The sequence below is a fragment of the Amblyraja radiata genome, chromosome 24 (genome assembly GCF_010909765.2).
Source record: "Amblyraja radiata isolate CabotCenter1 chromosome 24, sAmbRad1.1.pri, whole genome shotgun sequence".
In the NCBI taxonomy this organism is placed as follows: Eukaryota; Metazoa; Chordata; class Chondrichthyes; order Rajiformes; family Rajidae; genus Amblyraja; species Amblyraja radiata.
Genome location: NC_045979.1, coordinates 27154789 through 27226877, shown reverse-complemented (window position 1 = coordinate 27226877; position 72089 = coordinate 27154789). Strand labels below are relative to the sequence as shown.

The 72089-nt window shown below is 44.0% G+C and overlaps 3 protein-coding genes across 7 annotated transcripts in view; all 3 read right to left on the bottom strand.

Moving 5' to 3' along the window:
• LOC116986930 (methyltransferase-like protein 27) overlaps positions 1–982 on the bottom strand; it is a 13949-nt gene extending 12967 nt beyond the window's left edge. The window contains exon 1 of the mRNA XM_033042744.1: positions 827–982. The gene's annotated coding sequence lies outside the window, so the exon portion shown is untranslated. The remainder of the gene's footprint in view (positions 1–826) is intronic.
• Positions 983–9002: 8020 nt separating this feature from the next.
• Positions 9003–26207, bottom strand: LOC116986929 (methyltransferase-like protein 27). 3 transcript variants are annotated; one of them, XM_033042740.1, is made up of 6 exons: positions 26162–26207; positions 16740–16860; positions 16087–16215; positions 13335–13473; positions 11462–11554; positions 9003–10108 (listed from the first exon to the last, which is right to left on the bottom strand). In XM_033042740.1, exons 1-6 carry the CDS (start codon positions 26170–26172, stop codon positions 9906–9908), a joined length of 696 nt encoding a protein of 231 aa, XP_032898631.1. In that variant the 5' UTR covers positions 26173–26207; the 3' UTR covers positions 9003–9905. The 3 variants fall into 3 exon arrangements, with proteins under 3 accessions (XP_032898631.1, XP_032898632.1, XP_032898633.1); XM_033042741.1 differs by lacking the exon at positions 26162–26207 and adding an exon at positions 24714–24959; XM_033042742.1 differs by lacking the exon at positions 26162–26207 and adding an exon at positions 17506–17549.
• A 16512-nt stretch (positions 26208–42719) lies between these two features.
• Positions 42720–66216, bottom strand: LOC116986925 (HIV Tat-specific factor 1 homolog). 3 transcript variants are annotated; one of them, XM_033042735.1, is made up of 9 exons: positions 65902–66216; positions 62913–63674; positions 57706–57780; positions 52030–52104; positions 50856–50990; positions 49627–49770; positions 46261–46322; positions 44059–44319; positions 42720–43239 (listed from the first exon to the last, which is right to left on the bottom strand). In XM_033042735.1, exons 2-9 carry the CDS (start codon positions 63649–63651, stop codon positions 43225–43227), a joined length of 1506 nt encoding a protein of 501 aa, XP_032898626.1. In that variant the 5' UTR covers positions 63652–63674; positions 65902–66216; the 3' UTR covers positions 42720–43224. The 3 variants fall into 3 exon arrangements, with proteins under 3 accessions (XP_032898626.1, XP_032898627.1, XP_032898628.1); XM_033042736.1 differs by lacking the exon at positions 52030–52104 and having other exon boundaries at positions 65902–66215; XM_033042737.1 differs by lacking the exons at positions 52030–52104; positions 57706–57780 and having other exon boundaries at positions 65902–66215.
• Between the last annotated feature and the right edge of the window lie 5873 nt (positions 66217–72089).

Below are 72089 nucleotides of genomic sequence, written 5' to 3'. Positions count from 1 at the left end.
CCTGTCCCGTTGAGTTACTCCAGCATTTTGTGTCTACCTTTGATTTAAACCAGCATCTGCAGTTCTTTCCTACACATGGTTTTCTAGCTTGATGGTAATGTTTGAGCAGGAGGCTGGCTTCTAAACTGTGCAGGAAGATATCCTGCCACTGATGATGGATGGCAGAGTCTCCTGCGTGCCTGGTTTGAATTGCTTAACCCGTTTTGAATCACTTTGTTGAGCACAGAGACAGTGCCCATCCGATGAATGACATTATCTTCCATGTGAAAACTGAGCAATCGACAGGATGCTGGCCATGGCCACAGTCATGGTCATTCTGTCCAACACTTCCTGAACATTGTGATATCTCAGTGAGGGTGAGGTCAAGTAGATGAAGTGACCATGCTGTACAAAGGTGGGAATGGCCCAAATATACCCATCCATAAATACTATGCTGAGAAGGGAATGGGCCAAGATACATCCACCCACAAGTACTGTAGAGATTGAAGCAGCTCAAATACATTACAGAGATTGAAACAGATCGACCGATCCACAAATATTGTGCAGAGATTGTAAAAGGACAGATTGATCTAATTCATAATTATTGTACAGAAATTGAAACAGGATGGATATACTCTTACCAATAAGATTGAAATTAGTTCTGGCTTGCTGCACATTTACTAAGGCTCCTCAACGACAAATGCCACTGCACACATAGCAAAAAAGGAAATCTGCAAAATGCAACTGTTGGAACCTTGATTGAACCAAGGTCACTTACAAAACTCTGGCCTCGATATAACTTTAGTAGCGACAATGCTTCTCTGGAGTATTAGACCAGTAAACCAACCTTAAACTCTATTCGTCGTTTCAAATCAACCACACGAAAGAAGATCCCAAGGCTTGAACTGACGCCCGTTAGGTTTGACTGTGCATTAAGGTTATCGGTGACTAGTGGCTGAATAAATTGTTACTGTTAACGCAAACAATCGCTTACTTTATTAACTGAGCAAAGTTTAACGGCACTGCAGTATCCAAACAATTTCACTGGGGAAGGGGAGTTCTAAAACGAGATGGCTTAAACCCCTGTCCCACAGTACGAGTTCATTCCAAGAGTTCTCCTGAGTTGGCCCTGATTCGAACTCGGAGATTTACGGTAATGGCCACTCGTCGGTACCCGGGGCTCTCGTGGACATTTTTCATCGTGTTGAAAAATCTTCACGAGTCTTCCCATGCTTACCTGCCGTTAGCGAGTCTTCCCGAGTACCTGCCGTTAGCGCTAAGAGACGGCCCGAGCTCCGACGTACTCGCTACGTTCATTCTCCGTGCTTACCATGAGTTTAATTTTTTTTTAACTCAGGAGAGCTCCTGGAATGAACTCGTACCGTGGGACAGGGCTATTAGGTTTAAGGTGAGAGGGGAAAGCTATAAAATAGACCCGAGGGATAACTATCCCACACAGAGGGTGGCACGTAAATGGTCCCAGGACGGATCAAGTGTAGTATCTGTTGCTACTTAAGTAAAAGAGACTGGCGGCGCTGTGATACAGCTGCGGCTCGCCTGCAGTCTGTCTGTTTTTACTTTTTGTGTTGTTTTTTTTGTCTAGTTTAGTAATTTTTTTGGTTATTAGGTGGTGATGTGTGTGGGGGGAGGGTGAAACAGAGCTTTCTGTCTCTCCCTTCGGGGGAATGCGACTTTTTGTCGTATCCCCCTTCTCTTCCCCCGTCTGCGCTGAGGCCTAATGGCGGAGCTGGCGGCCTCCAACCTGCGACCGACCTCGAGGGTCCAGAGCTGGAGCCAGCCAGGACTCACCAACGCGAGGCTGGCCGTCTTCGAGCTGTGGCGACGTCCGGGTAGCGGCACGACTCGGCGCTCTGGTGAGGGCGGACGGCGCGGAGCTGAGACACTCCTGTGTGAGCGGCGCGGCTGCTGGCTGGAAGGCGCTCCCGTGTGAGCAGCCCGGTGCGGGGCTGAGACGCTGCCGTGTGGGCGGACCGGCTCCCGGCTGGAAGGTGCTCTCGTGGGGGCAGCCCGGTGCGGGGCTGAGACGCTGCCTTGTGGGCGGCCCGGTGCGGGGCGGAGACGGTGCTACGGCGGCTGAGGCGGCGTTCTGGCGGCGGCGACCTGGATCCGGGGCCCGGCCGCGGGCCAGTGGAAGACAATGTCGGGAGCTCGCAGGTCACAGGCTGGTGCCTGTTTTCCGGAGCACCCGTTGCAACAGCTGCGGGCAGCTTCGACCACCCCCGGGCCGCGGAGCTTGAACCGCGGGACTGATGCCATCGCCCGGTGGGGTATCGCCTCGGCGCAGAGGGAGAAGAGGAGGGAAGAGACAGTAACTCTAAGACTTTTGCCTCCATCACAGTGAGGAGGTGTTTGGTGAACTCACTGGTGGATGTTAATTTGTGTTTATTGTGTTTTGTTATTATTACATGTATGGCTGCAGGCAACAGCATTTCGTTCAGACCGAAAGGTCTGAATGACAAATAAAGGATTCAATTCAATTCAATTATCAGAACAGTTCTGGCCAAAGATTATAGTGCAGAGCAAGATAGACCACTCCTCCGAAATCCAATGGACTGACGTGTAGTACGTAACGGAACGTCACGGCCGCCATTTGTTTATGCCAAACGCAACATCTTTGGTAGCGGAGACGGACTCCACTGTTCTACAATCTGCTCTTATATCAGGTCGCAGAGAAAAGCAAAGATACTAGAGGCTCCTCTAGTATCTTTGGGGGAAGAGGACGTTTTCTCCACTCCTTCCCGGTCTCCCCGATACCAGATGAAGGCGGCCGGCAGGAGAGCCTCAAGCGTCTGCCCGCGGTCGGCGCTCCTGAGGCAGCGGGCAATGCTCCTCTAGTATCTTTGGTGTAATCCGTTCCAAAGATTGATCCGCTCAATCATCTTTGGTGTAATCAGTGTTGTAGGGAACAGTGTTTTATATAGCACCGATCACTTCACATATGTAGTTAATATTATTGTAATGTTATTAATATTATTACAGCTCAATAAAATGGCGTCATGTCATACCCATGTCATACTATGCTTTTTTCGCAGAGTGGCGCATCTTGCTCTGCTCTATAATCTTTGGTTCTGGCGGTCCTCCCGGGACAAGGGTCATGGATCACAGATCAAAATTGGAGGTCACATCGGTGACGAGGAGTCTGCCAGTTGCTGGCTTAGAGGTGGATCCATGCTGGTTGGGTAACCAACCTAACACCTCATCCAGTCACAATGGCAGCAGCAACTGGAGCGGGAGTACAGGGTATCTGCAATACCCCGCGATTCAGTGTGAAGGACCTCAGCAAAGGGGACTCCCTTCTCACGGGACCTGTTCATGAGGAAGGTCTCGCTGGAGGCCTGCAAATTCAAGGCCAAGGACATCTACTGCCTCCAGGTCGGGGGGCAATGACTGTCGCGCTTCAGATCTGGGGATCTTGCTGCGGGGAGGGAACTTCGCCATCACTGAGGTCAGGGAGGTGGTTTGGGGGTGGGGGGTGGGGTGGGGGGGGTCTCCTGGTGGTGGATGTAATGTACCGGGGCTCTCCTGGCCGGTGACTTCAACTGCATCGTTGATGTGGCTGGACGATCCGGCAGTGCCGACCAAAGATTATAGAGCAGAGCAAGATGCGCCACTCTGCGAAAAAACCGTAGTATGACATGGGTCTGACATGACGCCATTTTATTGAGCTACAATTTACAATAATTTTAATAAAATTTACAATAATATTAACTAAATATGTGAAGTGATCGGTGCTATATAAAACACTGTGCCCTACAACACAGATTACACCAAAGATGATAGAGCGGATCAATCTTTGGAACGGATTACACCAAAGATACTAGAGGAGCATTGCCCGCTGCCTCGGGAGCGCCGACCGCGGGCAGACGCTTGAGGCTCTCCCGCCGGCCGCCTTCATCTGGTATCGGGGGGACCGAGAATCAGTCCTGGATCAACTCAGGAGTGGAGGAAACGTCCTCTTCCCCCAAAGATACTAGAGGAGCCTCTAGTATCTTTGCTTTTCCCTGCGACCTGATGTAAGAGCAGATTGTGTAACTGTGGAGTCTGTCTCCGCTACCAAAGATGTCCAGTTTGGCATAAACAAATGGCGGCCGTGACGTTCTGTTACGTACTACACACCAGTCCATTGGATTTAGGAGGAGTGGTCTATCTTGCTCAGCTCTATAATATTTGGTGCCGTCAACAGACTAGACAGCACCTCCAAGCTCCTGATGGAGACGGTAAAAGACGCAAAGCTGCACGACACCTTCAGCGACGCTGCAGGCGGGTCCCAGTCGCGGTTCACCTGGTCGAGATCGGACGGTTCAGTCCGGTCCCGGATAGACTTCCTCTTCACATCGAAGGCCGTCACAGTCAGACACACCGACCTCACGCTCTTCTCTGACCACTGCCTCCTTCAGGCTTCCTGTCACCTACAGGAGGACCGGAAGGCAGGCAGAGGGACGTGGACGTTAAATGTGAATCTGTTGGCCACAGAGAACATTGAGGAGCTAAAGAGGGACTACGCATGTTGGAGAACAGTGAAGCCCCTCTTTGACTCCCCGACACACTGGTGGGAAGCAACCAAGAATATCAAGAGGTTCTTCATATTTAAAGGGGTTCAGAGAGCAAGACAGAGTCAGAGGGATTTGTGACAACTCCAGACAGATTTGCAGCAACTGCTCCTTCTGCAGTCGAGAGGGGTGGATGTGAGTGAGGAACATAGAGAGTTGAAGGGCCGGCAAGCTCGGCTCTTTACCTTTGAATCCTCTAAGATCATCTTACGATCCAGGGTCCGCCACGTGGAGCAGGATGAGACATGCTCACGCTTCTTCTTCCATAAGGTTCACAGGGGGAGCTCTGTGATGAACAGCCTTAGGGAGGAGGACGGCTCGGTAACATCCTTGCAGACGGATATGCTGAGGATCTGCAAATCCCTTTATATAGATTTGTATGACAGAAAGGCCACAGACATCACCGCCTCCCAGAACTTCCTGTCCTCTTTCACAGAGGTCTTGGAGGAAAGTAAGCGGGAGAGTCTGGATCAACCACTGACCCTAGAGGAGCTGACTGGCTCCATCCGTTCCTTTGACTCGAGTAAAACTCCCAGAAGCGATGACTTATCGGCCAAGTTGTATAAAAGCCCTGTCCCACTATACAAGTTCATACAAGTTCATTAAAAAAAAAATCAAACTTGTGGAAGCACGTGGAATGTGTGTAGCGGGTACGTCGGAGCTCGAGACGTCTCTTAGCGGCTCGTAATGCTAATGGAAGGTACTCGGGAAACGCGGCAAGCTCGGAAAGACGCGTGAAGATTTTCAACATGTTAAAAAATGTCCATGAGAGCCCCGAGTACCTACGAGCGGCCATTACCGTAAATCTCCGAGTTCGAATCAGGGCAAACTCGGGAGAACTCTTGAATGAATTCGTACAGTGGGACAGGGCTTTTAGGCTCTGTGGGACTGGGTGGGCCCGGACTTGCTGGAAGTGTACAACGACATGCTTCTAGCCGGCAGCATGTCAGACTCCATGAGGAAGGGCAGCATTGCCCTAATCTACAAGCAGAAGGGAGAGATGAAGGATATAAGGAATTGGAGACCCATCACATTGTTGAATGTCGATTACAAGATCCTGTCTAAGGCCATCGCCAACCGGGTTAAGTTTGCTCTGTGATGGGTGTTCCACCCAGACCAAACCTGTGCTGTACCTGGAAGGAAAATCTCAGACAGCCTGGATGGGCTTGGCGCAGATGTCCAGCAATGTGCCAGTCAGCTGGACATCGCCGCACCATCTGTCGATCGTGAAAAGGTTCTTCCGGACCAACACCTTTGACCAGGGGCGGAAATCCCGGGGGGGGGGGGGGGGTGCAGGGGAGATGTGTGTGTCCTTGTTTTGAGAGGTGGGGGACGATCCACCCCATTTTTTGTAATCCGGATTTTAAAACCCGGTGAATTCTCCACTTTCAGCGAGACTGTGGGGGTGGGACTGATGATCGAGGGCGCCGATTGGACGAGAGAGACGTCGGTCAGTAGGCATTGGGGGGGGGCGGGACATGATAATTCAGCGCGATGATTGGTGGAGGGACGTGTTGGTCAGAGGCGGAAGTAGGGGGGTGGGACTGAGGATAGAGCGCGGTGATTGGCGGAGGGAGACATCCGTGGAGCAACATTCAGAGCAGAGCTTGAATTGCATGCCCAGGTCAAACGAAAAACATTCTCGGCAGCCCTGGGCACAGACCTGTGCCTCATCCGCAGCCAGGATCGATCCCAGCTCTCCGTCGCTGCAATCGCTGCCGAACCGCCACTGGACCATCCCCGTCCCCACCCGAGTGTCCTTACCCCCCCCTGCCCAGGGGTGGCCAGAGACGTCGGGAGACAAACGGGAGCGGTGCCCCCAGGCTTACGGCCAGCAGAGAAGCAGTGCTAAACCCAGTTCAACTCTGCCTGTCCTGCCAGGTTAACCTACAGTCCTGCCTGGACTGACGGGACACCTGTCCAAAGCTTTGGAGCTAGTGCTGCTTCTCTGCGCTGCCCTTAAGCATGGGCTATCGTTCCCGTAATTACCGTCCACTGTGTGTGTGTGTGTGTGTGTGTGTGTTTGTGTGTTTGTGCGTGTGTGTGTTTGTGCGTTTGTGTGTTTGTGCAGAAATTGTGTCTTCCCCCGGTCCCCCCATGTTTTGACCACTGCCTTTGACCACAAGTCCATTGGGCAGTGGTCAGCGCGGAACGTCCTGCAGGGAAATGACTCCATGGATCCTGCGGCGTGGTTCCCAGAGCAGACTGCCCAGCTTGTCTGGCAAAATGCCTCATCGCCAGAACTCACCAACAAACACCTAGACCTGGCTTAGCTGGCGGTGAGGGTAGCCCTCCCAGTCAGATCCTTCCTGCACCGTTGGAACCTCACTACCAGCGCACGCTGCCCTCGGAATGGCTGCTATGGAGAGGAGACGGTTGCCCACCTCTTTGCAAAATGTGGATTCTCAAAGAGAGTCTGGAGAGATCTGCAGGGGTCCCTGTCATGGTTTATTCCGAACAGCTCTGTCACAGAGGACTCTGTGATCAGGCACGGAAATCACTATCTAAACATGCGGGGGACACCATTTCTTCGCGGCCGTGCGAGCACATGCACACACACACACGCGCACATGTGCTTATGCGCACACAGGCGAGGCTTCGGCCGTGGGCCCTGTGGACGGTAACATCGGCAGCTGACCTGGTTTGTGACCAACTCCGAACTCCAGCAACAGCAGCTTCGTCCGCCCGGAATTGTGGGACTTGAATCAGCCTGTTCACGGGGTCTTTCATCGGCCGGCGGGGGCTTCACCATCGGAAGCCTCGATCGCCTCGATGCAGCAGTTTGATTTTAAGTCGCGCCAGGCGCTGAAAGGCCCCGCGAACGGGCCAATTCAGCCCTTAGAAAGCGGCTGATAAAGTCCGGATTACAAAACATGGGGGCCATCGTCCCCCACCGCTCAAAGCAAGGGGGGGGTGTGTTCCCCCCATGATTTCCGCCTCATCTGTGATTTCTCCAGCTGTTCCTGGGGCGACCTCTTTTCCTCTCTCCTTGGATCGTCCAGCGCTCCCCGCACATTAACGCTACCCTACACACACTAGAGACAATTTACAATTATATCAAGCCAATTAGCCAGCAAACCTGTACATCTTTGGCGTGTGATAGGAAACTAAATCTCTATGTCTTCAATAATTAAGTTATTAAATGCATTATAAACAATTGTTGAATAACTTTAGCTAATAATTAAAATAAGGCTGCGTTCAGATATTGGCAGCACAGTTTGCTGTCTCAGATATAATGCAGGGGAGTTTGTGGGAAGTGAGAAAGTAACAAGCAAATATGTCTGGTGCCTTTTTCCAGCCTTCAGCTCCCTCATTACTATCAGTCTGAAAAAGGGTCTCGACCCAAAACGTCACCTGTCCATGTTCTTCAGAAATGCTGCTTGACTCGCTGTGATACTCCCTGACCCGCTGTGATACTCCAGCACTATATGTCCTTTAACAAAAATTCATTGAATTGAATGGTACAACTTGCAAAAAGGCCCTTCAAACTAGTTCTATGTTATCCCACTTTCACATCTGCAATTAGGAAAAAGGTATAGGGGCCTGAAAACTGTAACATCCAGGTTCAGGCCCAGCATCTTCCCTACACGCATCAGGCTATTAAACACATCAACCTCAGAATATGCTCTGAAGTGTATTATTGTTAATATTATTATTTTGGTGGTTTGGGAGGAAACCGCAGCACCTGGTGAAAACTCACACGGTCACAGGAAGAACGTGAAATGACGTTTCAGATCGAGACCCTTCTTCAGACTGACAGTCAGGGAATGGAGTGAGGGATGGGGGAGGTATCTTCAAGAAATGTAACTCGCCTAAATATAAACAATATAAGAAGAGAAAGGTATAACAAAAACTAAAGTAAGAGAGGACATTGAACATTGTTGGTAAAGGAGCAAATAGACTTATAGAACCATAAAACACGAGGAAATTCTATTAGGTGTAGGTTTATTATTATTACGTTTACCGAGGTTTAATTAATTAATGATTAATTTTACCGTTTGTATGCCTCATTATCACCTTCCCCTCAGCCAATGAACCATTGTACATTTTGTTGACCATTGTCTGCTTTGATCTGTCCTTTTCACACCTTACATGATCTTTCTTCCCTTCCATATCTCTAATTTCCCCTCCCCCGACTCTCAGTCTGAAGAAGGGTGTCGACCCAAAATGTCACCCATTCCTTCTCTCCAGAGATGCTGCCTGGCCCGCTGAGTTACTCCAGTATTTTGTGCCCCATACTATGCATAAATACAACCAAGTCAAATCAGGACTGCACCAGCCATTGGGCACACATTTACACTAATCCCTTTTCTAAACTCCTTATATTCCCGTTAACTGTTGATCAAGGGGCCTGCTTTGACGCTATGCAACTCATTGACAGTGGTGGTGGTGGAAACATAACCTGAATTCCTTCAAATGGAGGTAATGAAAGAGTGACCAGAATAGTCAAAATGGATTTCAAAATGTTTTTATTTAATCATTTGAGGTCATAATTTTGAGTAAAGAACAAAACAGGAGACATTGGTTTTACAGTATTTGTAATTTTTCACATGTTTCAGAATCCCTTCAATAAGGAGTCCATAATATATTGATGACAAAGTTCGGGGAATGAGGGGATACGATGGATTGGTGACTGGCTTCAGAACAAGGAACTAAGAATGAAAATGTGCAAATGTTCAGAGTGAAAGGTGGAGAGGAGGCAGCAATGATCAGTGCTGAGGTTGCTGCTGTTCATAGTTTGCATGAATGATTTATGAACCAAAGCACACTTATTAAATCTGTAAATTGTGTGTGTGTGTGTCCATGTGTGTGTGTATCTGTTTGTGTATCTGTGTGTCTGTGTGTGCATATATGTGTGTGCGCGCATGTGTGTGTACGTGTGTGTGTGTCTGTCTGTCTGTGTGCATGTGGAGGGGTAATGGAGGTGTGTTAGGGGTTGCAAATGGAGGGACAGTCAAACTGAGAATGTCAACAAATTAAAAGAGGACATTGATCCATGAGGAGAATGGGCAAGTAGATAACAAATAATGCTCCAATGTCTTAAGGTCCACGTAAACCAAACAGAGGTGCTCAATGCAACATAGTTACAACAAAATTCAGTGGGGAATTGATTAAGAAGAAACTTGTCTCCTAAGAGTGACATAGAATGTGAAATTCTCTACCACAGACAAAGGCGAAGTTGAATACAGTCGTCAGGTTGAAGGATCTCACATGCGAGGGGGATGGGATAGAGAGGAATAGTGATAGATTAGATAATGAAAGTGGGGAGAAGGTTGATGTAGAAGATAAATGGTGGCATGAACAGCTGGGCTGTATAGGCATAAGCCTCTGTGCCAGATATGTAATCACTTCTGGTTATTTCTTCCTGAAGATATATACCATTCCATCAGCGTATTCTTCAGACACTCCTGTGAGTAGCATGTCCTTCTGCCACTTCTCTATACGTCGCTTCACAATCTCCTCCCACAGCCCTTTCTTCAGAAACTCTTGGATGGAAGCAAGCAGTTTATACCTGTGATCAGTCGCCTCAGTCTTCATTGTGAGACAGATAAGTCCTCCTGAAAGAAAGACCAGCAGTCGCAATTAAAATAAATAATGGCATCACACCTTGCCGAAGAAAAGATGTCCTGTGTTCAGGCATGCAGTCTACCTGACAAGAATCAGTCCAACAGCATGTAGTAACAGCAGGGATGGGCACAGGTCCTTATGGCCCTGTCTTGCGGTGCGAGTCCACCCACGAGTGATCCCAAGTGAAAGAAAAAATCAAACTTGTGGTTGTCTACGAGATTCCAAGTTTATGTTCACGAGTTTAAACGAGTTCCCACGTGTATGTCTAAGTTTGCCGTTTACTTCTCATTTCTGCAATGTACCAAGTTCCCCTCCCGAGTTACCAAGTTCCTCTCCCGAGTTACTCTTGAGCCAACAACGACTACCGACGTGTGGAAAAATCATCACATGGATAAAAATGTCATGCAGTTTTTTTACTATAAAAAGCCTTCCATGACCATGGACAGAACTGCCCCGATGATCAGCTTCTCCGTGTCTCTTATGTAGCTGCATGCTTCACTTGTCATGTAATTAACCACTGTGTGTTTGCAAAAAAAAAAAAACAGGTTTAACCTTTTTATCAAATCGTTGCCGATCATTGCTACAATGCAACAAATGGCATTTAAAGTACTTGGCTGTTAAAAAAAGCACAAAATGTAAAGGTGTTTAAGAAACGGACTGCAGGGAGAACTTCAAAGCTTTTATGAATCGATTAAATTCAGGTAGAGGTTGAACTCAAGATTTAAATCCCCTGAAAGTTAGGTTTCTTAACACAGGATAGATGTTCTACCAGAACGGAGTTGCTGAATAAATCATCTCCCGTTTTCCTCCGTTTCTTGCATGGCCTCGGCTTGCCAGCTTTATTTCACACTCCGTGATCTGTGTAATGAATATAAGAGTAAAATAATAAACTGACCGAGAAGGTCTAGTGTTCTCCCCTGTTAGTTTAATTTAGAGATACAGAGAGGAAACAGGCCCTTCGGACCACCGGGTCCACGCCGACCAGCGATCCCCGGACACTAACACCATTCTACACCCACTATGGACATTTTTACATTTACCAAGTCAATTAACCTACAAACCTGTACGTCTTTGGAGTGTGGGGGGGGATCTCGGAGAAAACCCACGCGGGTCACGGGAGAACTTACAAACTCAGTACAGAATGCACCCGTAGTCGGGATCGAACCCGGGTCTCGGACGCTGCCTTCGCTGTCAGGCAGCAACTCTACCGCTGCACCAACCATGAATGAAACATGGATAGGTGACGTTTTGGGTCGAGTCCTCAAACATCACATATCCATGTTCTCCAGAGATACTGCCTGATCTACTGAGTGACCTCTGCTCTTTCTGATCTTTGTACGGACCTGTTTTGGTGATTCTCAGCAATTCTGGAAGGATTTCCCACGGCAGATGGTGCTGGGCTATTCCACCAACAACCATCACAACGTCGTAGGTACCTGCAAGATATTTCAACAACAAGCAGATGTGCAACACAGGAAGTGCAAACAGGACAGAGATTTATTCACACAACATCTGAAAGAAATGCATATGCTCTTAGAAATTAACTTACAGTAAATGAAATGCCTGACCTGTTGAGGTACTGCCTGCAATAGATACAAAACGCTGGAGTAACTCAGAGATTCAGGCAGCATCTCTGGAGAAAATAAGTGACGTTTTGGGTCCAGATGTTTAGTTTTAGTTTTAGATTTAGAGATGCAGCGGGGAAACAGGCCCTTCGGCCCAATGAGCCCGCACCAGCCACCTATCCCCATACACTAGCACTATCCTACACCCACACGCAAGGGATAATTTACAATTTTGACTGAAACCAATTAACCTACAAACCTGTACATCTTTTGAGTGCGGGGGGAAACCAGAGCACCCGGGAAAAACCCACGTGGTCACGGGAAGAATGCACAAACTCCCTACAGACAGTACCCATAGTCAGGACCAAACCCAGAACTCTGGCACTGTAAGGCATCAACTCTACTGCTGCACCACCAGGTCACACTTCTTCAGGTTGAGAGTCAGGGGAGAGGAAAACTAGAGGTATGAAAAGGTATAGAACAAATCAGAGCCGGCACCATTGATCCAGGAAAGGTAGAGTTCACAATGGTCCATCGTGGGCTGTGGAAGAGGTGATAACGAAGGGATAGGAACAGTGAAACTAGCAAGACCACTAGGGGAGGGGGGGTAATGAAGAGAGGGGGAATGCAAGGGTTATTTGAAATTGGAGAAATCAATATTCATACCGCTGGCACTGCCTTTGCCTGGTGTTGTGAAGGATGGACCTGGCCCCTTGATGTGCAATGTTTCATTCAGATACAGCATGGAATTGGGCCTTTCACCCCATCAAGTGATAACACAGTGGCACAGAGGTATAGTTGTTGCCTCACAGCACCAGAGACCCGGGCTCAATCCTGAGTACGGGTAATGTGTGTCTGCTGTCTGAGTTTGTATGTTCACCATGTGAACACGTGGGTTTCTTTCAGGTGCTCCGGTTTCCTCCCACATTCCAAAGACGTGCAGGTTTGTAAGTTATTTGGCTTCTGTAAATTGCCTCTGGTGTGTAGGGTGCAAAATGGAGATAACACTAACCAGCCTCTCCCTCATCCTAATTTCACATTTCCTAATAGCCATCAACCAGTGCAACTATTCTGCTGCTTCAGGGCGATGATGGACTAACTATCTTTAAGCCAAAAAGCATTTATAGATAAGGTGGAAGATAGACACGAAAAGCTGGAGTAACTCAGCGGGACAGGCAGCATCTCTGGAGAGAAGGAATGGGTGATGTTTTGGGTCAAGACCTTTCTGTGATTCCTATAGATAAGGTGGTGTGGGCTCAGATACTTCATGAACACTTCTAAATGTTTTGTTTCCATTCACTGGGTTTGTAGGTTAATTGGCCTTTGCAAATTGGCCTTAGTGTATAGGGAATATATGCGAAAGTAGGATAACATAGAACCAGTGATTGGTGATCGCCATGGACACAGTAGGCTGTTGGGCCTGTTTCCAGGCCTAATCTTTCAATTGTATCTACTTGGGTTTTCACGAGACGCCCCAGTTTCTTCTCACATCCAAAAGTCATGTGAACTGATGGGCCACTGTAAATGGCCAGTGGTGTGTTGGTAGATCTCTTCCATATTGGGCACATACTCTATGCTCAAAGATTATTCTACAGAATAAATGTGCAGCTTTACTGGATTTCCATTAAAACACATTATATCACTCATTTACCTTCTTTTACGGGCAGCTGCTTATCTCCATTTATCAGACAGTGCATCAGCTTCTGGTACAATCCTTTGGATTTAGATATCTTCAGCATTTCTTCACTACCATCCATTCCATGGAAGTTCTTGAAGCCCAGATTCTGCATCTGAAAGAACCAGAATTTTCTGCATTTCACCTTGCCTAACTTGCCCACACCAGCCAACCAGTCTCAGCTACACTAGTCCGACCTGCCCGTGTATGGTCCAAATCCCTCCAAACCTGTCTTATGGAAAGTTGAGCAAAAACAAAAACAGACAACTGGAGGAACTCAACAGGTCAGGTGGCATCTGTGCAAGGAAATGGACAACTTGCCCCATTGAACTTACTGTATTTCCGCATACCTCAACTCTATCTTATCCCCTCTTGTCCAATCCCTTCCCACCTACATTGAGAATATCTCTCACGTTCACTAGCACTGGAACAACTTTCAATTCCTTCACCCGCATTACCAGTACAACTGTGATGTAGATGGGATAGAGGCAGACAATGCTTTGGGTCAGGATCCTCCTCCGGACTAATGAAATAAGGGGGAGATTGCTGGCGGAGAGAAGTGAGCGGAAGTGGTGGGGCTAGAGTTGGCAAGTGATAGGTGGATGCAGGTGTGGAAGGGTTGGTTGGTAGATGTGTCAGGTGGGGGAGAGAAGGGTGGAGATAGTAACCAATACTGGAGGTGATAATTGGAAGCCACTGGGTGGAATAAATGGAATGCTTATACAGAGGACATCGTTTAAGGTGAGGGGGGGGGGAAGATTTAAGAGGACCCTGAGGGGTAGCATTTTTGCACAAAGGGTGGTAGGTATATAGAACAAGCTGAGGGAGAAGGTAGTTGAGGCTGGTATGATCACAGCATTAAAAAAACAATTGGATAGTTACATGGATAGGACAGGTTTAGGGGGATACTAGACTAAGTGGGACCCGTTAGCTCCCATGTTCACACGGGAGGGCTGATCCCCCAACGCAATATTCCACCTCTCCACCAATTCCAATATTGGTGGCAAGTGGGGGGCTTTCTGGAGGGCTAGTATGGACATTGTGGGCCAAATGGATTCTTGGGGTGGCAGCTCAGTCCCTCAAGCCTAATGTGCTGGCAGCTCACTCGCGGCTGGTGTGCTGGCAGTTGACTCACGCTATTCCTTGAAATTCCATTTCAAACAGGGTGCAAAGCCACCAAATTCAAATCCATTTCCCTACCATTTCAAGCAGGGTGCAAGGCCACCAAAATTCAAGTGCAGTTTCTTACCACTTGAAGCATGGTGCAAGGCCACCAAGTTCAAGTGCAGTTTCATACCATTTCAAGCAGGGTGCAAGGCCACCAAGTTCAAGTGCAGTTTCATACCATTTCAAGCAGAGTGTAAGGCCACCCAATTCAGGTGCAGTTTCCTACCACTTCAAGCAGGGTGCAAGCCCACCAAATTCAGGTGCAGTTTCATACCACTTCAAGCAAGGTGCAAGGCCACCAAATTCAAATGCAGTTTCATACCACTTGAAGCATGGTGCAAGGCCACCCAATTCAGGTGCAGTTTCCTACCACTTCAAGCAGGGTGCAAGCTCACCGAATTCAGGTGCAGTTTCACACCACTTCAGGCAGGGCGCAAGGCCACCACATTCAAATGCAGTTTAATACTATTTCATACAGGGTACAAGGTCGCCACATTCAAATGCGGTTTCATACCATTTCAAGCAGGGTGAAACCACCATGAAATCACGTGGAAAAACACTCACAGTTCAGTAGACATTCAGTGTGTTCAGTTGATTCACAGCTCAGACAGAATCGTGACCTCTCCCTCCACCCTCATGCCGAGACTGAACCACACCCACACTTCTGGGTTTTATAATCCCTCCCTCCTCCCACCGGAAAACGTCTGGCCTTCATGGCGTGATTGACAGGAGAGAGATTCTCAACATTTTTCAAATACTAATAACATTTATATTTTTCATTACTGGGAAGAACCTCTGCACCTGATGAGCGAAGGGGGTCTGAGTAAGATGGCCAAAAATCACAGCCGTAAGTGGGCCCCCCAGCAACCATTTGCAGAGCTTTTATTTCAACCCAACCGCCCCGCCCCCCGTAGTTGGCATGGGCAAATTGGGCTGAAGGGCCTATTTCCATGCTGTATGTCTGACACTATGACTATCAGGAAAGCCTGAGGGATCAACTTTTCTTTTGATCTTTCTCAGCTTTTCAAATCAAAGCTCTGGTCATGGGCCCTCCCGCTATGCCTGTCTTTTTATTGGCTATGTTGAAGCTTAAATGGTTAGAGGCATTGAACTAATGAAGCACTAAAGAACTATTGCCATCCCAGTTTGACCTACTTAATGTTCTCTAGCATTAACTCTGCTTCTCTCTCTCTACAGACACTGCCTGCATTGCTGAATATTTGCAGAAAGCTCTGTTTATAGTTCAGAATTCTAACATCTGCAATGGTATCTCTGAATCAATACGGGGACATTTTCAGTAAACAACACAACCTCTAGACGTGACATGCTTGATGGAAGATACGATGCTGAAAATGAAGTTTTTTATAAAATGTTGTTCATTCAGATTTGTGAACGAAACCTTTGTGTGTGGTCGTGGTGTTGCGAATTTCATTATTTCATTCCACATCCACAGTAATAAACAGATTCACTCTGGGACCTCTTCTCTAGCACACCTGCATGGCCACAGATGGCACAGTTTCACATAATTATCTGTGATATTTGATTAGAGTTTCTCTCTTACCAGCTCTGCCACCTTCCCTGTTCCACAGGGCACATCGAAAACCAGCGCACTGCTTCGATCATCCGAATATACTGAATCGATGGTTTCCACACCATGACTGGGAGCTTGGTAATCCATCACACTCATGTGCTGTAGAGAGAAAGAGATTTTGCTCATGAGGTCCGATGGTTAAAGGATTTTACCCTGTGCAATCTACACCTTACAGTTAAGGATGGTAGGAGGAGGACTAATCTGGAGGACACAAAGTGCTGGAGTAACTCAGCTAGTCAGGCAGCATCCCGGGAAGACATGCATACATGACATTTTGGAGTCAAGACCATTCTTCAATCTGGAGTATGGAATGGGGTGTCTGAAAACCATGGCGATGTTGCAGATAAATAGGCTGCCATTCACTGACAATAGACAATAGGTGCAGGACTAAACTAAATATGACTGCACATAGAGGTAGAGAAATGAAGCGGATAACAAGACAATTCAATTGGAGAAAACTTGAGGAAAATGTTTCCAACAGCAGGGAAGTTTGTTCATCATTGACATTTGTACAAAAGAGTAAACGGCATTATAGAGGATACGTGGTGATGCCGTGGGAACAGTGGCAACGTTACCGCACAGTTGGATGGAAAGAATCTTAGCCCTTAAAGTATACACGTTACCTTTTCATAGTTCTCTGACCAAGAGTTGTAAAAATCAATTTTTTCCTCTGTGTCCATGTCACTGAACATCAAGAGGAGGTTCTTGTTAGCAGCAGCCACATTGATTCCAGCCTTATTCATCCTAAAACAATTTAAAAAAAACAACCCTTGTTGGTAATATCCAGTTATGAGTTATTAAAATGAGATTAGGTGATGCAGCTGTTCTAATGGAGATACCCTGTACAAAGAACTGCAGATGCTGGTTTGCAAAATAAGACACAAAATGCTGGAGTAGCTCAGTGGGTCAGGAAATTATATCTTGGGAACATGGATAGGTGACGTTAAGGGTCAAGACCCTTCTTTAGAATTCATGTTCTCCAGTGATGCTGCCTGACCTGCTGAGTTACTCCAGCACTTGGTGTCCAATTTACACTGCTGCAGTACAAAGATTGAAACAGCACAGATACACCCTGCACCAAAACAATGTGCAAAGATTGAAATGAGACAGATGGACTCAGCCCACAATTGCTGCAAAGAGACTGACACATGGATCCTACATACAAATATTTTGCAAAGTGTTGCCCCTCAGTAGAACAACACGTACAGTAAATGTTAAAGCACGCAAGAAGGGAAATGTGTCATTATAACTGTTCTGCTAGAAGGCAATTGATTTTAATCTGTATATTGATTGCACTAATCAAACCGGCAAAGATATCAGGTAGAAACATAGAATGCAAGGGTGACACAGTAACATAGCGGTAAAGTTCCTGCTTACAGTGCCAGAGACCCGGGTTCGATTCTGACCACAGGTGCAGTCTTTATGCAGTTTGTACATTCTCCCTGTGACCGCGTGGGTTTTCTCCGGGATCTCGGGTTTCTTCCAACATTCCAAAGACATACAGGTTTGTAAGTTGATTGGCTTCTGTAAATTTATCCAGTGCCCCTGCTCAGCACAGACTCTGTTGGCCGAAGGGCCTGTTTCCACACTGTATAACGACACTAAGCTACATTGCAGTTGCTGGTGAATACACAAAGGGACAAAAAGTGGTTGTGCGCATGTGCCGCCCTGCACATGCGCACTGCCACGGCAACTGGTCGGCGTCAGGCACTTTCTCCCTCCCTTTGCATTGTGGGAGATCTGGCTGCCATTGCTGTCTGGTCGCCGCTTAGCCGCGACCGCTGAAAAGCAATGCATAATCACTCGCTGGAGCTGGAGCAACTCTTGCTTCTTGGTTTCCTGGTCCTCCAAAAATATTCCAAGTGGAATTTAAACTGTAATGGACCCACCACCACCAAAATCCAAACTCTGAAAAATAACAGCCCATTGCACTTGTTTAAGAAGGAACTGCAGATGCTGGAAAATCGAAGGTAGACAAAAATGCTGGAGAAACTTAGCGGGCGAAGCAGCATCTATGGAGCTAAGGAAATAGGCAACGTTTCGGGTCGAGGTCGAGATCCTTCTTGAGACTGATGAGAGGGTGGGGGGGGTGGGGGGGGTGGGAAGAAGAAAGGTAGAGGAGCCAGAGCGCTGAGGGAGAGCTGAGAAGGGGAGGAGACAGTAAGGACTACCTGAAATTAGAGAAGTCAATGTTCATACCGCTGGGATACAAACTGCCCAAGCGAAATATGAGGTGCTGCTCCTGCAACCTGATTTCCCGGTGGCTCAGCACTTCAACTCCCCCTCCCATTCCGAATCCAAACTTTCTGTCCTGGGCCTCCTCCATGGCCGGAGTGAGGACCACCGGAAATTGGAGGGGCAGCACCTCACCCTCACCCCCCCCCACCCTCTCATCAGTCTGAAGAAGGGTTTTGGCCCGAACCGTTGCCTACTTCACTCCATAGATGCTGCCTCACCCGCTGAGTATTTCCAGCATTTTTATCTACCAGCCTATTGCACTCTATCTGTTTATTTATTGTGTATATATATGGTCTATGGTATATAGACACACTGAACTTTTATCTCCTGTTCTGTATTATGTTTATATATTCTGTTGTGCTGCAGCAAGCAAGAATTTCATTGTCCTATCTGGGACACATGACAATAAAACTCTCTTGACTCTTGACTTGGAACTCTGACCATGGAGGAGGCCCTGGATAGAAAGGTCAGATTCAGAATGGGAGGGGGAATTGAAGTGCTAAGCCACCGGGAGATCAGGTTGGTTATTGCAAACTAAATGGAGGTGTTGTGCGAAGCGATCGCCAAGCCTGCACTTGGTCTCACCGAGGTTGATCATACGCTGAATAATCCAACCAGATTTTTGTTTGGAAGTGGAAAAAAATAATAGAAATTGCATTCATTACAACATGTAAAAAGAAATGAGATACTGTATTGTAATTTTGCTGCATCTCATTGTGGTATATATCATGTCTTGATTGGTGAATATGTTTGTGATTTTATTTGAAGCAGAAATAATATGTGAATTCATTGACCATAATTCCGACTGGTAACTATGCACCTCGTCCGAGCACATTATCGCACACGTCATGCAAGCTGTCTTAAATGACCACCTAAACTGTCATTTGGCAACCTAAAAAGCTGCTGAGGTTGCCCGGCTGGCAACAGGGAAAAAAAGACCGGCTGAACTCAATCAATCAATCAGTTTTATTCGTCACTTGCACATAAAGTGCAAGTGAAATGAATTTGCCAGCAGCGGTACAATGAAAAACACACAAAAAACACAATAAAATTTAACACAAACATCCACCACAGCATTCATCACTGTGGTGGAAGGCACAAAATTTGACCAGTCCTCTATTTTCCCCCGTGGTTGGGACCTCAACCCTCCGCAGCCGCTGCTGCGGGCGTCCAGATGTACAGACAAGGTAAAAAGTCCAGATAAGTTCTGAATCGGTGCTTCCCTACCGGAGACCGCGGCTTCAGGTTGGTGTAGGCCGCAGGCCGGCGGTCGAAGTTTTAAAGTTCCCGTCGCAGCCAGAGAACCGCAGATCGCAGGGCCGGCAGTCGAAGCTCCCCTCCAGGGATCCCCAGCGATGGTAAGTCCCCGTCGCGCCCGTGGTAGAAGTAGGCCGCGGGCCGGCGGTCGGAGCTCTTCTCCTCCCGGGCCCAGGACGCCGCGCCGGCTGGAGCTCTGCAGACCCCGGCTTCAGGCTGCCGCGGCCCAGCGAACGGAGCGCTCACCTCCGGCGAGGGCTCGCCCGCTCCACGCCGAAAGTCCACGCTGCGCCCGCCGCTGAAGCCCCCGGCGCTTCTCCGATAAAGGCCGCACCGATCCTTGCTGTTAGGCCACGAGGGAGGCGACATGGAAAAAAGTCGCCTCTCTGTGGAGGAGGCGACCGAGGCAGTTTCCCCCAAAGATTATAGAGGAGCAAGTTAGACCACTCCTACGAAATCCAATGGGCTGACGTGTAGTACGGATCGGAACGTCACGGAACGTCACTTCCGCCATTTTGGGAATAAGACACCGATCTCCGTTATGCCTATCGCAGTTTAATCCTTGTCAGTCCATTGAATTTTGCAGCTTATCTTGTTCTCTTAGCCTTCATTGTTAGAATATTATTATCTTTGTTTATAATAAAAAAGGTGCTCCTTTTTTTAAGGTGCTCCATGTCATCCCCCTCCCCCACACGCATTCAGTCCATCTCCCCTCAATCTCCCCCCCCCCCCATGCACTCTTAGTGGCTCTTTCCAACAGCGCAACCCTTCCTGCCTATTAGGTTACTATTGTGATGAAGAGCACGCAGGCATGGCAAGTGGAAAAAGGATTTATTAAAGTTTAAAATGTGAATGACAAAATATAACAACAATTTAAATGTTAAAGATGAGATTTATTAAGTTATTTTTTGTTGTGTCTCTTGCTATGTTCTGCTGCTCACTGCCATTTGATAACACTTTGCTTTTGATATTAAAAAAAAGACAATTTTAATATAGAGAGATTAAGCAGTCAAATTTTAACCAAAAAAATGTGAGAATTTACCTCAAAAGTGGAATCAAAAATATTGGACATCTTTATGGGAAAGGCACTTTTCTTTCATTTCAAGAGTTACAACAGAATTATGGACTGCACTCAAATAATTTCTTCAGATATCTACAAATTAGAGATTATGTTAAATCTAATACACAAGTCTACAGGAGTAGGGAATCAGAAATTCTTGATGAATGTTAGAACAAGCATCCTAATACTGAAAAACTAATAGCTTATATTTATAACACCCTACTAAATAACGAGGTACCACCGACCGAACCATATAGATACAAATGGGAAAATGAAATAGGTCACCCTATAACGAAAGATATGTGGGACGAAAGTTTACAACAAATACATCAATGTTCATTAAATGCCAGACATACTTTAATACAATTCAAGGTCTTACATAGACTACACTACTCTAAAATAAAACTAAATAGAATCTTCCCACAAATCTCTCCTATTTGTGATAAATGTCTACATCTAGAGGCTAATTTAACACATACGTTTGCAAACTGTATAAAACTTAAACATTTCTGGACTGATATTTTTGAAATAATTTCAGAAGTGATTAATACAAAACTGGACCCAAACACAAAATTAATAATACTTGGAATATCAGAACAAAGTTTAACACTCACAACAAACCAAAGAAATTTCCTCGACTACAGTATAATAATCGGGAAAAAATTAATATTAAAATTTTGGAAAGGCCCTACAACCCCCACAATTAATATGTGGATTACGGAAATGTCGGAGACCCTGTACTTAGAAATAATTAGACTTGTCTTAATGGACAAACAAGATATTTTCGATAAAATCTGGGCTCCATTCATTAACTATCTGAAGGGATAGATTGGCACAGCACGAGGACCCAACTGAAACTTGAACTCAGGATCAGATGAAAAGCTATACTTTATAATCTATGAACCTATCTCCATTGACGTATTACAGATAACCCATTCCACCTCCTCTGTTTTTCTGTTTTTTTTAAGTTATAACTTTCTACCCTCTCTTTCTCTCTCTTTCTATAAAAAATAAAAACACTAAAAGCAGAAGTAACTGATAATTGAAAATTTTAATAATGTATGACTGATGTATATGAAAAGTCTTTTTACTATAATATGTAACTATACTTTATAATATCTCTACTTCTAATAAAAATATATTAAAAAAAAAAAAAAAAGTCATCACGGAGTGCAGGCAGCAAGTCCAACCTCACAGCATTTCAAGCAGAACACGAACACACACACAACCAGACACTCATACACAGAGACAGTCACTCACACACATACAGTCACTCACACACATACAGACACTCACACATACACTCATATACAGACACTCACACATACACAGACACTCACACATACACACACTCATACACAGACACTCGTACACTCATCCACAGATGCACACACAACATTTTAGAAGCAATAGAGACCCTTTTTGCAAGCATTTTAGAACCAATAGACACTTTCTGCAAGCATTTTAGAACCAATTGACACTTTTTGCAAGCATTTTAGAATCAATAGACACTTTTTGCAAGCAGTTTAGAACCAATAGAGGCACTTTTTGCAAGCATTTTAGAACCAATAGAGGCACTTTTTGCAAGCAGTTTAGAACCAATCGACACTATTTGCAAGCATTGTAGAACCAATCGACACCATTTGCAAGCATTTTAGAACCAATCGACACCATTTGCAAGCATTTTAGAACCAATCGACACTATTTGCAAGCATTGTAGAACCAATCGACACTATTTGCAAGCATTGTAGAACCAATAGACACTCTTTGCAAGCATTGTAGAACCAAAAAAGACACTTTTTGTAAGCATTGTAGAACCAATAGACACTTTTTGCAAGCATTGTAGAACCAATAGACACTTTTTGCAAGCATTTTAGAACCAATAGACACTCTTTGCAAGCATTTTAGAAACAATAGACACTCTTTGCAAGCATTTTAGAACTAATAGACACTTTTTGCAAGCATTTTAGAACCAATAGAGACACTTTTTGCAAGCATTTTAGAACCAATAGACACTTTTTGCAAGCATTTTAGAACCAATAGACACTTTCTGCAAGCATTTTAGAACCAATAGAGACACTTTCTGCAAGCATTTTAGAACCATTAGAGACACTTTTTGCAAGCATTTTAGAACCATTAGAGACACTTTTTGCAAGCATTTTAGAACCAAAAAAGACACTTTCTGCAAGCATTGTAGAACCAATAGACACTTTTTGTAAACATTTTAGAACCATTAGACACTTTTTGCAAGCATTTTAGAACCACATTAAGGGCACTCAGAGTTGAGTAGACATGTGTTCAGTGTTATTCACAGCTCAGAGAAACGTGACCCTCTGGCTTCCTCCATCTTGAAGAGTGAGTGAGGCACACCACTTCCGGGTTTTATAGTCCCTCCCCCTCCCACCAGCAGGGGCAGCAGAGAGAATGGCAAATCTTTTAAAAACATTAATATCTCTCTGATTTTTCATCGATGGGAAAAATCTTCCAATCCCGAAAGGCGGAGGGGGGCTCTGAGCGAGGTGGCCAAACATGACGGCCGTAGGTGGCAGCATTCTCTCGGAAATCACGCCACAGTGCGCCAAAAGCGGTCAAGATCAGAGTTTTAATAATATAGATAGATAGATATATGTGATATTGATGTATATAATTATATAACACACATACATAATTCTCTAGTTTTTTATATATATAAACACATATATTCATTATATGATGTGTATATATGATGCATATATATGTGTAATATATATGTATATAAATATATAACACACATATGTATGTTTCTCTAGTTTCTTTCTTGTGATCTCCTAATTTTGTTGAACTTTTTTTTCTTTCATTCAACCTCTCTCTGAAATCCTAATATTGTGAATAAAATATAAATGAAGCGTTTTGCAAGCGTTTTAGAACCAATAGACACTTTTTGCAACCATTGTAGAACCAATAGACACTTTCTGCAAGCATTTTAGAACCAATCGACACATTTTGCAAGCATTTTAGAACCAATTGACACTTTTTGCAAGCATTTTAGAATCAATAGACAATTTTTGCAAGCATTTTAGAACCAAAAGACACTTTCTGCAAGCATTTTAGAACCAATAGACACACTTTTTGCAAGCGTTTTAGAACCAATGGACACTTTTTGCAACCATTGTAGAACCAATAGACACTTTTTGCAACCATTTTAGAACCAATAGAGGCACTTTTTGCAACCATTTTAGAACCAATAGAGACACTTTCTGCAAGCATTTTAGAACCAATAGAGACACTTTCTGCAAGCATTTTAGAACCAATAGACACACTTTCTGCAAGCATTTTAGAACCAATAGACATTTTCTGCAAGCATTTTAGAACCAATAGAGACACTTTCTGCAAGCATTTTAGAACCATTAAACACTTTTTGCAAGCATTTTAGAACCATTAGACACTTTTTGCAAGCACTGTAGAACAAAAAAAGACACTTCTGCAAGCATTGTAGAACCAATAGACCCTTTTTGCAAACATTTTAGAACCAAGACACTTTTTGCAAACATTTTAGAACCAAGGCACTTTTTGCAAACATTTTAGAACCAATAAACACTTTTTGCAAGCATTTTAGAACCAATAGACACTTTTTGTAAGCATTTTAGAACCAATAGACACTTTTTGCAAGCATTTTAGCACCAATAGACACTTTTTGCAAATATTTTAGAACCATTAGACACTTTTTGCAAGCATTTTAGAACCTTCTTTGACACCTTCAGCTCCCTCTTGAATTTACCTTAGTTTCTATCTTTCTTTTGGACTGTAAATTTAGGTAGCTGTTCCTCACAGTCACCCCGACTGGACAGTAAATTGCAGCTCAAAAACGGGCCGTTTTCGATGTTTTTAACGGGTGTGAAAGTGCGTGTTTTCCCATTCACTAACATGTACCAGAAGTGACGCATGTACTCCAGTTAAAATTTTCGGTCACGTGGGTGCGGATCTACGCTCCAGTGACCTTTCGTGAAATCACCCTATAGGAAGAGATCGGCCTCAAAACATAAAGTTATAATTTTTTTCTTACCTTTCGTCTTTAGTGGGGAACCTGAAAAAAAGACTGCTATAAAGTGCTTGAATCGCTTACATTGGCGATTCGAGCGCTATAGCAGAACGGCTCACTACGCGTGTAGATGTGGGCACCATGACAGATGCCCATTCAAAACACCCCCCTAATATTTATGATTCCCAAAATGGCGCGCCACAAATTACCCATGAGCCTATGACCGTACTACAGCTTTTTCGTCGAGTGGTTTATCTTGCTCCTCTATAGGGGGGTTGCACGAAAGGTCACTGGGTCAGAGGGCTCGACGCACGGAGCCGCTAAATCCAACTGGAAGACATCCATCACTTCCGGTATATGTTATTAATGCTAGAAACGCGTACTTTCCTACCTGTTAAAAACCGCCAAAATGTTGAATTTTTGCGCTGAAAAAAATTGTGGGAGTCGGGGTAAGTGTGAGAGACATGTACCCAACTTCAGAATTCCAAACGTGAAGCGAAATGAAGGTATAGAGACGCGAGAGCTGAAGGGACTACAGCAGCTAAAGTGCTTGGTAAACATTGAAAATATTGGGAATTATCGCGTTTGCTCACTGTATTTCATCAACAGTAAGACATTATTTGTGTTTTTTCTTGATTCCTTTGGTATCTAAAAATTCTCAGAAGTGATAAATCTGGCTGTAAATTTTTCTTCAGATGCGTTTTCATATTGTATGTAAAAACCCACGAGAACCATGGGCGATTAAAAAAAATTACAGACAGATTTATCGCTTCTGAAACTTTTTAGATGCCAAAGGAATCAAGAAAAAATACAAATAATGCCTTACTGTTTGTGAGGAAAGAGTTAACAGACATGGTTGATTTAGACTAGGGATAGAAATATAACTTAGAAATAAATAAGATGTCAGCAGAAGCCAGACTGCTAGTAGAATAGAAAGTAACGATATAAAGAACAGAGAGAAATTCTAGATAAAAAGTAGCAACAGAAATACTTCAGTAGAAGTTTGGGTGGATGTTCCACGACGTTCTCGTGGGAATCTGGGTTTTATGTTATGATTGGAAGAAGCTCAATGGGTGTGAAAATAGTGAAAAGAAATGTATAAAGATAGAAGACATCCCGATCCTCGGTGTGCCTCTAGGGGACATCAGTGGAGAGGCACCTATTCTGCAGAATATGAAATTAATAAAAACACTTCTTTGTCTGAATTTGTCTCAAGAGCATTTGTGATTTTTGAATCTCACACTGTTGATGAAATACAGTGAGCAAACTGCCAATGTTCGCCAAGCACTCTGGCTGTTGTTGTCCCTTCAGCTCTCGTTTTTATCTACCGTCATTTCTCCTCACTTTTTGTGAAGTATGCTAAATGTCTCACACGCTTATCCCGATTTCCATAATTATTTACAGCGCAAAAATTGACAATTTCAGCGGATTTTAACGGGCCCGCTACACTGGAAACAATGGTAAGTGCCTACCTGCAGTTCATCGCGTGTAATCCATTTGGAGTAGCCTAGCAAAGTAGACCCGACTGCCGTGAAACCTCCTTAATCTTTGGTTTCCCCCTTATCCACTCCTCACCCCCCCCCCCAGATAGACCACTCACCCCCCAGCCCGACCCCGCCCCTCACCCCCAAGACACACAGGAGAACATCAAAATCACACATTTAAACACACTAAAAAAACAAAAAGTAGAAAAAACTGACTCTGCCACAGAAGATTACGATCTACAAACACAGCAACTTTGTGAACACCCAGGATAGATAAAGAATGAGACGCCACTTCCGGGAGGCAAACAGGTTTTTTTTTGTTGGCTTTGACGTTACCCTGATTGGAGAAGGGAATGTTTTTCATTAAAGGTTGCATTTCCTGCTGTGGCGGAACAGGTCTATACTTGACAGGCAGACTCTCCCACAGGTGAAGGTGCCTCTGGCCATTGGATTAAGGAGTGTGTTGCTGTTGATCACAACAATGATCAGAGATTTCCCCCACACCCTCCACTCGATTGCTCCACTCCCTCACCAGGTATCCACAATACTCAGTGATCACTCAGCCCTCCCATTTTCAAAAATGCTCTGTCTGTAATCAGATGGAAACTGATTCAGATGTGATGTTTAAGGGCTTGTTCAAAGAATGGACATATTTTAAAGGAATGACAGAGATACTTGCAGGGGAATGTGTGAGGAGGTTATTATTTGCCCTTAGTTTTAGCTTGAGCTAGGACATCTGAAGATTCAAAGTTTAATTTAGTAATTGTGCTGATTCTGACTCCAACCAACCACGTAATGAATATCATCCATTCCGGAGGTTTTATTTTTCTGATGCCATTTAAACTTCACTTGGATTTCAATCACTTCAATGTAAAAGTAATTGGGAATGGGGAGCATTGGAACAAAAATTTGCCCTCGGTACATATTAACTGTAATATAATAATGTATGTATGTTGGTAGGTGCAATCAAAACAACGATATTTTTATCATTGTTGTGTTATGAATACCACAGAAAATATTAAGTACTCTCAAAATCATTTAATAGAATAATATTGCTCAAATATATAGTTATTGGACTTTGCATTTCGGAAAAGTCCAAGCTGTGAGGAAGACAGCAAAATACTGAAAATATTGGGGGTGAAAATGACTTCATTGTTTGGAAAATCAAGGAAATGGTAACAGAATACATACAGTTGAGTGAGTATAATTTTATGGATGAGAAATTGTGTTCAACCAATTGATGACTACTTTGACAAAGTAACTGGCATGTTAGATAACAAGGAAGCCAATGGATGCAGCAAATTTTGTTATACAAAATTTGGTCCGTGAAGTGTCCCATAAAATTGCATTAGATAAAAGTGCATTAGATAAGTACCTGTGGACTTGAACGTAATTGGTTGTCCAGGGGGTCAGATATGGGGTTTAATGCATGGGCCAGATATATTGTCAGTGCAGAGGGGCTGGGAGCAAGGCCAAGTGTGCATCCAGAGTCAAGGTCTGGAATAGTACTAGGTGTGCAGTCAAAGCTGGGACAATGGGAGTGTTCAGCACTAGGAACCTAAGCAGGTCAGCAGCTATGATCATGGTAGAATAGGTGGCCAGGTGTAAGGCTGGACTCGGGTCAGGACTGAGAGAAGGTATGCAACTGGAGTCGGGGTCAGGAGTAGTACCAGGTGTGCAGTGAGACCCAGGTTGGTCAATATGGGCCGAGTGTTTGATTATAATCTGATTTCCATACTAACATATACTACGATCATTCATGTGCTGCATCTGTTGATTTAGCCTAACCTTATTCACAGCTAATCCAATTTAAAGCATAAATATTGCATTCAAGTGTACGTTAAAACACTAGCTACAGTATGCATCAGATTACACAATTTCAAGCTGAAAAATGCAAAAGCTCCATACCAATAACTTGGTCTCTCGCATTTTCTCACTCCCAACTCTCCCCCAATGTTGGCAGCCCTGATATGATAACTACACACTCTTGGCTGTTGGCTGGTTTAAATTAGCAACCAATTCCCTCTTTCCCTCATTGTTTAAGTTATCAACCAAATTTCTAATTTCTTCACTGGAATAAATTAACCAGCCGCTCTCCCAGTCTCTTACTGACTTAATATATCCACTAGCTCGTCTGTCCTCTCGCAAGTTTAACTTTCCACTAACTCTTCTGTTCTCTTGCTGGTGTACACACTCAGTCTGTTGTTGCTGATCCATCAGTTGGTTTGTCGCCTTGAACATTGTCAATTGTCTCTGCGTCAATTTTATCAGGTTGATAATTTTATTGAAGTTTTCAATTTTAGACAGTCTGCTAAACCAGATGTTCCTGAAATGGCACAGTGGCACAACTAGTAAATCAGGTGCCTCACAGCACCAGAGACATTGGTTCAATCTTGGCCGGCAGTGCTACATGTGTGGAGTGTTCGCGCTCTCCCTGTGACTACACGAGTTTCCTCCAGGTGTTCTAGTTTCCTCCCACATCCAAAAGTCGTGTGGGTTGGTAATTAATTGGTTAATGTAAAGTGAACCCAGTGTGTAAGTATGTTGTAGAATCTAGTGAGAGTTGATGAGAAAGCGAGGAGAATAAAAATTGAGATTAACTTAGCTCTAATATAAATGGTTGTTGTGGACTCGTATAACAAAAGGCCTGTTTTCATGCAGTATCTCTCTGTGACCAATGCTGTAAATCAGTACGGAGAACTGAATATCCAGTTCTCTATCTGTCAAGTTATTGCCCTGTTATCTGGATCATTTTGCAAGCAGAAGGAAGCTGGTAGTTAATTTAAAACAGTGAAGCAACGAATACTGGTGGGATAAACTAAACGAGTGAACGTCTTAGTAAGCTTTTTTAAGGTAATTGCAGTGAGAAATTTGAAGCAGGAGAAAAAAAATCACAGAACGTGAGTTTAGACCAGCAACAGAGAGAAAGATTATCGTGAGCTGTGCTAGTGAAGGTACTCACTCAGCACTGTTGAACTGTGAGTTACGGAATCTTGATGCATTGTGGCCTGGTTCGGTAACTCAGATGCCCAGGAAAGAAGGAGATTACAGAGAGGGGTAGACACCATCTGGTCCATCGCAGTTACTGACCTCCCCACCATATATTGTAGGTACTGCCTCAAACAGGCAGCCAATATCATCGAAGACCCAAACGACCCTGCCCATGCTAACATTTTGCTCATAAACGGGAAGAAGGTCCAGGAGCCTGAGAACCATAACCACCAGGTTTAAAAAGTTTATTTCCAACAATCATCAGACTCTTGAACACTACACACACTAACCCCAGCAAATATAAACTTCGATATCTTTGATTTTTACTAAGGACGTTGTTTTTTTTCCACTGGTATTACTGTTATTAATTTATTAAATTTAACAAAAATTATTATCTAGCACTTGTGCGTATTGTGTTTATGAACCTGTTAAGCTGCTGCAGGAAAGAATTGTATTGTTCCGTTGTCAACACTGTAGTCCCTTGAAACCAACGGCAATGAAGAATCTGCAATACATTTCCAGATCAAGGTGGTGGGAAACTTGAAGAGGAACCAGCAGATGGCGGCATTTCCATGCACCTACTATCCTTGTCCTCTTGGTGGTATATAGAGGTACTATAGAGGGTGAGTAACTACAGCGCATTTTGTAGACGGTACACACCAGAGCCATTCTGTGGAGGGAATGAATGTTTAGGGTGATTATGGGGTTTCAATTAAGTGGTTAATTTTCGTGGTGTTGCTGGAGTTGTACTCACCCAGGCAAGTGAGGAATATTCTACCTGCTAGATGATGGAAGGCATTTGGGGTGTTCAAGTTCAAGTGAGTTTATTGTCATGTGTCCCTGTATAGGACAATGAAATTCTTGCTTTGCTTAAGCACACAGAACATAGTAGGCATTTACTACAACACAGATAAGTGTGTCCATATACCATAATATAAATATATACACACATGAATAAACTGATAAAGTGCAAATAACAGAAAATGGGTTCATAATAATCAGAGTTTTGTCCGAGCCAGGTTTAATAGCCGTGGGGAAGTAGCTATTCCTGAACCTGGTTGTTGCAGTCTTCAGGCTCCTGTACCTTCTACCTGGAGGTAGCAGGGAGATGAGTGTGTGGCCAGGATGGTGTGGGTCTTTGATGATACTGCCAGCCTTTTTGAGGCAGCGACTGCGATAAATCCCCTCGATGGAAGGAAGGTCAGAGCCGATGATGGACTGGGCAGTGTTTACTACTTTTTGTAGTCTTTTCCTCTCCAGGGCGTTCAAATTGCCGAACCAAGCCACGATGCAACCGGTCAGCGTGCTCTCTACTGTTCACTTGTAGAAGTTAGAGAGAGTCTTCCTTGACAAACCGACTCTCCGCAATCTTCTCAGGAAGTAGAGACAGAGGGTTGTCTGAAAAAAATCTGAAGTTGTCTGAAAAAAATCTGAAGGGACTAAGTGTTACACTCATTTACCACACATCTTGATTATACTTTCCACTGAAGTCACAGCGAGAGGCACATACATGGACATAGACACCAATGGCATGAACTGCCTATTTTTGTACTACATTCTTATATAAATGTTGATTTATTACCACATCCACTTGACCCTGGAATGGTTGCTAGTGTAAAAATTATAAGCAGAGGAATTCTGAAACATCAGCACAATGCTGACATTATTAAGCTAATTGTTTATTGGTATTAGATCCTGATATCATTTTGGGGTAATGTGTGGAACTGCAGGATGTGAGGCGAGTGGTCATCAAGTTAACAAGGATGCTTAAATATAGGGAGGAGGAGGGGGTTTTCAATCAAAATCTTATGGTAAACTAATGCATTTGGATTAGTCACTGCATGATGTGGTGGGGAAAGAGACTGGTGAGGTGCGGTGATGGAGAGAGGGGCGGTGTTAAATGGAGCTGGTGGTGACTGGGGAAGGAGGGTGTGCTGGGTTTCCCGTCACTTTTTGTCTCCATGTTACTTCCTGATCTTATGATCCAAGATCCTCTCTCACTGCTTTCCTAATGTCATCATTCATAATGATGCTATTTCACACAACACCCTTCTCCACTTCCTTTCTACCTAACTTTTCAAACCATCAAGAAAAAGAACAAGGTGAAAGAACAAGATAGGGGCAATGGAGAGTGGATATGTTGTCAGTTTGCTACTCTCCCCAGTGTTCAATTAAGAATCTATTGAATGAGCCCTCAAACAGAGTGATCCTAGTGCCCAATGTCTGCCAATGACTCCAGCATACAACAGACTTCATACTCTATGGAACTATCGTAGCCCGCTTTCTCATTAGCATAATTCCTGGAGATTGTCATCGATCAGAAACTGACATAGGATTAGTTTTTAATTGTTATGGTTGCAAAAGGTTCTTGTTGAAGATTCCTTGATTTTTCACCAAGAAATTGAATTCCTGATCTCTAGGCTGCCTGCAAGGAACAAATCAAGATTGCAAGAGAAGTACTCAAGCCATTACCAGTATAGACTGAAAGATATTGAAGAATGTTCATTGCTTGTCTGGGTGTGCCCTGGATTTACAAGGATTTCCAGGGGATCAAGAATCATGGACTATCCTTGCCTGGTCCCAGAGACTCTCCTGAGAGTTCTAAGCTCTACATTTTGCACACGAGCCAATAAACCCTGAATGTGCAAGTCAACCATTAGAAGATACTTCTCACGATCTTTGACTCGTATCCCAGAGATCGTGCGACTCTTTTCAATTCAATTCAATTCAATTCAACTTTAATGTCATTGCACAAATACTGAGTATGGGTACAACGAAATGCAGTTTTGCGTCAGTCCGTAGTAGTAGTGCAATATAGAAATTAAAAAAAAAAGAGGATACAGAATAATCAAAAATACAGAATAATTAAACAATGGGGACGGAGGGACCGGAGGAATCTATCGGCGGCACTCCGAGTTCAGCAATGCGACGGTATAATTGTAGAAGCTGTTCCTCATTCCACTGGTACGAGACCTGAGGCTCCTGTACCGCCTCCCTGATGGGAGGAGGGCAAACAGTCCATGGTTGGGGTGGGAGGGGTCTTTAATGATCTTCCCAGCCCGTTTCAGACACCGTTTTCGGTGGAGGGCATCCATGGCAGGGAGCGGGGCACCGATGATGTGCTGCGCGGTTTTCACCACCCGTTGTAGTGCCTTCCTGTCCGCAACAGTACAGCTGCTGTACCATACCATGAAGCAGGTGGTCAGGATGCTCTCGATGGTACAGCGGTAGAAGTTGGTCAGGATCTGGGGGGACAGGTAGGCTTTCTTGAGCCTCCTCAGGAAGTAAAGGCGCTGCTGTGCCTTTTTGATCAGCTTGGAGGTGTTGAGGGACCAGGACAAATCCTCCGAGATGTGTACCCCGAGGAATTTGTAGCTGGAGACGCGCTCCACCTCAGTCCCGTTTATATGGATGGGGGTATGTCTGCCCCCTCTGACCTTCCTGAAGTCGACAATAATTTCCTTCGTCTTCTTGGAGTTGAGGACGAGGTTATTGTTGGCACACCAGGTTGTCAGGTGCTGGACCTCCTCTCTGTAGGCTGACTCATCGTTGTCACTGATCAGTCCTACCACCGTGGTGTCGTCAGCAAACTTAATGATGGCGTTGGATCCGTACTTAGGGATGCAGTCGTGGGTGAAGAGGGAGTAGAGGAGAGGGCTGAGCACACAGCTCAGTGTTACAGTGGAGGAGGTGAGGTTGTTGACCCTAACAGACTGTGGTCTGTTGGTGAGGAAATCCAGTGTCCAGTTGCAGAGGGAGGTGGAGATGCCAAGCCCGCTGAGTTTGGTGATCAAGCTGGCGGGGATGACAGTGTTAAAAGCGGAGCTGAAATCAATGAACAGCAACCTGATGTAGGAGTTGTTGTTGTCCAGGTGGGTCAGGGCAGAGTGTAGAGCCGCCGATATGGCGTCCTCTGTAGACCTGTTGGCCTGGTAGGCAAACTGATGGGGGTCCAGTGTGGGGGGGGAGGCTGGCTTTGAGGTGAGCCAAGATCAGCCGCTCAAAGCACTTAGCAATGACAGGGGTGAGTGCCACTGGGCGGAAATCGTTGAGGCTCCCTGTGGCTGACTGTTTGGGCACTGGCACGATGGTTGATGTCTTGAGGCAAGTGGGGACAACACCCTGGGCCAGTGAGAGATTGAAAATGTCGGTAAAGACTGGGGATAGTTGTCCAGCACATGCCCTAAGCACCCGGCCAGGGATGCCATCGGGGCCGGCAGCTTTGCGCTCATTCACCTTGCTCAGTGCATCTTATACAGCAGAGGTGGAGAGACTGAGGGGTTGTTCATTTGGGGGTGGAGCAACTTTGATGGCTGGGGTTTTGTTATCCCGGTCAAAGCGAGCATAGAAATGGTTTAGCTCGTCAGGAAGGGTGGCGTTGTCTGGGGGAGGGGTGTTAACTTTCTGGTAATCGGCAAGGGATTTGAATGCTTGCCACATGCGCCTGGGGTCAGAGTTGTTTTGGAAGTGCTCCTTAATCCGCCGTTTGTGATTGAGTTTGGCATTCCTAATTCCCATTTTCAGATTGGCCCTGGATGAGCTGTATCCCTCAGCGTCACCAGATCTGAAAGCGGCATCGCGAGCCTTCAGTAGGAGTCTGACCTCCCTGCTCATCCACGGCTTCTGGTTAGGGAAGGTCTTTATTTCTTTGTGGGTAGTGACATTATCGGTGCAGAATTTTATATAGTCAATAACTGTTGAGGTGTATGAGTTGATGTCCACTTGTGAATTGAAGGTGGACTGAGTAGCAAACAGACTCCAGTCTGTCTGCTGAAACTGCTGCTGTAAAACAGAGACAGCCCCCTCAGGCCAGACCTTCACTGTCCTCGTGGTAGGTTTCACACGTCTGATCAGAGGTGTGTATTTGGGGAGCAGGAACAGAGAGAGGTGGTCAGACTGACTAAGGTGGGGGAGGGGGAGGGCTTTGTAGGCTTCAGTAATATTAGTGTAAACTAAGTCCAGAATATTGTTTCCTCTGGTTGGGCAGGAAACATGCTGATGGAACCTGGGGAGTACAGTTTTAAGGTCGGATTGGTTGAAATCACCCGCAACAATAAATGCCCCCTCAGGTTGAGCAGATAGATGTTTGCTGATAGCAGCTTGCAGCTCTTCCATTGCTAGCCTGGCATTAGCGTCCGGTGGTACATAGACTGCAGTGATAACAGTCGATGTGAATTCTCTGGGCAAATAGAAGGGCCTGCACTTTAACATCAGGTATTCCAGGTCAGCAGAGCAGTGACTACCAATCCTAACAACGTCCGTGCACCATGTGTTATTCACATAAAAGCACAGTCCGCCGCCCTTGGTCTTACCGGAGTCCTCCATTGATCTGTCGGCCCTGAAGACAGTGCGCCCCTCCAGCTCGATGGCGTTGTCCGGGATGTTATCGTTGAGCCATGTTTCAATGAAGACCATGGCGTTGCAGTCGGCGATCCGTCTGTGTGTGGTGATCCGCAGCCTTAGTTAATCGATTTTACTCACCAGGGACCGGACATTCGCGAGGAAAATGCTGGGCAGAGCTGGCTGGTGAGGATTTAATTTCAGCCTAGCTAGATGTCCTCCCCGCTTCCCACGTCTTTGTTTGCGGTCCCTGCGCCGCCTCCGGGCACTTCCTGTCGGGGAAGCTGGCCCGCTAGACCACGGTGTCCTGGCGATCTCCGGCGGCAGTTGAAAGTCGCTTCTGGGGCTCGTTACGCAGAGACGGCCGAGCTCTAATAGCTCCTGACGGCCGTATAGAGTCTTCGCTCAGGTGCTCCAGGCGAAAACTAAGGTAATGATTAACAGAAAAATAACTAAATTACAAAAACTACGGAGATGCAGAGCCTCGCGTTGTGCACGCGACGCCATCTTGGATCTTTTATTCTCAAGCTTTCTGCAGTGCCCACCATATTTCAACTGCCATGCCACATTGCAGTTGTAATCTATTGCAGCATTAGATAGATACATGGCTAGGATAGGTTTAGAGGAATATGGGCCAAACACAGGCAGGTGGAATAAGTGCAGATAGGGCATGTTGGTCGTCATGGGCAAGTTAGGCCTGTTTCCGTGCTGTATGATTCTATGATAGGCAGAATGGGTAAGGGTGGAGAAGGACATCAGCACAAAGCATTGTACAGAGGCGCTCTCTGTAAATATCGGAGCACCCGATTTGAGGACCCGCAGTGGTGCTGCCTCATAACTGCAGAGGTACAGTGAAAAGATTTATTTGCATGTTACTCGAGCAGATCAGATAATACTATAAATAATTACAATCAATTCAAACTCAAGTACAATAGATAGAGCAGCTGAGAAGATACAGAGTGCAGAATACAGTTATCAGCAATGTAGTGCAACAGTTCCATAGACAAAGTTCAATGTCCACAATGGGGTAGATGTGAGAGAGGTGACCATTGTAAATTGCCCCTGCTATGACATGAATGCTAGAATTAGAGTCATAAAGTCATAGAGCATGGAACAGCCCCTTTGGCCCAACTTGCCTATGTTGACCAAGTTGCCCCATCTACACTAGTCCCACCTGTCTTTAGCCAATATCCCACTGAACCTTTCCTATTCATATACCTGTCCAGTTGACTGGAATGCAGGGGTATAGATTACAGGGACAGTTATTGGGGGAAAAGGGGAAGGATGGGATTGCTCTGTGACCGGGCATAGACATGTCGTATAGGAAACATGAAAATGTGGACCCTTTTCTATGGGTTCTACATCCAAGCTGGGTGATAACGACACAGGGAGATGTTGGGCCACCTTGGTTTTGGTGTGCAAAGGAAACGGTACCTCGGTGAGATGTCACTGTGGTTTCACTAACTGCTGTAGAGCCTCAGCCACAGTCACCTCCGCAAGCCTAGGGATGACTTCGGAAGCCTCAATTTTATTATAAAAACAGAACTCTTCACCCCGGGCTCCACCAACTGGGTCCCCAAATGTTCTTGTGAATAACTGTTGAGTCCTCTACTGATGGCAGGTGCAGAGCCTGTTCCTGATGTTTACAGTAGATGTGGTCTCCTGTCTGCAACCAACAATCTGCGGTAATTCAATACAAGTGACACAGTTTGCAGCTTCATGCAATGATTGACGTCATTCATGTGTCTGCAAGCTGCAGCTGCGTGCCTGCAGAAAACCGCAAACAAATTTCTCAATGCAGCTGTTGTTTAAACATCAAAGTTGCTTTTCAAGCACTTAGATCTGTTAAAACATTTCCCGTATATCAGATTATCATGCAACCAGGACCACATAAAAGCAATCTGATCAAAGCAGCCCTGCACCTTTACTGGAAGCTGGCATCATCAGGTGGCTGCGAATAGAGCAGAGTTGAAGTCTGTGACATGTCTTTAAAACACCTGCACAATCCAATTGACCTGCCAGGCAAGTGAACAGGAGTGTGAGAATCGAAAATGGTTCATAGACTCACACTGAACACAATGGCCTTCTCTCCTTCTCTGGCAGAGGCAGGAGTGAGTTGTGTGCAGTCATTGGAAGAAAAAAAAGGGTTAATTTTAACCCTCACATGTGGAGTGTGCTTTAGGTGCCAGGGTGTCAGTTCCCCTTTTCAGAGTGGGACCACATAGTCTTACTGTTGTCTGTATATGACTGATGTACAAATGTCTACAGAATGTATACAAGCTGCTCTACAATGGCTGTGCTGGTGTGCAAATTGACATGTAACGTAAGCCATGTGATGGAGGTTGGACAAAGTCTTACTCTCTCTGAATGATGTACTGAAGTGCTCCTTAAGTGTGAAGGTTACAGAATTGCTCCATATGGTTAAAGAAAGTCCCCCTTTTCTTGATGTGACCATTTGCTACCTAAATATATCTGTTTTGTTTAATATCTTGGTAGGTGATTTGAATTAAAAAACTTATTAAAATTAAACTTATTAAAATTAAAAAATGGGGTGTAACATGTTCCATTGCAACCCGACGCTGCTGTGAAATGTGTCAAAAGACTTTCTATATTGCCAACTAACCTAGGTGTTGATTAAAAACAGTGAACAAAGGATTCTCTGTTCATTGCGTCAACCTATTGTTAGACAATAACATACTGCTCTAGTCTGCAAAATTGTTGGGAACGTTTCTGCTTCCCAGTGTGAGTTCAGGTACAAGTTTCTTCAGCATTCTTGGCCCAACAGGTTTCAGATGAGGTTTTAATGCCAGTTTCCTTTATACTAAGTATGTCAGATCCTGCTGGTGGGAATAGGCTATTAATGATGCCCTTGAGTTGACAACTCCTTAATGCAGTACTGAGGGTGGAGTCTTCAATTCTGGTAGATCATCCAGCTATTTTCTGTAGCTCAAAAGATGATCTACACTGTTGCTGATGGTGCAGGCCAGCTAACAGGCTGCCTTTGTTGATGCTCCATCTAGCATCATGAACATTCCTTGACAGCATCATGTGCCATCTACATGATACACTGCAGTGTGTCACAGAGGTTCCTCTAGAAGCACATCACTGAACAATCTGGAGGACAAGTGCAGCAGGTACCTGGCATTACCACCACCTCCAGCTTGCATAGCACCCTGAAGGTAGTACTGGAAATATATTGCCATTCCTTCATTGTTGCTAAGATGGATTGTGACAATTTGAGAGACCAGCTCCCTACCACCATCTCGCAGGCAGCCAGGGATAGGATATAAATGCTGGAATTCCCAGCAATCATATATTCCACAGAATGGTGGTGGTGCCACTGCCTCACAGCGACCTGGTGTTGATTCTGATTTCAGATGGTCTGTATGGAACTTACTACTCCGTGTGACCATGACAGCTTCCTCTGGGTGCTCCGGTTTCCTCTTATATCCCAAAGACGTGCAAGTTCATATATTAATTGACCTCTTACAATTGCCCCTGGTGTGTGTGGGGAGAGGATGAGAAAGTGTGATAACATAGAACCAGTGTAAACGGGTGATTGATGGTGGGCCAAAGACTTGTTTATGTGTATGAAAGCAAAGATCATGTGGTAACTAGCAGAGCTAATGCCGACTTTCACCAATTTCATTTTCATACAAGAACCTCAAAGGATTGTATCCTTTGTAAAGCATGTCAGGACTAATATTTTGACTAATATTCTTGAAAGTGGGTGGCAACAGAATACGGTAATTCCTTTTGAACTAACACTGATAACCCTGATCATGTCCTTAACTTTTAGACACATAGGTATGACCTTCTCAGAGAATGTGTAAGACAATTGAGAACTTCCCTGCCTCTCTTCTTCCAGTACCAAACTAAAATCCCTGTGCACTCTGCTGGCCCTATGGCTACCATCGAACTCCACAGGGCCCAAGTGATCATTCCGCCGTACACACCCTCCCTTTGCAGATGATTCCGAATCGCTGAAATATACTTACTATTTGTGAATTAATTAATGCTAAATTAAGCAGAAATAACTTTTAATTAATTGCAAAAAACAAAGTCATGGCGAAACTCAGCAGATTAGGCAGCATCTGTGGAGGCCCATGTTTCGGGTCGTGATCCTGCATCTGCATCCCTCTGCCTCCACAGATGCTGCATGATCTGCTGAGTTCCTCCTACGATTTGATTTTTCTCCAATTCCAGTTTTGCAGTCTTTTGTCTCCTCAAATGTTTTAATAGTTATCTCTATATATTCTTTTCAAAATTTATAGTTTCATTTCACTTGACTGGCAGATTACCATCAACCTAGATTAGAATTTCAACCTTATTTCTGTTTCCAAATTTGGTGTCCATTACATTGGCAGTGAGAGTAAGTCTGAGGTCATCCTTCTCGGCCCCTCGGACTCAATCAAAATGATAGCAGGCAATCTTGGAAGCCTTACCCCTAACCCTAACCCCACTACTCAAACCTCACATCAAAAACCTCGGCATGATATTTGACTCGGCACTGAAATTTGACAAACAAGTCAATGCCGTGGTAAAAGCTAGCTTCTTTCAGCTTTGGACGATAGCTAAAATAAAACAATTCCTCCAGTTTGATGACCTCGAAAAGATCATCCACACATTTATCTCCTCCCGCCTAGATTACTGCAACTCTCTTTACACTGGCATCAGCCAATCTTCCCTGTCCCGCCTGCAACTGGTCCAAAATGCCGCAGCGAGACTCCTGACGGGCACCCGAAAAGGGACCACATCACCCCGATCCTGGCCTCTCTCCACTGGCTCCCTGTGCGGTTCCGTATACATGTCAAGACCCTCCTCTATGTCTACAAAGCCCTCAATGGGCTTTCCCCCTCCTACATTAAAAGTCTTCTCACCCACCACTCCACCTCCAGGTCCCTCAGATCGGCCGACTTGGGACTGCTGAATATCCCGCGGTCTAGGCATAAGCTTAGGGGCAAACGCGCCTTTGCAGTTGCAGCTCCTAGACTGTGGAACAGCATCCCCCTTCCCATCAGAACTGCCCCCTCCATCGACTCCTTTAAGTCAAGACTAAAATCTTATCTATACTCCCAAGCCTTTCCTGACGTCCACTGAGCGAGGGCTATATGTATTTATGTATGTAGTTTGTTTGTTTATACTATTCTTATAACAAATGTAAAGCACTTTGGCCAACGAGAGTTGTTTTTTTAAATGTGCTATATAAATAAATGTGACTTGTGACTTGTGAGATTAAGAGACAGGGACAGTAATTACCAGAATCAGATACACTGTTTCCATCCACAAAAACTCCTTTGATTGAAATACTTACGTAAAAATTCATTACGTAATGATACTCTTGCATCATTAATTCCCACTCTGGCCTATTGGCCATTGAAAATTGAAGCTGGGAGACATGAATGCAGGGTGATGGAACAGGGTGAAACCTCCTGGGATGCACAAAGGAAGTGGAAGAAAGCTCCTGGGATGCGTCGTGGAGCAAAACAAGAATGGACCCGGCTTGCCGCCAAGAACAAAGACTGACCGTGGCTGCAGAGAACAAAGACTCGTCGGGCCGCCAGGAACAAAGTCCGCCCCAAATGAAGACCTGGCAGGCTGCTCATGGCCGCGTGCAGCAGCAGGCCTGGTTCGCTGCTGCAAAGATGGATCCGGCAGGCCGCTGACTACAGGAGAAGCTTGGAAGCTGCCGAGCTTGGACACAAAGACCGGAGAGTCGAGGAGGAGAGAGCCGGTGGCGACGGACGCAATGCGTGGGCTGGTAGGATCGCCGCCTGCCGCAGGAGGTGCCACTCGGGACAGGCAGTCAGGCGAGGAGAGGGACGTTGGTTGGCGGGCTGTGTTGGTCGAGGGCAACAGAGGAGGCCTGTAGCTGCCTGGAACTTATCTGGGCTTACCTGGATCAGAGGCTCTCCAGTATTTCCAGCATATGGATCGGACCTTTTATTTTTCTTTTGTAAATGGCGCCAAAATATGACGACAGGTGCAAGAATTTCGCTGTTCAGTGCATACTTGACAATAAAGTACAATTAAACCATTGAATGTTTCATTCCAAAACCTTGCACTGTTTTATTTATGACTTAATGTTAAGGTCACAATAGGTCAGATGTTTCCTCCAGAAACTTCAGTTTCTGCCAGTGGAGGAGGAAATGTTCACCAGGCAACCTGTGACATAATTACCTGTCCAACAAATGCTGAGCTGTGTTAGGATACAAGGAACTGCAGTTGCTAGTTTATCAAAAAAGACACAATAGACAATAGGTGCAGGAGAGTAGGCCATTCGGCCCTTCGAGCCAGCATCGCCATTCAATGTGATCATGGCTGATGGAGTAACTCATGGAGTAACTGACAAGGTGATGGAGTAACTCAGCAGGTCAGGCAGTTTCTCTGGAGAACATGGATAAGTGACGTTTCAGGTTGGGACCCTTTGGACTAAATGTGGTTGGAGGAGGGGGGGAGAAGCTGGAAAAAAGGAGGGGCATGACAAAGCCTGGCGAGTTATAGGTGGATAAAGGTGATGGGGAGTTTTAATATGCAGATGGCTGGATAAAGGCCAGAGATGAAAAGATGCGTGTGGGGAAGGAGGGGTTGCGGTTAGTTACCTAAAATTGGAGAATTCAATGTCATATGATTGGCCTGTAATCTACCCAAGCAGAATACTGTGTAAGGTGCTGTTCCTCGAGTTTTTGCATGGTCTCACTCTGTCAATGGAGGAGGCCCTGGACGGAATAGTCAGTATAGGAATTGAAAGGGGAGTTAAAACAGTTAGCAACCAGGAAATCCAGTAGACCTTGGTAGACTCAGTGGGTCAGGCAGCATCTCTGGGTAACATGGATAGGTGACACAATGCCACCTATCCATATTCTCCAGAGATGGCACCTGATCCGTTGGGTTACTCCATCACTTTGTGTCTTTTTCAGAAGTAATGAGAGCAATTTCTCTGATGGTCGCCATTGATCTGAAAATCATCCCGTGGCTTTTGTATGCAGTTTGCCTACTAAAAACTGATATGGGTAGTACAAACATTTCTGAATATTAATGCTCAATACAAAGATCCACCTTCAATTTCAAACCAGGTACTTCTCCACAGAGGCTTTCCAAAGTGTCAAGCACATCCTGTCATGCTTTCAATCCCAGCTCCGCGCACCATGCTTCCCTCACCCCGCTGTTCAACATGTATTCCACCTTCTGTTCTTACCCATATTCGGTGGAGATCAGTTCCATAAAAGGGCTGTCTCTTCTTTTTAAACCAATCACACTCGTAAATAGCATTCCTAACTCACACCATCCCACTGAAAATGTAAAGGCACATTGATATTCTGAATAACGCAATAAATAGAACAATATAACAACCCACAGAAGACATTGAACAAAATAAGATAGTCCAGATGCAATTATGAACACATTTGATAGAATTAATTTGTATTTTTGTGGAAATCAATTGATTACAAATGTGATCCTTCTTTAAGGAAGAAATAAAATCACTTGCCTGATTGTCCTACCTAATAGTCAGTTTGCATACTCAATTCTTACTATCTTTATATGAATTGTAAAACATATGGATATTCAATGGAGGGGTATATTTGGCTTTGAGACAATGTCAGAGTACAAACTGATCAGAATCCCTGCTCCTCTACTTTAGTTTAGTTTAGAGATGCAGCACGGAAACAGGCCCTTTCGGCCCACCGGGTCCGCGCCGACCAGCGATCCCAGCACATTAACACAATCCTATCCCCATTGGGGACAATTTTTACATTTACCAAGCCAATTAACCTACAAACTTGTACATCTTTGGAGTGTGGGAGGAAACCGAAGATTTCGGAGAAAACCCACGCAGGTCACGGGGAGAACGTACAAACTCCGTACAGGCAGCACCCATAGTCAGGATTGAACCCGGGTCTCCAGCGCTGCATTCGCTGTAAGGCGGCAACTCTCCCGTTCCAACAGCTGCACTGACAAGAAGTTGTTCAGTTGTCTCACTCTGCCCATTAGACAGTGGGATGAGTGATGACAGGGAACTTAGTTTAGTTTAATTTAAAATTACAGCATAGAACAGGTCCTACGGCCCACCGTGTCCACGCTGACCGGCCATTACCCAAACACTAATTCTATCCTATGCCCTAGGGACAATTTAGAGATGCCATTTCACCTACAAACCTGCACGTTTTTGGAATATGGGAGGAAATCGGAGCATCCGGAGAAAACCGATGCGGTCACAGGAAGAACATACAAACTCCGTACGGACAGAACCCGGAGTCAGGATCGAACCCAGGTCTCTGGCGTCATAAGGCAACACCTCTACCACTGTGCCACCCAAACTCTCTGCAAAACAGGAATGTTCAGACACTACCTTGAGAAAGTGGTCAATTAGCCATGGCCACTGTCGGATAATGTTTAAAGACTGGATGTTGAGATCGGAGATAGCACCACAGAACTGTCTCCATTCTACAACTCAACTCATGCGATTGTCTCGGCAGCTGGGTGCAGGGGTGCCTAACTATTCCAAACCAGAACTAAACAAAACAATCATTCTCAGAGCAGAAAACCAGCAGAACCTGGAGCTATGGTGTGGGTGTCTTGTCTGTCACATGGAACTGCTGTGGACCTGGCAGTTTGTGCTCTTGTACTGCTCAGACTGCACCCCTCCCCTGATTCAGGAAATAGCAGATCCTCCAGGAAGTAAAGCAGAAGTAGTTGTCCAGTCAGCCTCCATCTTCAGTCTAGACTGTTTCTTGCTGAAAAGTTAGAGAATTGTGCACAAAATGAGTAAAACTATTCTGCTAGGTGGTTATTTTTTCCAAAAAATATAAAAGTTACATTTCCAACATTGTGGTCTAAATTAGGATTTATAAAGTTGTTTTTGAAAAGCTGGTGTGGTATGTAAGGATTACCAAATTGTTGTGAAATCTCATTTTGTTTATTCATATATTTTAATAGGAGTGGCCTAAGCGAGTCTCCAATCCATAACAATACCAACTTGAATCTAAGGTACACAAAAATGCTGGAGAAACTCAGCGGGTGCAGCAGCATCTATGGAGCGAAGGAAATAAGCAACGTTTCGGCCCGAAACTTTGCTTATTTCCTTCGCTCCATAGATGCTGCTGCACCCGCTGAGCTTCTCCAGCATTTTTGTGTACCTTCGATTTTCCAGCATCTGCTGTTCCTTCTTAACCAACTTGAATCTAACTTGCCCACTGAAGTGATCATGCAAACTGCTTAATGGCACCAAAGTGCTGGAGGCACTGCTGGCTCACAAGTGAAACCCAGCACCAGGTTATTGGGCCAAACACAATGGGCACTAAACCACAGCTTCACCAATAATCCCCAGCAATACACACATTCTAGGAATGACAAAAAACAATCCATACCCTGCTAAAAGCTTTCAGCTAATACATTGCTACATGATATTCATATTATCCGGGATTATGCATATAAGAGGGTTTAGGGAATAGAGGTCATATTGTAATTTAGCACAGAAACAGGTACTTTAGCCCACATTTCCACGTTTAAAGAAGCGGACATCATATGAAGGGAAAACTCAATTTTCCACCCACCTGGTCACTGAAACCGAGTATATTCCAACACGTATCTTGGAGGTACTGGCTCCCAAAGCCTGTGATCCGCTTGATCTGATGGATGCAGGTCCCTGCAACCTTTGCAGTAAAATCAAGTGTAAAAGCCAGCTGCATAATCTCCATGTTCTCCTCCTGTCCCGTGTTCTTTACCTCTTCGTGGATGTATTGGTCTGCCAGTTCCTTGAATGCATTGTAGCTAATGTTTGTGAAGAACGTGGAGAGTTGCGAATTGTCTTGGAGCTGCAAAGTAGTGGTGTGATTAATTCAGCATTCGACGACTTTGTGAAGAATTACAAACCGCTGCCAAGTTGATATGTCTGGATTACTAAAAACCAAAAGGTAGTGGAGAGAGGAGATCAGAGGAACGAGAACGAATAGGGAAATCCCAAAAAGTGTTGGAATTCAAGAGCTATTGAAGTCCGAGATCTTGGCGTTTTGTAAGGAAGGGAAAATGTAAACAATTATGGCATTGAATAGGATTGTGGGCCAAGACAGGTTTGAATGAGTCAGTGTTGTTACAGGGAGATTAGGAGCTGATACGCTCTCATTAAGGGTTTTTGATCAGAAACATTAACTGCATCTCTTTCCACAGTCATTGTCTGACCTGCTGTTTTTCCAGCATTCTCCGTCTTTTCATCTAAACAGGTTTCTGAGATGATTAGGGTACAGCAATCATAGTGATTCAATTGGGCGTGCAATTCCACATAATTATATTTTTCAGACCATATCACAGGCAGTTCCATCACCATCTTTGTGCCCATGGTAACAAGAACCCAGCAGAAATGGCAGTACTATGTTATAAAATTAAGAAGGTGTAGACTTGGGATTCCTCACCATTGAACCTGTATCTCATGAAGTTTTATAGCAGCAGCAGTACAAACATACTAGGTAAGACAATCTTTTGTTGACTACCATCCAACCACTCCCCTCTCCCCAAAAGGACTCCTTTGTGTTGAATGCTACTTGGAAGAGGCTCTGAGGTTAATACAGCACTGTTTCAGTGGTATCCATCAGCAAGAATGACTTGGTAACATCATGCAAATGGAACTACCTGAGTTCTCACTGTCAGAACTCAGAGACTGGGTCAGCTGCGGGAGATGGTAGAAGCAATGTAAGGAAAAAAGCCTACTTTACCCATGTCAGCGATAGATAGGGCCCGTGAAGTGAATAAGGAATTTCAGGATAGTGCATTTTAAACAAAGCTAAAACAGAGTTTGTGGACATGAATATTAGTAAAAGCTTCATCTTTACTGATACATATTTACAAAATAGACTGCATGCAAATAGAAGACTTTGGACATGGACACATATCTGTACATATTTAACAAATCCTTTCCCGACATACATTTCCTTTGAGTGAAACATTACTTCATCATGAATATAAAATGCTATTATTCATTATAGTTCTACGTTTCTTTATTTTCTTCTCTCCGGTTCCTAAATTGTTAGCTTGGGCCTAGGTGAAAACAAATTATAAATAATGAGACTCAACAAGACTACTCTGAAGTTAGTATGACTTGGGTGGAGAGGGATGGAGAGAGTGTGGATGCAATAGTTATTTGAAGTTAGAGACATCAATATTCATACCACTGGGTTGTATGCTGCCCAAGCGAAATATGAGGTGCTGTTCCTCCAATTTGCGTTGGGCCTCACTCTGACAATGGAGGAGGCCCAAGATAGAAAGGTCAGTGTGGGAATGGGAAGTGGAATTAAAGTGTTTGGCAACCGGCAGATCAGGTAGGTATGGGCGGACAGAATGAAGGTGTTCAGCGAAATGATTGCCCAGTCTACGTTTGGTCTCGCTGGTGTATAAGAGTCAACACCTTGAACAACGAATACAGTACACAACAAAAGTCCCGAGCATGCTGGAATGATGGAGTTCTCCTTTATTAACGAAATGCTGTTTCAGCAGGAGCTTTCACTACAATGAAATCTGCCATCAAGAAAAACAGTAGCAACTCGTGCAATGGAACATCCTCTTACCAACCACACACCATCTAAAATTCAACAACTTCTCCATCTCTATGGTAATATCAAATTCATCAAATCATTGTGTTATTTCTTCCAGAAAGCTCACTAACACTTCCTGAAAGGAAACAACTATGGACCACAAGTTTCAGTATTACCAGCAATGCCTTTACTCAGAATATGAATACAAATATTTCACACATCTTATCTTACCTGTAATTCAACACCATCACCAATAATTTGAAGTAATTGGATGACTTTCCAAGTGCCATCATCTGATATACAAATAATAACATGGAATATAATTAATATCATTCATAGGGGAATATAGCATTGAGACACCAAGATCCTTTTGATCCCCTGAAAGATACAAAATTCTGGAATAACTCAGTGGGGCAGGCAGCATCTCTGGCGAGAAGAAATGGGTGATGTTTTGGGTCGAGACCCGTCTTCATACTAAGAGTTGGGAGAGAGGGAGTCTAGAGATATGGAAGGGTAAAGTGTGAAAACGGCAGATCAAAGCAGACGATGATAAGGAAATATAGAATGGTTCATTGTAAGTTGAAGGGAAGATGACAAGGAGGCATATAATCAGTAAAATTAATCAGGATAGTGGAACTAGTCGGATAACTAGGATGGGGGAGGTACGGTGAGAGAAAGAAAGTAAGGGTTATTTGAAGTTAGAGAAATCAATAATCATACCGCTGGGTTGCAAGCTGCCCAAGCAGAATACGAGGTGCTGTTCCTCCAATTTGCATTGGACCTCACTCTGACAGTGGAGGAGGCCCAGGACAGAAAGGTCAGTATGGCAATGGGAGGGGCAGTTAAAGTGTTTAGCAACCGGGAGATCGTGTTGGCCTATGCGGACTGAGAGGAGGTGTTCAGTGAAACGATCGCCGAGCCTGCGCTTGTTCTCGCCTATATATAGGAGTCCACACCTCGAACAGTAGATGAGGTTGGAGGATGTGCAAGTGAACCACTGCCTCACCTGAAAAGACTGTCAGGATCCTCGGATGGAGTCGAGGGAGGATATATAGGAACAGGTGTTGCATCTGCTGCGGTTGCAGGGGAAAGTAAAAACTCAACAACTCTCAACAACTTCTCCTGCGACTCCTCCCTCTTCCTCCAAATCCAAGATGTAGCCATGGGCACCCGTATGGGCCCCAGGTATGACTGCCTCTTGTAGGATATATCATGCAGGGAGGATATTCTTGTCTGTGGAGTTTGCGACTAGGGGGCGCAGTTTGAGATTAAGGGTAAACTGTTTAAGGATTGAGAGAAAGATACATTTCTTCATTCAGAGGGTGGTGCCTTTTGGAATTCTCTACCCAGGAACTATGGAAGCTCAGTCATGGCATTGATTCAAAATAGAAAGGAATTACGATGATGAATGGCAGAGCAGATTCAAAGGTCAGAATGACATATTCCTGCCCATAATTCTTATCTGCATGTGATAAACATTGGGCACTCCCTTACTCTCCATTGAGCAGTGTCAATTATACTTTTATCTTTATCTGAGTCTCCATCTGAAAGTCAGTGCCTCATTTCAACACCTGATCTGAAAGTCAGCACCATTGAAACTGCAACGTTCCCATTTCTGTATGTTCAAATCTAGGGTGTGGGACATGGGACATATAGATGTATGGTGTTAATGCACCCACATCTACAGTATATATAACCAACAGCTCTTTTACATGATGGTTAATACTAAACAGATTGGTATCAGTCCTACAGCCTGTGGTTGCAAGAGACTCATGAAAACTGATAAACAGGAACAATTTTGTACAAGACAAAGACTGTTCAAATGACTTCCACAAAGCTAGAAACTGGAGATTGGGTTGCTGGTTCGATAGAAGACTTGGTTGTTTACCCTCGTCTAATGTCTCACAAGATACTGACCTGTGCATCAATGAGAGCTGCGGCTCGAGGACCAATGGTTTCCATTACCCACCTCAGTGGGGGAACTGTCAGGGGAATATCACTTGCCTCAGTGGACCATGGGTTGGACAGGCCCACCAAAGTGTGCATGTGCATTTAAGGATGGGGGAAGAGAAGGGATTTATCCGTGATGATGATGTGGATGCTGAAAGTGAAGGCAACGTGGGCTGAAATACCAGAGAATGGGCGAAACCCAGGTAGTCTTACCCCTGGCACCAAGCAATCCCTTCAGAAAAGAGAGATAATTGACATGAAAGCAACACATAATTTTAGCCCAAAAGCACTAATTGTTACATAGTGTTCGTCAAAGATTTACACCGGGACCTTCCTATGAATATCACAAAAGGTTTCCTCCGAGTCTGGTGCACCCACTTTCATCACTCATGCATCACCAGGAGGTTTCACTGCATTACCTGAATGTCAAAGGTGCCTCATGGGTTATTGACAAATATCTACTGTCACTGAAGAATTCAAGGTATTGCCACATCATAGAAAGAAGATCCTTTGACATTTCAGATGATTTCAAGGGGCAGAATGTCACTTAAAACACGATTACAGGTGCATACTGTATATTTTGGAAGATGTTCCTCTTCCAGGAAAACAGTCAACCAGTAAATAAGAAGACAATTACGTTTCTTGGTGTCACTAACATAATAAAAACTATGGAGCAAAAACAACTTTATCAAAATAGTAAAGCATACAAAGGTGATTGGAAGGAGAATAATCAAACAGCATTTGATCCTGAGCCTTGTATTAAGACAATTAACAAAAAGCTTGGTCAGCAGGATTGGTTTTCAAGCATTTTTCAGAAGGACAAAACTGAGCTAGAGAGGCAGACATTTAGTGAAGGAACTCCAGACCATAGGGTTATAGCAATTGAGGACAGAGCCACTAATGATGGAATAATTAAAATAAAGGTTGAACAAGAAGCCAGAATTGGAGAACCGCTCCATTTCAGTGGTGACTTTGGAGGAGATTTTAGCAATGAACATGAATGGTTGGTCATTATCACTCTGGTCAATATCAAATATCGCTCCATTTAAGTTCAGTAACTAAAGATGTTATATATGTTCAGCAATTATCATTCCATTCAAATATGATTTGCATTTAGGGTTTGGTGCCTAACGTTGTTATGTGCAACAGAATTGTAAGCCCATTACAAATGGGCGGCATGGTGGTGCAGCTGTAGAGCTACTGCCTTACAGCGCCAGAGACCGGGGTTCGATCCTGACTACAGGTGCTTGTCTGTACGGATTTGTACGTTCTCTCTGTGACCTGCATGGGTTTTCTCCAAGATCTTCGGTTTCCTCCCACACTCCAAAGACGTACAGGCTTGTGAGTTAAATGGCTTGATATAATTGTAAATGTTCCCTAGTGTGTGTAGGGTAGTGTTAATGTGCGGGGATCGATGGTCAGTGCGGACTCTGTGGCCTGTTTCTGTGCTGTATCTCTAAACTAAACTAAATAATCCCTTAGTAAAGTAGCTAGCTTTAATACGCCATGCAGAAAGAGAGGCTTCCCCAAGGTTGTATTCAGGTAAGTGAATTATCAATCATTTCTTAAGGTCACTGGACTTGAAAGTCATAAGGCCAGTAGCTATTGTGCGATATGTTGTTGATTGTCACTGTGTCACACACTCACCAGACTCATCCAAGTTATGTGCTTCTAATAATTCTGCTGCCCTACTTTTTCGTTTCTCTATATTTTCTTCACTGGACTCCAAAGTCCGCACAATCCACTCGACTTCCTCAGACACCTGCTCATATAGATACTCAGTGTCTTGTTCTGAAACACACAAAGGTCACACTCAATAACTTTACATCAGTTTGTTCTTTGTTTATGGAAAGTACTTGGCAATGCAGTGGCTACAGGAGAGCTTTGTATCGAAACCTGTGGTGCGAACATTTATCGTATCTTTTGAGTTTAGTTTATAGTCACGTGTAGCAGGGTACTGAGAGAAATAGGGATGCAGTATTTTTCAAGGGAAAGCAGCACATCAATAAATGTATCTACATCCTTGGAAGTGCGCAAATGGTCAAGTGGGTGAAATGTCATAACACCACAGATTGGACAGGTCCTCCCCAGTCAAGGCAGGGTTCTGTTCCTGAGAAATGTTTGTACACTGAATTGTTTGGAAGTCAGGAATACAGCCGTGAACCAAATACCCACATGACAGAAGATGCCTGCAGCCAGCAAATCCATACCGCTGGTCTCTCAAATGCTCATTTGTGCGCACAAACGTACACAAGCTGGGTATTTGTAAGTGGGGAATACAGTAGAGAGCATATATTCACCAGTTGCATCACGGTCGGTTTTGGAAACTTGAACGCCCAGGACTGAAGGTGATTACAAAAAATAGTGAATGCTGCCCAGTCCATCAGGGGCTCTGACCATGCTGTCATTTCACTCCTGCCATTGGGAATAAGGTATAGGAGTCTGAATACTGTAATTTCTAAATACTGTAGGCTAAACTCCAAACTATGAACTGCCTTGATTGCAGTAGGAACTTTGAGCTTTGTTTTGTTTTTTGCACATAAATTTTATGTCTTAAAAAAAAATGTTTATTATATTATTATTGAGAGCTGTGTTTACAAACCTGCTGTGCTGCTGCAAGTAAGAATTTCATTGTTCTGTTTTGGAATATATGACATTGAGTCATGCTATGTGTATCTGAATTATAAACCATTATGATTAATCCCTTCATACAATAGCTGGCTTTAATACATACATCATTAAAAAAAAAAGCTGCCCCGAGGTTCTATACAGGTAAGTGAATTATCAGTCAGTCCTGAATGTCACTGGTCCTGAGGTCATATGACCAGTAGCTTATTGTGCATGTGTTAATGATTGCCACTGTGTCACACACTCACCAGACACATCCAAGCTCTGTGCTTCTAATACTTCTGTTGTCTTGTCTTTTTGCTTATCGTCATTTTCCTCATTGGACTCCAAAGTCTGCTTGACATCCTCAGACACTTGATCAGATGGATCCTCAGAAACGTGTTCTGGAACACACAATGTTCACACACACTAACTTTCTTGGTTCTTGGTTCTTGGTTTCTTGGTCCTCCAAAATATTCCAAATGGAATTTAAACTGGAGGTGGTGGAGGGAGGACTTAAGCCAGAAAGGGTTATTGGGAAGAAAGAGCTACTTTAAATTTAGTTGCATCTGGTTGGGTAACTATAGTTGGGTGGAGTTTATTCCATGCTTTAATTGTGCGGGGGAAGAACGAATTGCTGTATACATCTGCCTTTGTAGCTGGGATCACAAATTGGATCGAATGCCCTCGTCTGCTCCTAATTGGTTTGGGTTTGGTGTAGGTCTTGTAATCTATATCGAGCTGACCATTTAACATTTTGTAAAAACAGGTCAAACGGTGAGCTTCACGTCTGTCTTGGAGAGGGTAAGTCTGTACTTTAGACTGTTGCTCATCTCTGGAACTACATGGAAATACAACTTAGTGGCTACAAGGAAGCTTGGTATTAAAACCTATGGTTACTTCGTGTTGAATGCCATTAGCATGAGAACATTTATTGTGTCTTCTCAGAGAAATATCAGGATGCGTTAAAGCAGCACATCAGTTAATTTATCTACAAGTCCTTGAACGTGGCTCCTAATGGTCAAATGGGTGAAATATCATGAGACCATAGATTGGACTGGCAACACTATACAGGTCCTGCCCAGGTTATGGCAGGGTTTTGTTCCTCAGAATTGTTTGTAACCTGAATAGTTTGGAATTCAGAAATAAAGCCGTGAACCAAATTCCCACCGGGCAGAAGATACCTGCAGCTGGCAAATCCAGACCACCGCTATCGCAAATGCTAATTTATGTGTACAAATGTGCATAATTTCAAAAGAGGAGAGGACCTATAAATGAAAGATGAAGTTTGACTGTCAATCCAGTAATTGCCAGTAACTGATTTAGTAAAATTACTAACCAGTAGCTTATTAATTATTGTCCATGTGTTGATGATTGCCACTGTGTCACACACTCACCAGACCCATCCAAGCTCTGTGCTTCTAATACTTCTTTTTTGCTTACCCTTTTCCTTATTGGACTCCAAAGTCCGCTTGACGTCTTCAGACACTTGATCAGATGGATCTTCAGAAACGTGTTCTGGAACACACAAAAGTTACACACAATAACTTTACATTAGTTTGTTGCTCGTCTCTGAAAGTACTTGCAAATGAAAGTCTGTGGCTAATGGGGAGCTTGGTATCGGAACCTGTTGTTATTTTGTGTTGGATGCCATTAGCATGAGAACATTTATTGTGTCTCTTCAGAGAAAAATAAGGATGCACTATTTTCAAGGGCAGGCAGCACATTAGTTAATTTATCTACAGGTCCTTGAAAGTGGCCCCAATGTTCAAGTAGGTGAAATATCATGAGACCTCAGATTGGACAGGCACCACTATAGAGGTCTTCTTCAGGTTACAGCAGGGTTCTGTTCCTCAGAACTGTTTGTAACCCAAATAGTTTGGAAGTCAGAAATACAGACATGAACTTAATCTCCACATGGCAGAAGATAGCTGCAGTCAGCAAATCCTGACTGCCAGTCTCTCAAATGCTCATTTATGTGTGCAAATGTTCATAAGTGGAGAGGACCTGTAAACGACAGATGAATTTTGATCGTCAGTCCAGTAATTGCCAATGACTGGTTTAGTAAAATTGATTTTTGTTTGATCTGGGATAATGACATAAAAGAGTGATCAGCGCCAAGAAGGCTTTTTGAGTGATTTAGCTGCATAGAAACTGTTCTCTTAGAAACATAGAAAATAGATGCAGGAGTAGGCCATTCGGCCCTTCGAGCTTGCACCGCCATTCAATATGATCATGGCTGATCATCCAACCCAGTATTCTGTTCCTGCCTTCTCTCCATACCCCCTGATCCCCTAGCCACAAGGGCCACATCTAACTCCCTCTTAAATATAGCCAATGAACTGGCCTCAACTACCTTCTGTGGCAGAGAATTCCAGAGATTCACCACTCTGTGTGAAAAATGTTTTTCTCATCTCGGTCCTAAAAGATTTCCCCTTTATCCTTAAACAGTGACCCCTTGTCCTGGACTTCCCCAACATCGGGAACAATCTTCCTGCATCTAGCCTGTCCAAGCCCTTAAGAATTTTGGAAGTTTCTATAAGATCCCCCCCCTCAATCTTCTAAATTATAGCGAGTACAAGTCAAGTCTATCCAGTCTTTCTTCATATGAAAGTCCTGACATCCCAGGAATCAGTCTGGTGAACCTTCTCTGTACTCCCTCTACGGCAAGAATGTCTTTCCTCAGATTTGGAGACCAAAACTGTACGCAATACTCTAGGTGTGGTCTCACCAAGACCCTGTACAACTGCAGTAGAACCTCCCTGCTCCTATACTCAAATCCTTTTGCTATGAATGCTAACATACCATTCGCTTTCTTCACTGCCTGCTGCACCTGCATGCCTACTTTTAATGACTGGTGTACCATGACACCCAGGTCTCGTTGCATCTCCCCTTTTCCTAATCGGCCACCATTCAGATAATAGTCTACTTTCCTGTTTTTGCCACCAAAGTGGATAACCTCACATTTATCCACATTTTACTGCATCTGCCATGCATTTGCCCACTCACCCAGCCTATCCAAGTCACCTTGCAGCCTCCTAGCATCCTCCTCACAGCTAACACTGCCCCCCCAGCTTCGTGTCATCCGCAAACTTGGAGATGTTGCATTCAATTCCCTCGTCCAAATCATTAATATATATTGTAAATAGCTGGGGTCCCAGCACTGAGCCTTGGGGTACCCCACTAGTCATTGCCTGCCATTCTGAAAAGGACCCGTTTACTCCTATTCTTTGCTTCCTGCTTGCGAGCCAGTTCTCTATCCACATCAATACTCAACCCCCAATACCATGTGCTTTAAGTTTGTATACTAATCTCTTATGTGGGACCTTGTCGAAAGCCTTCTGAAAGTCCAGATATAACACATCCACTGGTTCTCCCTTATCCACAATACTAGTTACATCCTCGAAAAATTCTATAAGATTCGTCAGACATGATTTACCTTTCGTAAATCCATGCTGATTTTGTCCAATGATTTCACCACTTTCCAAATGTGCTGCTATCCCATCTTTAATAACTGACTCTAGCAGTTTCCCCACTACCGATGTTAGACTAACCGGTCTGTAATTCCCCGTTTTCTCTCTCTTTAAAAAGTGGGGTTACATTAGCTACCCTCCAATCTTCAGGAACTACTCCAGAATCTAAGGAGTTTTGAAAAATTCTTGCTGGGTAAATCTCACTTTTGTGAACCACAATTGACTAATTGGTTGACCTGTTGCACAGGTAACCCCAAGAACATCACACAAGCATGAGCAACAATTAGTTGGGTGGAATTGAAGAAATTCAAAATTCAAAATTCAAAACCAGCTGATGTAGTTGTGCGAACAAGTACATAACTAGATTTCTAATGGAGATTTGGGGATTCGTTTCACTATAAAAATGTATATTCACAGTGATAAATGTTGAACTTTATCATTTGGATGTTGCTTGATCTGGATCTGTTCTGAATTGCAGAAAACAGATTTGCCACATTCTGCGTGTTGCTACATTCAGAATGTTGTGATGCAAGCAGGGAATAAAATATTTGAAAATTAATGATATTACTGAATACTGAGGGTATTGTGAACAGACTCGGGTTTATAAAGGTTAGTCTTTCCAATCCTGAAACATAAGTGTTGAATATATCAGCACAACCTTCTACAGATATCAGAAAGATCAATAATTCCTACAAAGCTGAGTCCAAACTATCAGCGATTACAATTTATCCACATTGTAAAGTAAAGAATAGCAACAACTAAACAAGTCCGTGTCGAAATGTATAGGCTGTGGGCTGAACATCAAAAATGTGTCTAGAAATCAACTTTTGTGACCTATGTCTCGGAACTACATGGCATTTTGCACAGATTTGCACAGAAAAGAGTGATCAGTGCCATTGAGGCTTTTAAAGTGATTTACTGTGCCACTATAGTGTGTGCAACCAGACAGCTGTGTAGAAACTGTTCTCTTGTTGTGAAAATCTCATCTCTGTGAACCACAATTGACTAACAGGTTGGGGTCGGAGATTGCAACCTTCACGTGGTCCACCCTGTTTCAATGAATGCAATTAACCTGGCGTACACAATCAAATAAAATCAAGTTGAACAAGTTATCCTACAACTTTAGGCTGTGCACGCCATACGTGAGAAGAAGACAAAGACTAACAGGTTGACCTTCTGCACAGGTAAACCTAAGAATATCGCAAAGCACAGGCAACAAATAGTTGGGAGCAATGTATTAAATTAGGGATTAATTTTACTATAACAGGTACAGTATATTCACAATGACAAATGTTGAATTTTGTCAGTTCGGTGTTGCTTGATATAGATCTATTCTGAATTGCAGAAAACAGATTAGCCACAGTCATAGATTATGTTTAGTTTAGTTTATGATCACGTATACCAAGGTAGAGTGAAAAGCTTTATGTTTTGATGTAAGCAGGTTATAAAATATTTGGTCTTCTTATGAAAATAAATTATATCAATGAACTTAAGAGGGTATTGAGATAGACTCAGGTTTATACCAGCTTCCTGACAGACAGGAAGCAGCATGTGAGGCTGGGAAAGCACATCTCGGACCCGCAAACGCTCAGAATTAGGAGCACCACAAGGCTGCGGACCCTCTCCTCTCCTCTACTCTCTCTACATCAATGACTGCACCTCCACAGACTCCTCTGTCAAGCTTCTCAAGTTTGCGGAATAGACAACCCTGATTGGACTGATCCAGGATGGGGAGGAATCTGCCTACAGACAGGAAGTGTCACAGCTGGCGTCCTGGTGCTGTCGCAACAACCTAGAGCTCAATGCTCTTAAGACAGTGGAATTGATTGTAGACTTTAGGAGAGCTCCCCCTCCCCTCACCCCACTCACCATCAACAACACCACAGTCACATCTGTGGAGTCTTTTAAGTTCCTGGAAACCATCATCTCCAAGGATCTTAAGTAGGGGTCTACCATCGACTCCACAGTCAAAAAGACACAACAGAGGATGTACTTCCTACGGCAGTTGAGGAAGCACAATCTGCCACAGGCAATGATGGTCCAATTCTACATGGCCATCGTAGAGTTTGTTCTTACCTTCTCCATCGTGGTCTGGTTTGGCTCAGCCACCAAGCACAACACCTGGAGGCTGCAGCGAATTGTCCGATCAGCAGAGAAGGTTATTGGCTGCAACCTTCCCTCCATTGGTGAACTGTACACTGCAAGGGCCAGGAAGCGAGCGGGCAAGATCATCTCTGACACCTCTCACCCTGGCCACAAACTCTTTGAATCACTTCCTTCTGGAAGGCGACTCCGGATTGTCAAAGCTGCCACGGCCAGACATAAAAACTGTTTTTATCCACGAGTAGTTGCTCTACTCAACAGCAAACAATCTGTAGCCTTCCTTTGATCTGGCATTTTGTTGGTTCACATGCTTGTTTTATCATTAATGTTTTAACATTAATGTTTTATTATTATTAATGTTTAGTGTTTTCTGAGTCATTCGTAACTGTCACTGTATGTCATGTTGTTACTTGTGGGTGGAGCATTAAGGCAAACTCCTTGTATGTGAATACTTGGCCAATAAACTTACTTACTTAAATGCTGGTCTTTCCAATCCTGAAACTTTCTAGTTGAAACATCTCCAATACCTTCTACAAAAATGTTGTTGTGATTACAACATGTAAAAGACAATTGGACAGGTATATGGATCAGAAAGGTTTACAGGAATACGGGCCAATCTTGGGCAGATGGAACTACTGTAAATGGGGCACCTTGGTTGACAAATTTTCTGTTGAACATCTGCAAATGTACAGTAGATATTCTGAAGAGGGTCTCGACCCAAAACGTCACCTATTCCTTCTCTCTAGAGAAGCTGCCTGTCCCGCTGAATTACTCCAGCATTTTGTGTCTACCTTTGATTTAAACCAGCATCTGCAGTTCTTTCCTACAGTAGAGAGCATATTTACTGGCTGCATCACGGCCTGTTTCAGCTACTCAAATGCCCAGGATTGATGGAGATTACAAAAAGTGGTGAACACCATCATGAATACTGACCTCCCCACCATTCAAGGGATCTATAGGAGTCACTGTCTCAAAAGGCAACCTGCATCGACAAGGACACTCAACAACCTGACCATGCTTTAATTTCACTCTGATTATTGGGAAGAAGGTATAGGAATACTATAATGTCTAGGTTCAGGAACAACATTGTCCCAATGACCACCAGGCTATACAACACGGCAAACTCCAACTAAACTGCCAAGTACAAACTGCATTGGTTGCAGTAGGGACTTCAAGCTATGTTTTGATTTTTTTGCACTAAATTGGTGTTTTATGTCTTTTTTAATTTTTTTGTTTATTTTATTATCTATTGAGAACTGTGTTTACAAACCTGTTATGCTGCTGCACGTAAGAATTTCATTGTTCTATTTTAGAATATATGACAATGTAACACTCTTGACTCTTGCTATGTGCATTTGAATTGTAAACCATTATAAATAATCCCCTAAACCACCATTCAAAATAAGCTTCCCCAAAGTAGCTAACCAGTAGCTTATTAATTATGATGCATGTGTTGATGATTGCCACTGTGTCACACACTCACCAGACCCATCCAAGCTCTGTGCTTCTAATACTTCTGCTGTACTTCTGTTTTTTTGCTTACCCTTTTCCTTATTGGACTCCAAAGTCCGCTTGTCATCCTCGGACACTTGATCAGATGGATCTTCAGAAACTTGTTCTGGAACACACAAAAGTTATACACAATAACTTTACATTAGTTTGTTGCTCGTCTCTGAAAGTACTTGAAAATTAAAGTCTGTGGCTAATGGGAAGCTTATTATCGGAACCTGTTGGTATTTTGTGTTGGATGCCATTAGCATGAGAACATTTATTGTGTCTCTTCAGAGAAAAATAAGGATGCACTATTTTCAAGGGCAGGCAGCACATTAGTTAATTTATCTACAGGTCCTTGAAAGTGGCCCCAATGTTCAAGTAGGTGAAATATCATGAGACCTCAGATTGGACAGGCACCACTATAGAGGTCTTCTTCAGGTTACAGCAAGGTTCTGTTCCTCAGAACTGTTTGTAACCCAAATAGTTTGGAAGTCAGAAATACAGACATGAACTTAATCTCCACATGGCAGAAGATAGCTGTAGCCAGCAAATCCTGACTGCCAGTCTCTCAAATGCTCATTTATGTGTACAAATGTTCATAAGTGGAGAGGACCTGTAAACGACAGATGAATTTTGATCATCAGTCCAGTAATTGCCAGTGACTGGTTTAGTAAAATTGATTTTTGCTTGATCTGGGATAATGACATAAAAGAGTGATCAGCGCCAAGAAGGCTTTTTGAGTGATTTAGCTGCATAGAAACTGTTCTCTTGCTGGGTAAATCTCACTTTTGTGAACCATAATTGACTAATTGGTTGACCTTTTGCACAGGTAAACCCAAGAACATCACACAAGCATGAGCAACAATTAGTTGAGTGGAATTGAAGATAACTAGATTTCTAATGGAGATTTGGGGATTCATTTCACTATAAAAATGTACATTCACAGTGATAAATGTTGAACTTTATCATTTGGATGTTGCTTGATCTGGATCTGTTCAGAATTGTAGAAAACAGAGTTGCTACATTCAGAATGTTGTGATGCAAGCAGGGAATTAAATATTTGAAAATTAATGATATTACTGAACACGAGGGTATTGTGAACAGACTCAGGTTTATAAAGGTTAGTCTTTCCAATCCTGAAACATAAGTGTTGAATATATCAGCACAACCCTCTACAGATATCGGAAAGATCAATAATTCCTACAAAGCAGAGCCCAAACTATCAGCGATTTCAATGTTAAGTAAAGAATAACTACAACTAAACAAGCCCTTGTCAATATGTATAGGCTGTGGGCTGAGCATCAAAAATGTGTCTAGAAATCAACTTTCGTGACCCATGTCTCGGAACAACATGACATTTTGCACAGATTTAGATAAAATATAATTGAGAATTAAGTCATAACTCATCAATGCCAAAATTTGCACATTTATTAATTAAACGAATTAGAAAATGAGATCGAAAAAATGCTGTTCCCGGAGGTTTTTGTCAGTCTCCCTACCTGCTTCCACTACCTGCAACCTCTGGCAACCACCTGCAACCTCCGAGAACCGCACGGAAACCTTGGGTGGGACGCAAAGTCTCCAGAGGTTTCCTTTCAGGTTTCCTAAGTGGGACAGGGGCATAAGGCATCTTCCACTGACAGGAAAATGCCTAACCCTAACTCGCTCCCCTTCGAGAACTGCCCACGGCTGGAGCTGGAGCCGCTTTGGGACCAGCTGCGGGCTCCGTACGTGTGGCCCTGCAGCGCGTCCACCTCGGCCAGCATGCCCTTCTGGTGGTGATGATGGTGGGGAGCGGCACTGCCCTGCACGCTGCCCGGCCCGCCTTCAGCACCCCCATAGCGCTGGCTCTGTCAGACTGCCCACTCGCTTGCTGCAACACCGGCCGGCCGACAGCCCAACCGACCCCTCGCAGCACCCCCCGGAGGCCCGGCCCAACGCTCACCATCACCCAGAGGCCCGGCCCGACCGACCGCTCTCATCACCCACTGGAGGCCCGGCCCGACGCTCACCACCGACCGGAGGCCTGGCCCAACTCTCACCACCCACCAGAGGCTTGGCCCAACTTTCACCACCCGCCGGAGGCCCGGCCCCACCAACCGCTCTCACCACCCGCCGGAGGCCCGGCCCCACCAACCGCTCTCACCACCCGCCGGAGGCCCGGCCCCACCAACCGCTCTCACCACCCACCAATGGTCCGGCCCAACTCTCGCCACCCACCGGCGGCCCGATAGCCCGACCAATCCTCCACAGCATCCATCGGCCTACCGAAAATCCCAACCGACAGACTGGCCGATTGACCGACTGACTGACTGACTGACCCTAATCCTAACCTTAGCTCTACATTTGTTATTTATCATTTTTATTTAACAGTTCACATCATAACTTTATAAAGATAAATCAATTGAAAAACAAAATGATCAGCAAGGTTAGCATTACCTTTACTCCTTGGAAACCTTGTTATTGCTTTGATGTAATGAGGAGGCAGCCATGATCCCAGGGTACTCGCTGCCTTGCGACCATAAAACAAAGCGCGGGATTGAGGTCAGACACACATTGACTAATGTCAAACGTGCATTGATTGGGCAATTACTACTCAGAAAAATTTGAGGCTTTTCTTAAAAATGTGCAGGTTTTGGTCTTGACGAGTTTCAGGTATGATTTATACAATATTTTTACACAATATGTTAAAAATTCAGGTAGTTCCATGAGTTGGATCACAAACCTGAACGAAAAAGCTCCTCGACCCACAGCCTAGTAACAGTAGATGGTTAGATTTTGATGTGAGTGTGCAGAAAAGTAGACTTATGGTCCCTCAATATACAAAGCATAAGGACAATTTGATGGGTGTAATTTAGTATGCTAAAACCATTTAAGGCGTTCTTTACCTGGGGAAATTCTCACGCAAACGGACACAACTGTAATTGATTTTAAAAACTGGATACTTTACATCTGAAATTAAAACACAAACTGAAAATGCTGGAAACATGCAACAGGGCAGCCAGCAGAGAAAGATAAATAGTGTTAATGGTTGGGTTTTGAGAAGCTTCATCTGAACTGGGAAACAGAGAAATCAAGTTGGTTTGAAGTTGCAGGGTGGGTATAGATTAAACAAAGGAAATGTCTCTGATAAGACAAGGTTAGGATAGGTCCTGAATAAATGGCATTTCACAAGTTCAAAAGCAGATGAGACTGGATAAACTAAGCCTATGTGCACGATAGTTTGGAAAAATGAAATGGCATTCCATTAAAAGTTACAAACATTCTGACAGGGCTAGACAGACTGAATGTGGGGTGAAAGTATCCCTCCTACCCTCCCGTTAAGTAATCTAAGATTAAGAGTCATTATATCAGATTACAAGGAATGGGACTTAGGTCAGTGATGAGGAGAAGTTTTATTTACTCAGAATGTGTGAACCTTGTGGAATTCGTGACTGTAGATTTTTTTTGGGGGGGGGGGGGGAAACGCATGTCAAGTGATATCTATAAAGTGAGAAAGACACTTAACGTTTCAGGTTGATGGTCCTTTATAAGAGCTTTTCTGATGTAAGGTCTTTGACCTGAAACATTAACCCTGCTTCCCTCACCAACACTGCCTGGCCCATTGTGTATTTTCTATTTTTTTATTTCAGATTTTCAACATTTGCAGTTTATTTGTAACTAGACCAACTGGGACCCCTTGGGTCCTTTCACACGGGAGGAAGCCTGGTCCCCCAACACAACCCGTTTGGCAACACAATATTGCACCGCTAACATGATTGCACCGAGACGTGATCCCCCAACTCAACCCGTTGCCGAACATATGATTCCAAGCACTCCCCTGCCTTTCCCAGTACTGAACTTAAAAAAACATTGCAATTGCACTTCCCCAAGTGCAATACCAATTCACCCTCCCCCACCTGTCCTGCCAGGAGCTGGAGTAAGTGTTGTATTGTTGCAAATGTCGGGGGGAGGACTGTGATATCCCATTCAAGTGAAAAGTTGGTGGAAGCACAGAGTATTCCTGTATTGCAACTTTGTATCGAAGTTTGTTGGAAGCTGGCAGGAAGGATTTTAACTGTAAAAATCTTGTTACAGTTTGCTTTTTTAAACTAAATATCAATAACTTGTGAAATATAACATAAAATGGGAAGAAACTTGATACAAACGACCACGGGGAAAAGCTGAGTAAGATTCCACAAAAATGTTTGGGCTACTGTGTACCATTTTAGCATAGCTCTTGAGATGACAGACAGACAGACAGACAGACAGACAGACAGACAGACAGACAGACAGACAGACAGACAGACAGACAGACAAGAGACTTTTAATAGTATATAGATAATCATCTCATGAAAATCTATGGCAATGGACTCAGGGGCACACATTCACCTGTAACATTACTATCGGGTGGTGCCGTATAATGGCTGCCTTGCCAACAGTCTGTCTCATCCCTTACTCTCTTTGTTGTTCTTTAGCCTGTAGTTAAATGTAGTTTGAGTGTATCTTTAGTTTTGTATAATGTGGAGGATGGAGGGGAGGGTGGGGGAAACTTTTTTTAACTCTTTCCTTGATGGAGATGCGACTTTTTCCTTATCGTATCTCCATCTGCACTGCGGCTTAACATCGTGGATCTGGCAGCCTCTTGTTGGTGATTGCCCTTGGGAGCTCCAACAGTGGGAGTCTGCGGATTTAACATCTCGGAGCTGTCAATCCCTTTGCCAGGGATCGACCTCTGAAGCTCCAACCGTGGGAGCCTGCGGACTTAACATTGTGGAGCTCGTGGTCCCTGGTTAGGGGCCGGCTTCGGGAGCTGCAAGGTGCAGGAGCTTCGATCTCCCCAATCATGGTAGCTTCGATTGCCCCGACATGGGAGCATCGAACGCTAGCTGCGGAAGCTTCAATCGCCCTAACTGTGAATAGTTCGACTTCCCCGACCGCGGGAGAAAACAGAGAAAATAAGATAAGACTTTATTGCCTTCCAACACAGTGAGGAGTGTGGAGGAGCTGCGGTGGAGGAAGTTTATGCTAAATTTTTATGTGGTTGCATGTTTTGTTGCATTTTTGGTATGATTGTAATCAAATTCCTCGCATGACTTACATACTTGTTTTGTTTTTATGCTTGGCTAATAAAATTAATTCCAATTACAATTATATTAAGGATATGTGGTGGAATCCTTCCAAAGGCAGGCAAATTTGAATTCCTACCAATGCATGTGTAACATGTTAATTATTTTCTCAAATGCCGTACTGCAAAACCAGTCAAACAAGACCTACCTGGTTCTTTATGCCCTAGCTTGCAGCCATCTTTGGGATCCTGCACATTGGGTTGCACCTCTGTATGCTTACTGGATTCAGATCCAATGTCTTTAACTTTAGAATTATTTTTCTTTAAAGAGAAAAGTCTCCACCGGCTACTCTTCTTCCTGAGCTTGTGACTGGGGGACATCTCTCCAGGTGGCTCCTCCTTGTTAGCAAAGTGCTGCTGTCCGTTGCATTCTGGAGGGTTTTCTGCCTGATGAGGGCCAGCTTCCTTCACTTCATTTTGCCCATCATCTTTCTTCTCATCATCTTTCCTCCTCCACAGGAAATTAGCAACTCTTCCAAAGAATGTTAGAATTTTTTCCCTTTTACTCCCTTCATTACTCTTGCCCTTGCTTTGTGCTTTCTCCACACACGAGTCAACATTTGAAGAGTTGCTGCCTGAAGGCACCACCTTATCTCCATGGTTTTGGTTCTCTCGCTCATTCTGTTGTCTTCCTTGAGCCCTGCGATTTTTCCCTCGGCGACTCAGGCCAGATCCCCCCTTGCATTTCATGTTTCTTGATGAAGCATTTTCTGGAAGAGATCTCCACTTCATTTTCTTCATTTTGGCATCAGCTGCTGCTAGAGTTATACTGCGTTTGACGTAGACCTCGACCACTCTTCTGGGTTCGAGTACACTCAGCTTTACATTCAGAACATTCTCTGAACTATCAAATTGGCTCATGACAGAACCTTCAGGCACAGAATCCATTGCTTCAGTTTCGGATATTCACTCTGTTGAAAAAATGTATTTATTCATTCAAATGTTCATTCATGCAATTTTAAGTGGATTTGTCTTACCTGCCCTTTACACAAATTCAATTCTACTTTCCATTACATATTTTCTTTCAAATTACCCAATTTTCCAAAATGCTTGTAGAATTTAAAAAAAACCTATTATGTATCTTGGTGCACTAAATTTTAGAATTACAGAGAAACACAGCCATACGGCATACTGTAACCATCCATTTTTTTATTGTTCTCCCCAAATCCTTAGCAACTGCCCCATCCCAGATTCCACCATTCGCCTACACATTATTGGCAATTTACAAGGGCCAATTAACCATCTGTGAAAGGAAACCAGAGCACCTGGTGAAAAGTATCCAGAGGGAGAATGTGTAAACTCCATGCAGATAGCACCCAAGCACAGGTTTGAACACAGGTCTGTGTGAAACAGTGGTTCTATCAGATGGGGTGCCACTTGTTAATTAACCTCTCTGTTTCCATCGTTCCAGATTTTCCAGATTTATTAGCAATAACAATTTGCATTAATAAACCATCGTTAATACACCAGGAAGAGTAATTCAATAATAATTGTTTGCTGATTCACATAAGTTGAACTGGTCTAGATTTAGTGAGGATATGTGACAGTTCCGTGCAGAACCATCAGTCTTTGCCATTCGGTATTTCTACACATGTAAAGTCCCAAACTCACTGCTACGTTTGGCCAGTCCTTTTAACTTGGATTCTTTATGCAAAGTTGTAAAGTTGCCGCAATTCTCCAGCCAGCAGTCTGGGGTAAGTTAGACTCATTGCAGGAACATACTGTTCATTTACAGGAAGAGGCACAGGGCCATTCATATAATTTTTAAGTAGTTCAATTAAATATTGTTAATTAATTTTTAAGTTTTGTTGAGTTTTTCAGAGCTTTAGTTTTATTAACTCTTAAAAAATTAATTAATTTTCAGATTTGTAACTGAGTGGTTTTTAAATGAAAGTTTTTAAAAATGTTTTAGCAACATTCATAGTTTTGACAGATTTGACAACATGCTAAACTAAGGGATAATTAGTTAACCAGCTGTTGAAGATTTTAACAATTGTTTGATGAGTAGAGTTTTCTTGGTTTCTAGTTCGCCAAACTAGCAAGCATTTATGAACAAGGACATAACAGGAAATTGACAGTAGTGAATCCATACAGCCTGAATCCAGCACAGCCTTTAAAAGTGTGTTATTTAACGTATGTCGTTGTTACTCCTGTGTACTAGCAGTTAACCAGTCCATGAGAACGTGTGTCTCACTCGTTTATCATAGATGAGGCCCTCACACGTGTCTCCTCAGTACCGCAGTTCCACTCTTGCTCTCCCTTCCCCCAGTCGCAACAGGGACAAAGTCCCCCTCGACCTCTCCTTTCACCCCATCAGCCGTCACATATAGCACATAATCCTCTAACAATTTCGCCATCTCCACCACTAGTCTCATCTTCCCATCTTCATCCCCATCCGCCACCCTAAACATTCCTTCCCATTACTCTGCCAAGCATTAGCTGGAGCTTGCACCATCTACATATTGTATTGCAGTTTACTTGCCTGAGCTCTTCTAACAATACCTCCCAAACCACTATGCTGAGCAGCTGGTACGAACCTGATGGACTAAACATTATAAGATAGACACAAAAATCTGGAGTAGCTCAGCGGAACAGGCAGCATCTCTGGAAAGAAGGAATGAGTGACATTTTGGGTCGAGACCCTTCTTCAGATCCCTTTTATGTCATTATCTTTAAGTTAATCTTTCTTTAGAAAGAGGAAGGTTTCAAGCATGGCGCACCATCTGTTCCCTGCAAACCTTTCTTGGTGAAGCATTTTCTGGAAGAGATCTCCACTTCATTTTCTTGATTTTGGCATCAGCTTCTCCTAGACTTAAACTTGACGTAGACCTCGACCACTCTTCTGGGTTTGAATACGCTCAAGTACACATTCAGAACATTCTCTGAACTATCAAATTGGCTCATGACAGAACCTTTAGGCACAGATTCAATTGTTTTGGAAATTTATCACATTTATCACAAAATTCGTTATCACTAGATCTAAACCCCAGAACTTCCTCTCCCCAAGTATTGTAGGAATCTGTTTCTATTGTGGCTCATGAAGCTGCCTCCCCACTAATTTTTGCCAGCAATACTCAAATACTATAAATGAATACTGAATAAACATTTGAAATAATGAATTAAATCTCGGGTGCTTACCTGTGCCACGGTAGGGACAGACCTCTCTCGCTTACCTGTAGAAAGACTGGTGTCAGTATACCTGAGCACTTAACATCCAACGTTCACCTTGGGATGCATTCAGATTACAAACAAAAGCGTACGTTCCAATATGAACACAAGTTAAAGAGAGGAGGACACGTAATCAGTTTAGGGCGAATCCCTTTATCAGGTGTTCAGATTTCCATTGCAGTAATTTTCCCGTAAATCACGTGAAATCTGCACATGTGGAAGTAAAAGGAAGAAATAGATATATTTAACCTCGGAATCAGTCTGTGGAATAAATCTCCTGCTGAACTCAAAAGACAGGTTTGTGAACAGGTTTGTAAGTTGACATAACTAAAAACTCAACCACAATCTTTAAACCCAACTAACCATTTGCAAGAAAAAACTTGTTATTCAAAGCATATTTCGCAAGACTTCTCAACACGCCTTGCAGGCAAAATTTGCATTCAAAGTTTGTGTCAGAAACAACAGCATCTCACTTTTGCACAGCAACTTCAACTAATAACAATGAGGTGATGACCAGATAATCTCGATTACTCTCTGAGGAATAAACTTATCTGCACAGCTTTCACTAGTGCTCGGGGAGCTTTGGTGTTCAACTGCAGGAACACACACGGTGATGGTTTTACCCTGAAAAGAGTTTAGATCAGCACATTGCCAATATAAATATTTTTCATCCACCTGCTTGTGTCATCATGACATATTCCTACCTTACCCCGACCGACCTCTGCTGAATGTGATTATGTTATCATGGTCCATTATTGCTCTGCAAACTCTTTGGGCCTTAACTTCTTTGCAATTTACAACTTACAGAAACCAGTGTGTCTCCTATCTGGAGCCTGCCAGTCGGGTAATTTAGCTGGCAATTCTTATCAGTCGAGACTTTAATATGTACCAACGGAAATAAAACAAAAACTGTTATCAGGAGTTATATTGAAAGGACTCCTTTCTCCCTGGTTACAAGTACTGACATAAAATTTGTAAATATGACATCTACACAACACGTAACTTAAGATCATCTTTAATCCATATACAGACTTAACAGCATGTTAGTAGTCACTGACTCCTGTCTGCTACCGAACTACGTAGCATAGGAAGTAGGTGTTAATATAAATGATATAGTAAGGCAGGGTTAGTGATGCTAACCTATATATGATTGGTTGTATGCATAAACCAATCTACAAAATTTATATCGGAATTATTTGTTTGTGTGCATGATTACTAAGTTAACACAGACATACTGACAGAATCTGTGTTAAGCACGGTGAGATTTGTTAATGAGATGGTTTGATAAAGGACGAGTTTAAAAATGGTGTTAAAAAAAAAAGTGGTTCTGACAAAGGGTCTTCAACCCAAAATATTAACTTTGTTTCTCCTTTCATCGAGGAAAATTGCAGTAGGATCTTGATCACTTAAGATGAGGAATGGTTGTTGGAGTTTGATGTTCAGGTAGGTTTAGGCAGATTTAGCAAACTTCCAGTTGCTAAACACTTTAACTCCATTTCTCATTCCCACACTGACCTTTCTGTCCTGGGCCTCCTCCATTGTCGGTGTGAGGCCCAGCGCCAATTGGAGGAACAGTACCTCATATTTCGCTTGGGCAGTTTACACCCCAGCATTATGAGCATTGACTTCTCTAACTTCAAGTAACCCTTGCTTTGCCTCCCTCTCCATCCCTCCCCTTCCCAGTTCTCCGACCAGTCTTACTGTCTCAACTTCATTCTATCTCTGTATGCTTTGCTGTTACCTTCTCCCAGCGAACAATGATCTATTCTACATTTTCCTTGACCTCCATTCCCATTGCCCTGTTTTCACATCTTCACACTTCCTTATCTATGTATCTACCTGCCCCCTGACACCAGCCTGACGAAGGATCTCGAGATGAAATGTTACCCATGCCTTCTCTCCAGAAATGCTGCCTGGACCACGGAGTTACTCCAGCACTTTGTGTCTATCTTCGGTGTAAACCAGCATCTGCAGTTCCTTCATGGGGTCAAGGAAAGAGCATTCACGTCACGGCCCTGTTTCCACCACTCTTTCCCCCACCACGCACAAGAAACACAAGAAGCGCAACACGCCATTGTATGCAGATACCTAGAAGTGTGTTCAGCTCTGGCTGAACAATTTCGAATCTTGTGATGTGGACTCGATAGGAAGTTCCTTCATACACATTCAGATTGTTGGTGGTGCTGGTCTAGCAGATTTTCCAGACTATCGGATGTTAATCTATTAATACTCCAGCACACTTTAAATTCACTTGTTTTTATATTACATACTAGACTAAGTGGGACCCATTGGGTCCCAGCATCATACGAGAGGGCTGGTCTCCCATTGCAATATTCCACCTCTCCACCAATTCCAATATTGGTGACCAGTGGGAGGGGGGGGGGGCTTTCTGGAGCGCTAGTATGGGTGTTGTGCGCTGAAGGGAATGATTTCCAGAGGGCTAGTATGGACATTGTGGGTCGAATGGATTATTGGGCTGGCGGCTCAGTCACTCAAGCCTGTTGTGCTGGCAGCTCACTCACTCATGGCTGGTGGGCTCGCAGTTGACTCACGGCTATTCCTTGAAATTCCATTTCAAGCAGGGTGCAAGGCCAAATTCAAGTGCAGTTTCATACCACTTCAAGCACGGTGCAAGGCCACCAAATTCAAGTGCAGTTTCATACCATTTCAAGCAGGGTGCAAGGCCACTAAAGACAGCGAGTCGTGACCTCTCCCTCCCCCATCTTGCAGAGACTGAGCCACGCCCACACTTCTGGATTTTATAGTCCCTCCCTCCCTCCCACCAGAGGAGGCGTGGCCTTCATGGCGTGATTGACAGGAGAGAGAATCTCAACATTTTTTAAACACTAATAACTCTTAAATTTTTCATCGATGGGAAAAATCCTCGGCACCTGATGAGTGGAGGGGAACTCTGAGTAAGATGGCCAGATTTAATTACGCAAGGCAGCTTTAATTGGGCAAGGCAGCTTTAATTAGGCAAGGCAGCTTTAATTGGGCAAGGCAGCGTTAGCACTTTCAAACCAAAGGCAAGGCAGCTTTAGCACTTTCAAACCAAAGGCAAGGCAGCTTTAGCACTTTCATACCAAAGGCAAGGCAGCTTTAGCACTTTCATACCAAAGGCAAGGCAGCTTTAGCACTTTCAAACCAAAGGCAAGGCAGCTTTAGCACTTTCAAACCAAAGACAACGCAGCGTTAACACTTTCAAACCAAAGGCAACACAGCTTTAGCACTTTCAAACAAAGGCAACACAGCTTTAGCACTTTCAAACCAAAACACACTTTTGCATTTCAAACTACATTTTCAAACCACATTAAGGGCACTGACAGGTCAGTAAAACCACTCACAGTTTAGTAGACATGTGTTCAGTGTTATTCACAGCTCAGACTGAGAATTGCGACCTCTCTGGGGCTCTGGAGAACCAGAAGCGAGCATGGCAACTGGAATGCCAGCGAGTGTAAGAGAACCTAGGAACAGGGTATCGCAAAGAGTACAGGACCTTATGCCCCGTCAACAGGAAGTGAGCCTCGGAACTGGGGCCCCAGCGAGGCAGATGCTGATCCATTAGGATTACTAAATATCAGAGCACAGTTTATCATTGTCTTTCATGGGCTCAGATTGCCCCCAAAGTGCTTTACTAAAAGTACAGTGTTTCAGAAGGGTTCTGCTGTACAGTAAATCCCCATTTTAACAGACCTCTTTATAACTGATTTTGGTTATGGTGGATGCATCTACCGACGGCAGCCCATGCCACTCCCAGTTTGTGTTGCCTCCGCTGTCCCTCGTGGTGCTGGACGCTCCTGCCAATTCCCTTTCCGCTTGCAGTGCTGTCCACCCGAGCCTCCCCCAGCTCGTGCCACCTAGGCCAGGGCCATTAACTTACCTGGATTCCAGGCACAGTTTCAGAGTCTGAAGAAGGGTCTCAAGCCGAAATGGCACCTATCCATATTCTCCAGAAATGCTGCCGGACCTGAGTTACTCCAACAATTGTGTAGGAAAGAACTGCAGATGCTGGTTTAAATCAAGGGTAGTCACAAAATGCTGCAGCAACTCAGCGGGACAGGAGAGAAGGAACGGATGATGTTTCAGGTTGAGACCCTTCTTCAGACTGATCCGTTTTGGGTCGAGACCCTTCTTCAGACTGAAAAAGGGTCTCGGCCCAAAACGTCACCCATTCCTTCTCTCCAGAGATGCTGCCTGTCCTGCTGAGTTACTCCAGCATTTTGTGTCTACCTTACTCCAGCACTTTGTGTCTTTTTGTGTATCAACCGGCAACTGCTGTTGTTTGTTTCTACTATTTATGCAATGATAATACCTTACTTAGTTACAATATAGTGGACAATTGGCAATAACGGACACCATTTCCCCTCTATGGTCCATTATAACAAGGGCTTACTCTATTATAGGAAATAAGTTTGACAATTGTGCAGACAGGAAGGATCACGGTGGCTCGGGCATGGGAGAAATGTGTGTGAACTCCTCGCCCAGACATTTCCCCCACCATCTTCCACCCCCTCAACCATCTTGCTCTTTTCCTCCACTGTAGAATGGCATTAATTTTAAGAATAGCCAGGTCAATATCCCAGGTGTCTAGGAAACATCTATCACTCAGTCAACTGCACTAAAATTGGTTACTTTTTGCAGTCAACAAAACATGTATGGTGATAGAACAAGGAAGAGTACAGCACAAGACATTCGGCCCACAATGTCTGTACCAAACATGATGCCAAGGCCATTTCTTATCTACCTACGCCTAATTCATATACCTCCATTCTTGCATATCCATATGCCTAACAAGAAGCCTCTTAAATCTCACTATCATATCTGCCTCAACCACCACACCCAGCAATGCGTCCTAGGGGCTGACTCGCCACCCTCTGTGTATAAAACATTTCACACACATCTCCTTTTAACTTTGCCACTCTCACTTTAAAACTATGCCTCTTAATATTTGATTTTTCCCATCCTGGGAAAAAGGTTCTGAATGTCTCTCCTATCTATGCCTTTCATAATTTTATATACTCCTATCAGATCTCCAAGCAACCTCCAGCGTTCTAGAGAAAACAATTCAAGTGTGTCCAAACTCTCCCTGTCCACCCTAATCCAGGTAACATTCTGTTAAACCTTCTCTGTATCCTTTCCAAAGGATCCACATCCTTCCTGTAATGGAGCAACCAGAGCTGCATTCTAATTGTGTCCTTACAATAATCCTATAAAGCGGCATGAAGACATCCTGACTCTTATACAAAATACCCCAACCTGTAAAGGCAAGTATACCATATGTCTTTTTGTAACCATTCTATGTATTTGTGTTGCCATTTTGCGGAACTGTGGATTTGGACTCCAAGATCCCTCCACGCATCAATCCTATTGAGTGTCATGCCACTAATTATATATTTCCCCCTTTCATTTGACCTCCCAAAGTGCAACTCCTTGCACTTGCTCGGATTAAACTCCATCAGCCATTTCTCCAACCATTTCTGGATCTGATCTATATCCCAATGTATACCTTGACAGCCTTCCTCACAGTCTGTGACCTGAGCAATCTTGATGTCATCTGCGGTCTATGTTTACGCCCAAGTCGTGTATATATATCACAGATAGGAGAGGTTCCAGCACAAAGCCTAGCAGAACTCTAATGTTCTGACCTCCAGCCTGAATATTGTCCTTCTATCACAAACCTCTTTCTTCTATCAGTAAGCCAGTTCTGAATCCATAAAACCAAGTCATTGTTAATCTTATGCATCTTAATCTTCTGCATCAGCCAACCATGGGGGACTAACAAATGCCTTATCAGAATCCATGTAGCCAAATCCACCGCGCTACCTTTATTCATCACCTTCATCACCTCCTCAAAAAACACAATCAAGTTAGTAAGACATGACCTGCCATGTCCAAAATCATGCTGACTTTCCCTATTTAACCCATTCCCCTTCAAATAGGAGTAAATCCTATCCTGAGGTATCCTTCCCAATAGCTTCCTTACCACGGGTGTGAGGCTCACCGGCCTATAATTCCCTGGATTCTCTCTATTTTTCTTCTTAAATAAAGGAACAAAGTTAGCTCCAGTCCTCCAGGACTTCACCTGTGGCTAACGAAGATGTAAAGATTGTCAAGGCTCCTGCAATCTCCTCTCTTGCCTCTCTCAATAACCTGGGATA

What these genes read in the sequence shown, in the direction of transcription:
- LOC116986929 (XM_033042740.1), bottom strand. An exon ending in GGTCAGAGAACTATGAAAAG is followed by an intron (nt 16,216 to 16,739) that starts GTAACGTGTATA and finishes TTCTCTCTACAG; the next exon opens with CACATGAGTGTGATGGATTA. An exon ending in GCAGCTGCCCGTAAAAGAAG is followed by an intron (nt 11,555 to 13,334) that starts GTAAATGAGTGA and finishes AATATCTTGCAG; the next exon opens with GTACCTACGACGTTGTGATG.
- LOC116986925 (XM_033042735.1), bottom strand. Translation starts at nt 63,651, where the DNA reads ATGGATTCTGTGCCTGAAGGTTCTGTCATGAGCCAATTTGATAGTTCA. An exon ending in GGAGTCCAATAAGGAAAAGG is followed by an intron (nt 50,991 to 52,029) that starts GTAAGCAAAAAA and finishes TGTGTGTTCCAG; the next exon opens with AACACGTTTCTGAGGATCCA. An exon ending in GTGATGGTGTTGAATTACAG is followed by an intron (nt 44,320 to 46,260) that starts GTAAGATAAGAT and finishes ACTACTTTGCAG; the next exon opens with CTCCAAGACAATTCGCAACT.